This window comes from Pseudophryne corroboree, chromosome 8 (genome assembly GCF_028390025.1).
Source record: "Pseudophryne corroboree isolate aPseCor3 chromosome 8, aPseCor3.hap2, whole genome shotgun sequence".
Lineage (NCBI taxonomy): Eukaryota > Metazoa > Chordata > Amphibia > Anura > Myobatrachidae > Pseudophryne > Pseudophryne corroboree.
This window is the reverse complement of record NC_086451.1, coordinates 348,434,708-348,506,796: the sequence shown is the minus strand read 5'-3', so window position 1 is coordinate 348,506,796 and position 72,089 is coordinate 348,434,708.

The window sequence follows — 72,089 nt, the reverse complement described above, 5'->3', positions numbered from 1 at the left end:
ATAAGATAAGAATTCCACAAGATGGTGTGAATAAAGGTGCAATTACCTACTGTGCATGAAAACCAATGTAAATTAGTTCTCTGTATATATGTTTAAAGAAATACCTGCGGGTGTCCCGGATCACAACCGCGGCATAGCTCCCAGTCAAGTAATGGCTCCAGAATCCTTCACCATCTATCAGATAGTCCACAGAAATGCCAACACTTTTCAATTTCAATCCCTTTCTGGGATCTTTTTCGAGGCCAGGAATAGTGTGCGAGATGCAGCATCGCTTGGAGAGTGATAAAATGGAGGGAGGAAAAGTACCAGTCAGCTCCTAACTGTCATTTTTCAAACAGCCTGTAACATGACAGTTAGGAGCTGACTGCTGATTGACTGGTATTTTTTCTCTCTTCATTTCTCTGACGTCCTAGTGGATGCTGGGGACTCCGTCAGGACCAAGGGGATATAGCGGCTCCGCAGGAGACAGGGCACAATAATAAAAGCTTTAGGATCAGGTGGTGTGCACTGGCTCCTCCCCCTATGACCCTCCTCCAAGCCTCAGTTAGATTTTTGTGCCCGACGAGAAGGGTGCAATCTAGGTGGCTCTCCTGAGCTGCTTAGAATAAAAGTTTAAGTTAGGTTTTTTATTTTCAGTGAGTCCTGCTGGCAACAGGCTCACTGCTACGAGGGACTTAGGGGAGAGAAGAAAACTCACCTGCGTGCAGGATGGATTTGCTTCTTAGGCTACTGGACACCATTAGCTCCAGAGGGAGTCGGAACACAGGTCTCACCCTGGGGTTCGTCCCGGAGCCGTGCCGCCGACCCCCCTTGCAGATGCCGAAGTTGAAGAGGTCCAGAGGTCCAGAAACAGGCGGCAGAAGACTTTCAGTCTTCATAAGGTAGCGCACAGCACTGCAGCTGTGCGCCATTGTTGTCAGCACACTTCACCAACAGTCACCAACTGTCACTGAGGGTGCAGGGCGCTGGGGGGGGCGCCCTGGGCAGCAATGTATAATACCTTTTTATGGCTAAAATACATCACATATAGCCCTTGAGGCTATATGGATGTATTTAACCCCTGCCAGATCTCACAAACTCCTGGAGAAGAGCCCGCCAAAAAGGGGGCGGGGCCTATTCTCCTCAGCACACGGCGCCATTTTCCTGCCCAGCTCTGCTGTGAGGAAGGCTCCCAGGCTCTCCCCTGCACTGCACTACAGAAACAGGGTTAAAACAGAGAGGGGGGGCACTTATTTGGCGATATGATTACATATATAAAAATGCTATAAGGGAAAACACTTGTATAAGGGGTTGTCCCTGTATAATTATAGCGTTTTTGATGTGTGCTGGCAAACTCTCCCTCTGTCTCCCCAAAGGGCTAGTGGGGTCCTGTCCTCTGTCAGAGCATTCCCTGTGTGTGTGCTGTGTGTCGGTACGTGTGTGTCGACATGTAGGAGGACGATGTTGGTGAGGAGGCGGAGCAAATTGCCTGTATTGGTGATGTCACTCTCTAGGGAGTAGACACTGGAATGGATGGCTTATTTAGGAATTACGTGATAATGTCAACACGCTGTAAGGTCGGTTGACGACATGAGACGGCCGGCAAACAAATTAGTACCTGTCCAGGCGTCTCAGACACCGTCAGGGGCTTGTAAAAACGCCCATTTACCTCAGTCGGTCGACACAGACACAGACACGGACACTGACTCCAGTGTCGACGGTGAAGAAACAAACGTATTTTCCTTTAGGGCCACACGTTTCATGTTAAGGGCAATGAAGGAGGTGTTACATATTTCTGATACTACAAGTACCACAAATAAGGGTATTATGTAGGGTGTGAAAAAAAACTACTTGTAGTTTTTCCTGAATCAGATAAATTAAATGAAGTGTGTGATGATACGTGGGTTTCCTCCGATAGAAAATTATTGGCGGTATACCCTTTCCCGCCAGAAGTTAGGGCGAGTTGGGAAACACACCTTAGGGTGAATAAGGCGCTCACACGCTTATAAAAACAAGTGGCGTTACCGTCTCCAGATACGGCAGCCCTCAAGGAGCCAGCTGATAGGAAGCTGAAAAATATCCTAAAAGTATATACACATATACTGGTGTTATACTACGACCAGCAATCGCCTCAGCCTGGATGTGCAGCGCTGAGGGGGCTTGGTCGGATTTCCTGACTGAAAATATTGATACCCTTGACAGGGACAAGATTTTATTGACTATAGAGCATTTTAAGGATGCATTTCTATATATGCGAGATGCGCAGAGGGATATTTGCATTCTGGCATCAAGAGTAAATGTGATGTCCATATCTGCCAGACGACAGTGGTCAGGTGATGCAGATTCCAGACGGCACATGGAAGTATTGCCGTATAAAGGGGCGGTCCATCGGACCTGGTGGCCATGGCAACAGCTGAAAAATCCACCTTTTGTTACCCCAAGTCACATCTCAGCAGAAAAGGACACAGTCTTTTCAGTCTCAGTCCTTTCGTCCCCATAAGGGCAGGCGGGCAAAAGGGCCAGTCATATCTGCCCAGGGGTAGAGGAAAGGGAAGAAGACTGCAGCAGGCAGCCCATTCCCAGGAACAGAAGCCCTCCACAGCTTCTGCCAAGTCCGCAGCATGACGCTGGGGCCGTACAAGCGGACTCAGGTGCGGTAGGGGGTCATCTCAAGAGTTTCAGCACGCAGTGGGCTCACTCACAAGTGGACTCCTGGATCCTACACGTAGTATCCCAGGTGTACATTGGAAATTCGAGACGTCTCCCCCTCACAAGTTCCTGAAGTCTGCTTTACCAACGTCTCCCTCCGACAGGGAGGCAGTATTGGGAACAATTCACAGGCTGTATTCCCAGCAGGTGATAATCAAAGTACCCCTTCTACAACAAGGGAAGGGGTATTATTCCACACTATATTGTGGTACTGAAGCCAGACGGCTAGGTGAGATCTGAAATATTTGAACACTTACATACAAGCGTTCAAATCAAGATGGAGTCACTCAGAGCAGTGATAGCGAACCAGGAAGAAGGGGACGATATGGTGTCACTGGATATCAGGGACGCTTACCTACATGTCCAAATTTGCCCTTCTCACCAAGGGTACCTCAGGTTCGTGGTACAGAACTGTCACTATCAGTTCAGACGCTGCCGTTTGGATTGTCCACGGCACCCCGGGTCTTTACCAAGGTAATGGCCGAAATGATGATTCTTCTTAAAAGAAATATGGACGCTTTCCTGATAAGGGCAAGGTCCAGAGAACAGTTGGAGGTCGGAGTAGCACTATCTTAAGTAGTTCTACGACAGCACGAGTGGATTCTAAATATTCCAAAATCGCAGTTTTTTCCGACGACACGTCTACTGTTCCTAGGGATGATTCTGGACACAGTCCAGAAAAGGATGTTTTCTCCCGGAGAAGAAAGCCAGGGAGTTATCCGAGCTAGTCAGGAACCTCCTAAAACCAGGAAAAGTATCAGTGCATCATTGCACAAGGATCCTGTGAAAAATGGTGGTTTCTTACAAAGCGATCCCATTCGGTAGATTTCACGCAAGAACCTTTACGTGGGATCTGCTGGAAAAATGGTCCGGATCGCATCTTCAGATGCATCAGCGGATAACCCTGTCTCCAAGGACAAGGGTGTTTCTTCTGCGGTGGCTGCAGAGTGCTCATCTATGAAAGGGCCGCAGATTCGGCATTCAGGACTGGGTCCTGGTGACCACGGATGCCAGCCTGAGTGGCTGGGGAGCAGTCACACAAGGAAAAAATTTCCAGAGAGTGTGATCGAGTCTGGAGACTTCTCTCCACATAAATATACTGGAGCTAAGGGCAATTTACAATGCTCTAAGCTTAGCAAGACCTCTGCTTCAAGGTCAGCCGGTATTGATCCAGTGGGACAACATCACGGCAGTCGCCCACGTAAACAGACAGGGCGGCACAAGAAGCAGGAGGGAAATGGCAGAAACTGCAAGGATTCTTCGCTGGGCGAAAAATCATGTGATAACACTCTCAGCAGTGTTCATTCCGGGAGTGGAAAACTGGGAAGCAGACTTCCTCAGCAGGCATGACCTCCACCCGGGAGAGTGGGGACTTCATCGGGAAGTCTTCCACATGATTGTAAACCGTTGTGAAAAACCAAAGGTGGACATGATGGCGTCCCGCCTGAACAAAAAACTAGATATTGCGCCAGGTCAAGGGACCCTCAGGCAATAGCGGTGGACGCTCTGGTAACACTGTGGATGTACCAGTCAGAGTATGTGTTCCCTCCTATGCCTCTCATACAAAAAGTACTGAGAATCATAAGAGGGAGATGAGTAAGAATGATACTCGTGGTTCCGGATTGGCCAAGAAGGACTTGGTACCCGAAACTTCAAGAGATGTTCACGGAAGACCCGTGGCCTCTACCTTTAAGAAAGGACCTGCTCCAGCAGGGGCCTTGTCTGTTCCAAGACTTACCGCGGCCGCGTTTGACGGCATGGCGGTTGAACGCCGGATCCTGAAAGGGCATTCCAGATGAAGTCATCCCTACCCTGGTCGAAGACAGGAAGGATGTAACCGCAAAACATTTTCACCGCATTTGGCGAAGATATGTTGCGTGGTGTGAGGCCAAGAAGGCCCCTACAGAGGAATTCCAACTGGGTCGTTTCCTACATTTCCTGAAAACAGGACTGTCTATGGGCCTAAAATTAGGGTCCATTAAGGTTCAAATTTCGGCCCTGTCGAATTTCTTCCAGAAAGAACTGGCTTTAGTGCCTGACGTTCAGATGTTTGTAAAAGGGGTACTGCATATACAGCCTCCTTTTGTGCCCCAGTGGCACCTTGGGATCTCAATGTTGTTTTGAGTTTCCTAAAGTCACATTGGTTTGAACCACTCACCACTGTGGACTTACAATATCTCACATGGAAGGTGACGATGCTATTAGCCCTGGCTTCAGCCAGGCGTGTGTCAGAATTGGCGGCTTTATCATATATAAAGCCCTTACTTAATTTTTCATTCTGACAGGGCAGAATTGAGGACTCGTCCTCAATTTCTCCTTAAGGTGTTTTCTGTTTTTCACATGAACCAACCTATTGTGGTACCTGCGGGTACTAGGGACTTGGAGGACTCCAAGTTACTTGACGTTGTCAGGGCCCTGAAAAATATGTTTCCAGGAAGGCTGGAGTCAGAAAATCTGACTCGCTGTTTAGCCTGTATGCACCCAACAAGATGGGTGCTCCTGCTTCTAAGCAGACAATTGCTCGCTGGATTTGTAATACAATTCAGTTTACACATTCTGTGGCAGGCCTGCCACAGCCAAAATCGGTAAAAGCCCATTCCAAAAGGAAGGGGGCTCATCTTGGGCGACTGCCCGAGGGGTCTCGGCTTTACAACTTTGCCGAGCAGTTACTTGGTCAGGGGAAAACACGTTTGCTAAATTCTACAAATTTGATACCCTGGCTGAGGAGGACATGGAGTTCTCTCATTCGGTGCTGCAGGGTCATCCGCACTCTCCCGCCCGTTTGGGAGCTTTGGTATAATCCCCATGGTCCTGACGGAGTCCCCAGCATCCACTAGGACGTCAGAGAAAATAAGATTTTACTTACCGATAAATCTATTTCTCGTAGTCCGTAGTGGATGCTGGGCGCCCATCCCAAGTGCGGATTGTCTGCAATACTTGTACATAGTTATTGTTACAAAAATCGGGTTATTCTTGTTGTGAGCCATCTTTTCAGAGGCTCCTTCGTTGTTATCATACTGTTAACTGGGTTCAGATCACAGGTTGTACGGTGTGATTGGTGTGGCTGGTATGAGTCTTACCCGGGATTCAATATCCTTCCTTATTATGCACGCTCGTCCGGGCACAGTATCCTAACTGAGGCTTGGAGGAGGGTCATAGGGGGAGGAGCCAGTGCACACCACCTGATCCTAAAGCTTTTATTATTGTGCCCTGTCTCCTGCGGAGCCGCTATATCCCCTTGGTCCTGACGGAGTCCCCAGCATCCACTACGGACTACGAGAAATAGATTTATCGGTAAGTAAAATCTTATTTTTATCACTCTCCAAGCGACGATGCATCTAGCCCAGTGTGCTATCCTCACCTCCTTCACAGAAGGAAATACCAAATCTAACCAATCATCTGTAGTATTGGTAATTTCGCTATACACAACACACCTGCCTAAACAGGGCTTCCTCTCAGTGCGGCACATCCCCGCACCAATCCAGGGGCAAACGCAGGATTTCTAGAGGGGGGTTTTCAAATGCAGGGGCTAATTCAGGTTGGATTGCAAATCGCGATCCAACCAGAATTTTTGCTGAAAAGATGCGGGCGCATGCGGGGGTGCAGAAAATGCGATCGCTTCTGCCTTTCAATCAGGCAGAGGCGGTTGCGGGGCGGGAGGAGGCAACGCTCCGTTTCCAGGGAGAAGACGGAGCGTTGCGGCGGCGGAGCGACACGAACGGTGTGCGGTGCTGCGCGAATGGGGTCGTGTCGGGGGCATGATCAGGGCAGCTGCGCGACATCACATGCAGCTGCCGCAATGGGTAAGATGGCGCCGGGTCTCCTGTGGCTGCAGCTAAGCTGCGCCTGCAGGAGGCATCAAGAATTTTTACGATGAAGCAGAAATTGCGAGGCGATCGCAATTTCTGCTTCATCAAGGGGGGGAGGTGCTGGTAAGCATGCTGGGCGGCCTTGCCCAGCGATGGGTGGCCCCCAGCATGCGATCCAAAGGATAGCAAATTCTGCTGATTAGTAGAATTTGCTATCCTTACTGAATTAGACCCGCAATCTACAATTACCCACTCTGCAAAACACTGGAGCAAGTGAGGGAGTCTGAGGGAGCAGTAGAAGAAACAGAACTGACCCTGGAACATATATGTGCACAGTAGTCCCTTTATACACTTTATAGTGTATGGAGTACAGTCAGTGGCGTAAGTTCGTCACAGTTGCCCGGAGGCAAGATAAATATTGGTGCCCCCCCATTTCCTATATTAAGATAAATATATGTATGCATGTGTGCGTATATATGTGTGTGTGTGTGTGTGTGTGTGTGTGTGTGTGTGCGGTCAGCGGTGAGGTTACTTTCGGTCAACCGCTGACCGCAAAGTTCCCACCATTGGCTACAATGGAGCGCATAGGCGCTACATTGTAACACTGCCGTGTGCTGCCTGACAGACACTACAGGAGCACACAGCCAATCAGGAGGGTGCCACGACGTGGCACTCCCTGATTGGCTGAAGGGACCCTCTTTGACAGGAGTCAGGGGGGGTCCTGGCAGTCGGGGAAAGGGGTCTCATGTGTAAACATGGGACCCCTTTCAGTGCGTGGTCGGGTTTCCGTTTTATTTTTTTGCCAAGTACGTGGATTATTCAAAGGTCGGATTCTTCACTGGATTATGTGAGTATAATTTTTTTCACAGGTACCCCTAGGATTCTACATGGAGAAGAGGACCGAGCCTCGTGGAAACATAGGTAAGTATGTGTGTATGTTGGTGTGCATGTATGTAATAAAGTTGTACTGTCACGGTGTGTGTGTGTCCTGTTTTTATTGGGGTATTTTTTTAGTAGTAGTACTACTACAGGTACCAGCGGGCCCGGTTTTCCACCGCATGCTGGTACTTGTGGTTCTCCAAGTGCCAGCTTGCGGGGGAGGCTTGCTGGGACTTGTAGTGCTGCTACTAAAAACAATATTCACAATTTCACACAAGGCTATCAGCCCCCCATCCGCCGCCCTTGGATGGGGGGGACAGCCTCGGGCTTCATCCCTGGCCCTTGGGTGGCTGGAGGGGGGGGACCCCTTGATTGAAGGGGTCCCCACTCCTCCAGGGTGCCCCGGCCAGGGGTGACTAGTTGGGGTTTTAATGGCACGGCCGCAGGGACCGATATCAAAGTGTCCCCCGGCTGTGGCATTATCTCCCCAGCTTGTGGAGCCCGGTGCTGGTTTCAGAAATACGGGGGACCCCTACGCTTTTTGTCCCCCGTATTTTTGGAACCAGGACCAGGCGCAGAGCCCGGTGCTGGTTGATTAAATATGGGGGAACCCCTGTCATTTCCCCCCCCCCATATTTTTCCAACCAGGACCGGCTCAAAGAGCCCGAGGCTGGTTATGCTTAGGAGGGGGGACCCCACGCAATTTTTTATTCAAATTTTACACTAAACAGACCCTTTCCCATAGATAACCATGCACAGATCTCACTGATCCGTGCATGGTTATCTAAACTCGACTGGAAAAAGCAGGTCTATTTTATTGCTGCTTTTTTTAACGAATCAAAAAAAACCAGACCCGCACTTGAGCACTCAGAAACTAACACCCAAATACGAATGAATAGTGAATGCCCGTATTCTATGAAATAACAGCCGCGTTTGACCGATGGTCTATTCATTCGTATTTGTGAACGTTGTCATTCAAACCATTACGAATAGTCCAAACACTGCCGAGATTGGTGCTTAGTGAATTCCCGGATTGGGACTTAGAAAAAAAAACACAAATCGGGCAAACTCGATTTTTTAGTAAATATTGGCCCTGATCGTAGCAGCAACTTTGTTAGCGGAAGGGCAAAACCATGTGCACTGCGGGGGGGGGGGGGGGGGGGTCAGAGAAGCAGATATAACGTGCAGAGAGAGTTAGATTTGGGTGGGTTATTTTGTTTTTTCTGCAGGGTAAATACTGTCTGCTTTATTTTTAGACTGCAATTTAGATTTCAGTTTTGAAACACCCCACCCAAATCTAACTCTCTCTGCACATGTTATATCTACCCCCTCTGCACTGCACATGGTTTTGCCCAATTGCTATCAAAAATCCTGCTGCGATCAGCTTGGAATTACCCCCCTGGTTTTGCACATCTGTTAACAAAGTTGCTGCTACGATCAGGTCTGAATTAGGCCCCATATACTGTATTTTACAAGATTACACTAGATACATATACATTTACACTACTATTAATAATTTGTAAAACATATATATGGGATGTAGTTTGCATTAGAAGACCGGTGCCAGAATTCCAACCGCCGTCAGAATGCCAACACCAGAATCCCGGTAGCCGGATTCCCGAACATAAGTATGCCGAGGAGGGTTAGGCTGCGTGGGTGTCAGGGTTAGGCCGCAGGGGTTGGGAGGGTTAGGCTGTGGGAAGGGAAGGTTTACTTGCGGCCACCTGTCATGATTTTGTCAGTTGAGATGTTGGAGTCGGGATTCTGACCCCCGGCATCCTCACTGCCGGTATATTATACCCAACCCGGGATGTGTTCAGTATCTCAGCGGGCTGTATGAAGGCGGACATGTGATTGACACCAGAATCCCAACACTACATGGGACACTGATGCTGGAACACCCACCGGCAGGATGACGAAGGTGAGTATCGGGGCTAGGGCCCGGGGGGGGGGGGGGGGGGCTTCTAAAGTTAGGGTTAGGCACTAGGGAGGGAGTTTAGTGTTAAGCAATAGGGGATGGCTAGCCGTAGCCGCCACCCAAGGGTTAGTCCAAACTGCCACCCCTCCACAGATTAGCCCTAGCTGCTAGGGGGTAGGAGAAGGGTTAAATACTTACGCCTGTGTGGGGTCAAGATGCCACAGTCAGTCAGGTGACAAATAAATATATATATATATATACATATACACACCACACTCGCCATACCCAGAAATGGGGTGCACATTGCTTAAATTATATATATATAAAATATATTGTAATTATATAGGCCCATTAGGGCTGTGTTGTAGTATGCCTCTTCACTTGGGCTTCTGGTCTTGCAGAAGGCCCATGCTAGGCCCGAAACGTCGACATCTGCCTTTGTGTTGTTCTATGGAATAATAAATTCACATTCATTATCATCAAGAAGACTGGTGAGTGCTCTCTGTATGCTTGGATATATTTTGGTCTACAGTGGATACCACTTGGAATGCCTGAGATGTATTGCACCCCAGCAAATAATATTAGGAAAATTGAGAGTGCCACTTTACTCTATGGACTATCTATCTTTCTATCTATCTATCTATCTATCTATCTATCTATCTATCTATCTATCTATCTAGTATATATATATATATATATATATATATATATATATATATTAGTGATGAGCGGGTTCGGTTTCCCAGAATCCGAACCCCCCCGAACTTCACCCATTTTACACGGTTCCGAGGCAGACTCGGATCTTCCCGCCTTGCTCGGTTAACCCGAGCGCGCCCGAACGTCATCATCCCGCTGTTGGATTCTTGCGAGATTCGTATTCTATATAAGGAGCCGCGCGTCACCGCCATTTTCACTTGTGCATTGGAGATGATAGGGAGAGGACGTGCAGCGTTCTCTCAGTTTCTGTGTTCAGTGTGCTGCAAATATCTGTGCTCAGTGTGCTGCAAATATCTGTGCTCAGTGTGCTTGCAAATATCTGTGCTCAGTGTGCTGAAAATATCTACGTTCTCTGCCTGAAAAACACTCCATATCTGTGCTGCATTGTAGTATAGGAGGACAGTGCAGAATTTTGCTGACCAGTGACCACCAGTATTATACAGCAGTATGGTACAGTAGTCCACTGCTCTACCTACCTCTGTGTTGTCAAGTATACTATCCATCCATACCTGTGGTGCATTTTAGTTGTGTGCAGTATATATAGTAGGAGGACAGTGCAGTATTTTGCTGACCACCAGTATATAATATATAGCAGTACGGTATAGTAGCCCACTGCTCTACCTACCTCTGTGTCAAGTATACTATCCATCCATACCTGTGGTGCATTTTAGTTGTGCGCAGTATTATATAGTAGGAGGACAGTGCAGAATTTTGCTGACCACCAGTATATAATATATAGCAGTACAGTACAGTAGTCCACTGCTCTACCTACCTCTGTGTCGTCAAGTATACTATCCATCCATCCCTGTGGTGTATTTTAGTTGTGCGCAGTATTATATAGTAGGAGGACAGTGCAGAATTTTGCTAACCACCAGTATATAATATATAGCAGTACGGTACAGTAGTCCACTGCTCTACCTACCTCTGTGTCATCAAGTATACTATCCATCCATACCTGTGGTGCATTTTAGTTGTGCGTAGTATTATATAGTAGGAGGACAGTGCAGAATTTTGCTGACCACCAGTATATAATATATAGCAGTACGGTACAGTAGTCCACTGCTCTACTTACCTCTGTGTCGTCAAGTATACTATCCATCCATACCTGTGGTGCATTTTAGTTGTGCGCAGTATTATATAGTAGGAGGACAGTGCAGAATTTTGCTGACCACCAGTATATAATATATAGCAGTACGGTACAGTAGTCCACTGCTCTACCTACCTCTGTGTTGTCAAGTATACTATCCATCCATACCTGTGGTGCATTTTAGTTGTGCGCAGTATTATATAGTAGGAGGACAGTGCAGAATTTTGCTGACCTCCAGTATATATATAGCAGTACGGTACAGTAGTCCATTGCTCTACCTCTGTGTCGTCAAGTATACTACAAAAGTTCAGTAAAATGAACCAAAAATCAAAATTAAAAGCATCTGATGAGAAGCGTAAACTTGCCAATATGCCATTTACAACACGGAGTGGCAAGGAACGGCTGAGGCGCTGGCCTATGTTCATGGCTAGTGGTTCAGATTCACATGAGGATGGAAGCACTCATCCTCTCGCTAGAAAACTGCAGTGCCACTCCTAGGTGGGCCAGGTGTTTGTGTCGGCCACTTGGGTCGCTTAGCTTAGCCATCCAGCGACCTTGGTGCACCTCTTTTTTTCTTTGCATCATGTGCTGTTTGGGGACTATTTTTTAAATCGCCCATCCTGTCTGACACTGCAGTGCCACTCCTAGATGGGCCAGCTGTTTGTGTCGGCCACTTGGGTCGCTTAGCTTAGTCATCCAGCAACCTCGGTGCAAATTTTAGGACTAAAAATAATATTGTGAGGTGTTCAGAATAGACTGGAAATTAGTGGAAATTATGGTTATTGAGGTTAATAATACTATGGGATCAAAATGACCCCCAAATTCTATGATTTAAGCGGTTTTTGAGGGTTTTTTGTAAAAAAAACACCCGAATCCAAAACTGTTAGGGTCTCCTGCCCTGTGCTGCCACGTCGTCATGGCAACCGGGAGACAAGTGCTAGCGGAGTAACCTGAGCGCAGCTGATACTCCGGTTCGGGTCTTTTGCTGTGCAGTGGTTACAGGCTCTGTGCACGGCAGGGGATCCGGTGCTGGTTTTTGTGCTCACAGTCTGTGAGGTCTGAGTGGGGCGTGGACAGCACCTGCTATATAAGGCCTCTTCTCAGGTTAAGCAGATGCTGCTGCATCTTTGTTGGTTAGTCAGTTTCTGAAAGTTAGCCAGTACTGTGTAGCTTTGTATTTGTTGTTGCTTACTGCAAATAGGCCTGGGGATTTGGTACTACACTCTGCCAACCCAGACCTAGCAGTAAGACTGGAGTCAGTCGTTTAGCTTGCTGGGGTTCTTTTACTACTCTGTGAACTTAGCAAGTTTGCGGCTGTATTCTAACACTTGCCTGCATAAATCCTGTCTCACTGTGCAAGGTGTCAGGTGTCAGCTTAGTGGCAGTAAGCTGAACCTGTGCACTGCAAGTGAGAATTAGGATTGTGGAGACTCTCCTTGTGTCTATCATTCCATCTCTGACCAAGGAGTTTACTGCCACACCCGTTGGTAACCCTTTAGGGTTTTGCTGTTGCCCTTAGCAACAGCATTTCGGGTTCTCTACGTATTAAAACACAACATCTTGCTTTTCCCATCTGAGCATTACTAATACTAGGGAGACACCCAGTTCCTTAGCCTCTGGGCTTCTCTGTTCACTTTGTGTGTATTTTGTTACCCTATCACCTTCTGTGTACGTAATGTCATATTTCCCAGTCTGTCTGTGAGTTCATTTGTTTTGCATACCTATCCGTTCAGACACCAGTACATTCCTGCAGGCACTGGTGTGCATAACAGTTCAAACACCAGTACATTCCTGCAGGCACTGGAGTGCATAACAGTTCTGACACCTGTACATTCCTGCAGGCACTGGTGTGCATAACATATTAAGCAGCCTAATACTCCTGTTGAAATTTTGTGGGAATATGGAGCATACCCCTCAAAATACGTTGCAACAGGTGGTCGATCAGGTGCAGGTCCTGACTCGACAATTTAATGATTTGTCCATTAAAATGCACACCTCCCAGGCCGCTTGCGGAGCTCCCGCAGCAGCAGCACCTTCAGGGGTTAAGGAGCCGAAAGTAAATCTCCCGGATCGTTTTTCTGGAGATCACTCGCAGTTCTTTTGTTTCAAGGAGAGCTGCAAGCTATACTTCCGGCTTAGGCCTCAGTCTTCTGGGTCGGAGATTCAGCGGGTGGGCATAGTGATTTCCTTGCTACAAGGAGACCCACAGTTCTGGGCATATGGGTTGCAGCCTGACTGTCCGTCGCTTAAAAGTGTTGATGCTTTTTTTACGGCACTGGGCATGTTGTATGATGACCCTGACAAGACGGCCTCAGCCGAGGCTCAGATTTCGATCCTTAAGCAAGGGCGAAGGCCAGTTGAGGTTTACTGTACGGAGTTTCGGAGGTTGGCCCATGATACCCAGTGGAATGACCCAGCCCTGAGACACCAGTACCGAATAGGTCTTTCTAACCAGATAAAGGATCAACTGGTACAATATCCCTTGCCTGATAGCTTGGATCAGCTCATGCAGTTATCCATCCGGGTGGATAGACGGCTGAAAGAGCGTAGGCTTGAAAGGGAGACTGAGGTTTCCTTCTTTCCCAAGGGAACCTCAGACTCTGAGGAATTTTCCGAGGAGCCTATGCAGATTGGGGCTACCCGCCTCTCCTCGCGTGAGAAGACGCGGAGGAGACAGCAGGGGTTGTGTTTGTACTGTGGGAATAAAGGTCATGTGGTAGTATCATGCCCAGAAAAGCCGGAAAACTTCAGGGCCTGAGGGTGATGGGAAATATCCTGTCAGGCCTGAAGTCAGAATTTCCCAAGAAGACTTTTATCATTCCGGTGACCTTGAAGATCCTCGGTCAAACTGTCAAGACTGAGGCCTTTGTGGACAGTGGGGCCGACGGGGTTTTTATGGACCGCCAATTCGCCCTGAAACACTCTGTTCCCTTAGTACCCTTGGCATCGGAAATTGAGATTTGTGGGTTAAACGGGGAACCATTATCCCAAGGTAAAATTACCTCTTGCACTAGCCAGATTTCTTTGTTTATTGGAGCCACACACTCTGAAAAATTGTCCTTTTATGTGACTGTCTGTACTTTTGCCCCATTGGTGTTGGGGTTACCCTGGTTAAGGGCCCACAATCCTCAATTTGACTGGGTCTCTGGGGAGATTCTTAGTTGGGGTACTGATTGTTTCAGGAGTTGCTTGAGCCTTCCAGTCAGGCTCTCGCAGCTAAGTTTGCCAGGATTGCCAGGGTGTTATGCAGATTTTGCGGACGTGTTCTCCAAAAAAGTTGCAGAGGTACTACCTCCCCATCGCCCCTATGACTGTGCCATTGATTTGTTGCCAAATGCTAAGCTTCCCAAGAGCAGGTTGTACTCCCTGTCACGTCCTGAGACTCAGGCTATGGCAGAGTACATTCAGGAGAACTTGGCTAAGGGATTTATCAGACCTTCACAGTCTCCAGTTGGGTCGGGGTTCTTCTTTGTGGGTAAAAAGGACGGTTCGTTGCGACCCTGCATCGACTTCAGGGAATTGAACCGTATCACGATTAAAAACTCATACCCACTGCCTCTCATTTCGGTCTTGTTTGACCAGCTTCGTACTGCCACCATTTTTTCCAAGATTGACCTACGCGGTGCGTACAATCTACTCCGAATAAGAGAGGGGGATGAATGGAAGACTGCCTTTAATACCCACTCAGGGCATTATGAATATTTGGTTATGCCTTTTGGGCTCTGTAATGCCCCTGCTGTCTTCCAGGATTTCATGAATGATGTGCTCAGGGAATATTTGGATAGATTCTTAGTTGTATACTTAGATGACATCCTAATCTTCTCCCATTCCCTGGAGGAACATCGGAAGCATGTACGCTTAGTCCTCCAGAAACTCAGAGACCACCGGCTTGGGGCGAAGCTGGAGAAGTGCGAATTTGAAGTTCAGCAAATCGCATTTCTAGGATATATTATCTCCCCAGAAGGTTTCCAAATGGAGGGTTCCAAGGTACAGGCAGTCCTGGATTGGGTGCAGCCCACTAGTTTGAAGGCGCTTCAGCGTTTCCTGGGCTTTGCAAATTTTTATAGACGATTTATCGCTGGATTTTCGTCTATAGTGGCGCCCTTGGTGGCACTCACTAAGAAAGGGGCGGATGTTGCTCACTGGTCTTGTGAGGCTAAAGCGGCTTTTGCCCGTCTCAAAAGGGCATTTGTATCGGCCAAGGTGCTGCGACACCCAGATCCAGAGCGTCCTTTTGTGGTGGAGGTGGATGCCTCTGAGATGGGTATTGGGGCAGTGCTTTCTCAGATGGGAGTGTCTGATAATCGCCTTCATCCCTGTGCTTACTTTTCCCGTAAATTTTCGCCTGCCGAGATGAATTATGACGTGGGTAACCGGGAATTGTTGGCTATTAAGGATGCACTCGAGGAGTGGAGACACTGGCTTGAGGGGGCTAAGTTTGTGGTCTCAATTCTCACCAACCATAAGAATCTGGCATATTTAGAGTCAGCGAAGCGTCTCAATGCCAGGCAGGCAAGATGGGCTTTGTTTTTTGCTCGCTTTAATTTTTTGATAACATATCGCCCTGGGTCAAAAAACATCAAGGCTGATGCGCTCTCGCTGAGTTTTGCTCCAATCCAGGAGACCACCGAGGAGCCGTTGCCCATTGTGTCCCCATCATGTATTAAAGTGGGCATTACCCAGGACCTCTTATCATTAGTCCTTAGAGCACAGGAGCAGGCTCCTCCAGACCTTCCGGTAGGTCTTTTGTTTGTGCCTCCTAGGTTAAGACAGCGAGTGTTCCTGGAATTCCATGCCAAGAAGTCGGCAGGTCACCCGGGTATTGCCAGAACTCGGGAGTTGCTATCTAGGGCGGTGTGGTGGCCCTCGGTGGCTAAGGATGTGGATCAGTGGGTTCGGGCATGTGACATCTGTGCCCGAAATAAGACTCCTAGAGGGGTTCCTGTTGGCCCATTACATCCACTCTCTATCCCATCTAAGCCATGGACCCACATTTCAATGGATTTTGTGGTGGACTTGCCCAAATCCTCGGGGATGACAGCCATCTGGGTTGTCGTTGACAGGTTTTCGAAGATGGCGCACTTCGTTCCACTGGTTGGGCTGCCATCGGCCAGACGCCTGTCTGAATTATTTATGCTGCATGTTGTGCGTCTCCACGGGTTGCCACTTGATGTGGTCTCTGACCGCGGATCCCAGTTTGTGGCCAAATTCTGGAGGGCATTTTGTTCCGATCTCCAGATTTCTGTCAGCTTGTCGTCAGGCTACCATCCGCAGTCTAATGGGCAGACTGAAAGGGTGAACCAGTCCTTGGAGCAGTTCCTCAGGTGTTATGTCTCCAAGTGTCAGACTGACTGGGTTGCTCATCTGTCCATGGCGGAGTTTGCCTATAACAACGCTGCTCACTCTGCTACAGGGATCTCTCCCTTCCTTTGTGTGTATGGGCATCATCCTAAGGCCAATTCTTTTGACCCCCTGGACTCCACGCCTGGTGGTTCCTCTGTGGTTTCGGTTCTTAGAGGTATTTGGCGGAAAGTGAAGAAAGCCCTTGTGTCTGTGTCATTAGTGACCAAAAGGGTTTTTGATAAGCGGAAAAGACCCTGCAGCTTCAAATTAGGAGACTTCGTCTGGTTGTCTACCAAGAATTTGAAGTTGAGACAGCCATCTCATAAGTTAGGCCCCCGGTTCATCGGCCCTTATAAGATCACCAGGGTTATCAATCCGGTGGCATTTCAGTTAGATCTGCCCCGTTCTTTGGGTATCAATAAAACATTTCATTGTTCCCTTTTAAAACGGGCGATTAGTAATCCTTCTTCCAGTGGAAGACCTTCCCCTCTTCTGATACGTTGCCAGAGGGAGTTTGTTGTTGAAAGGATTCTTGACTCCAAGATGGTTCGGGGTCGGCTGTCATTTTTGGTGCACTGGAAGGGGTATGGCCCGGAGGAGCGGTCGTGGGTGCGCAGTTGTGATCTTCATGCCCCCAGACTGATACGCTCTTTCTTCTCGCAGTTCCCCGATAAACCCGGTGGTAGGGGTTCTTTGACCCCTCGTCAGAGGGGGGGTACTGTTAGGGTCTCCTGCCCTGTGCTGCCACGTCGTCATGGCAACCGGGAGACAAGTGCTAGCGGAGTAACCTGAGCGCAGCTGATACTCCGGTTCGGGTCTTTTGCTGTGCAGTGGTTACAGGCTCTGTGCACGGCAGGGGATCCGGTGCTGGTTTTTGTGCTCACAGTCTGTGAGGTCTGAGTGGGGCGTGGACAGCACCTGCTATATAAGGCCTCTTCTCAGGTTAAGCAGATGCTGCTGAATCTTTGTTGATTAGTCAGTTTCTGAAAGTTAGCCAGTACTGTGTAGCTTTGTATTTGTTGTTGCTTACTGCAAATAGGCCTGGGGATTTGGTACTACACTCTGCCAACCCAGACCTAGCAGTAAGACTGGAGTCAGTCGTTTAGCTTGCTGGGGTTCTTTTACTACTCTGTGAACTTAGCAAGTTTGCGGCTGTATTCTAACACTTGCCTGCATAAATCCTGTCTCACTGTGCAAGGTGTCAGGTGTCAGCTTAGTGGCAGTAAGCTGAACCTGTGCACTGCAAGTGAGAATTAGGATTGTGGAGACTCTCCTTGTGTCTATCATTCCATCTCTGACCAAGGAGTTTACTGCCACACCCGTTGGTAACCCTTTAGGGTTTTGCTGTTGCCCTTAGCAACAGCATTTCGGGTTCTCTACGTATTAAAACACAACATCTTGCTTTTCCCATCTGAGCATTACTAATACTAGGGAGACACCCAGTTCCTTAGCCTCTGGGCTTCTCTGTTCACTTTGTGTGTATTTTGTTACCCTATCACCTTCTGTGTACGTAATGTCATATTTCCCAGTCTGTCTGTGAGTTCATTTGTTTTGCATACCTATCCGTTCAGACACCAGTACATTCCTGCAGGCACTGGTGTGCATAACAGTTCAAACACCAGTACATTCCTGCAGGCACTGGAGTGCATAACAGTTCTGACACCTGTACATTCCTGCAGGCACTGGTGTGCATAACAAAAACACACCCGAAATCTGACAAAAAAATTTCAGGGAGGTTTTGCCAAAACGCGTCCGAATCCAAAACACGGCCACGGAACCGAATCCAAAACTAAAAACACAAAACCCGAAAAATTTCCAGTGCACATCACTAATATATACATACATATATAAAGTACTGTGCAAAAGTTCTAGACAGGTGTGGGAAAATTGCTGCAAAGTGAGAATCCTTTTAAAAATGGAAATGTTAATAGTTTATTTTTATCAGTTAACATAATGCAAAGTAAATGACCAGAAATCTAAGTCAAATCAATATTTGCTATGACCACCCTTTGCCTTCAAAACAGCATCAATTATTCTAGATACACTTGCACACAGTTTTTGAAGAAACTTGGCAGGGAGGTTGTTCCACAGATGTTCTGTAGATGTAGGCTTGCTCAAAACCTTCTGTCTCTTCATTCTAATCCCAGACAGACTCGATAATGTTGAGATGAGGGCTCTGTGGGGGCCATATCATAATTTCCAGGACTCCTTGTTCTTCTTTACGCAGAAGGTAGTTCTTAATGACATTGGCTGTATGTTTGGGGTCGTTGTCCTGCTGCAGAATACATCTGGAGCCAATCAGATGCTCCCTGATGGTATTGCATGATGGATCTTTGTCATACCCCTCAAATCATTTCTGAACAATCTTTTTTTTTAAACATAATTTATTGAGTCGATCACGGTAAACAACTGGGAGAAACAAAGTCTCTATAACATAAATAGTAATCATAATAGATATCGTGTCCGTATAAAGACAAGCTAACATGAGAACCATTTTAAGGAATAACACTGTTAGTAAGAAGAGAAAACTCTAACATACACAACATTTAGGCCATCGAAGAAAAAGGAAGGTAAAAAGGAAAAGAGAGAAGAAAAGGAAAGAAGAAGCCCTGGGGTGGGTCCCTAGGATAAGAACATAAATATATTAGTATGTATTGTTGGCTTTTACAACGCAAAAGGGGAGAAGGCATGTTGAGAAGCTAACCAAGGGCTCCATATTTTGTTGAATGATTTAGAAGCACGATTAATATTGCTAGTCATACTCCTTGCAATAAATGTACCGAATTCAGGAGAAAATAGACTGCATACAGTAGATGGATAAGCAGGTTGGTTCCAATCTGCTGCTAACTGGCATGTCATAGTAATAACTATTATTATCTTTTATTTTTATGGCGCCACAAGGGATCCTCAGCTCACAGTTACATAATATATAAACAAATAAGCAAAACAAGAAAACAGTGACTTACAGTTCTAGACAATAAAGGACAAGTACAGGGTATATAACTATAGCTGAGTCAGCAGATGACATTGACATAAATATCAGGGCTAGGGGGATTTGGTGCTGTCGAGGGCAGTACTGCAAAGAAGATAAAGTCAGAGATGGAAATGCACATAAAGGAAGAGGGCCCTGCTCGTGAAAGCTTACTATGTGGCACATTAATTTATTTTGGTGTCTAGTTAATACAGGGAGGTCTAGAAATAGGAGAATATACTTAGAATCATATGGAATAGAGATATTGAGTAAGCGAGTTATGAGACTGGTGACTTCCTTCCAAAGGTACTATAGTATATATGGAGAAAGATGCCCTCCATGGTGCATTCTCTCCAGCATCTATTCGGCGTATCAGAATACTTTCTGCTCAAGTTAAAGGGCATGTAGTACCATCTTTATATTAACTTATATGTATTCTTCTTGATTCTGACACATATGGAACTACAGGCAGTATTATCCCAGACCTCGGTCCATTCCTTAAGCAGCACCTAGATCCACCTCCCAAGCCATTTAATGAAGGTCACGTAAAGTAGAGGACAACTCTTTAACAAGCAAGGTATACAAGAAAGAGAGTAAGCCTTTGGTAGAGGCACGTCTCATTCATAAAGCATCGAAGGTGGAAATGCGTCTGCTAGTGAGGTGTTTACTTTACAAATCCAACGTTATACGATGCACTGGGTGTGTTCAGACATGTTTTTATCAGAGCTACAGCGAGAAGAGACAAAGAAGACTCTTTTGTTTGATTGCACTCTTAGAAATAAATAAATCGGTTTGAATTGACAAGGATTTAAGGGCCCTACACATTCGTTGATTCGCCGCCGAGCTGCCCGACGGCGGATACGGACGACGGGCGACCCGGGAAAGCGCACGCGCGCAGGGGGGGGGGGGGGATGGGGCAGTGACCGAGGGAGTGAAGTTTCTTCACTCCCCCCCCGTCACACGGCTCCATAGAAGTGCAGGCAAATATGGACGAGATCGTCCATATTGGCCAGCCTGCGGGGCACCAGCAATGAACGAGCGCGGTGCCGTGCATCGTTCATCACTACTGCCTCCACACTCAAAGATATGAACGGTATCTCGTTCATATCTTTGAGTAATATCTGCCAGTGTGTAGAGCCTATAAGACATAACTTTTCATTAACATTTTTTTTTTTAAATATACTGATGTATCTAACATGACATACAATACATATAAAAGCAAATATTCTGTGGTCACTAGATATGTTAGAAATCACGTAGCATTGCGTACTTGCTGTGATCACTTAAGCCGACAGAAAGATATATTTAGTATATTAAGCCCTTCAAATTGAGCAATCCGTAGGGAGTTCACGTGGGTACTGTAGGTAATGGCTCTCAAATAGCCCTAATCTTTCACTATGTTATCTTATAGAATGCCAAGTGGGTTCCCTTGTATTAATGGTAATTAGTGGTAAAAGTTATGTCTTAATCCTTATCAATTCAAACCATTTTGTTTATTTCTAAGAGTGCACTCAAAAAAAAGTCTTCTTTCTCTCTGCCCCCTGTAGCCTAGTTGTATCTACTGACTCTGGGTGCACCACCAACTTGACAGCATCAGGGGTGAACCCCATTCATTCTCAATTTTGGTTCTTTTATGACAGATAATTCATTGACTGGTGCAGAATCACACCCATTCTTTTTCGTGGGGCATTTCTATCAGAGCCAGCATTAGCTTTTTCAGCAATTTGTGCAGCATTAGTTGTTCTGTGGGATCGGACCAGATCACCCGCAGAATTGAGCCTTGGTTGCCCATGACCCTGCCACCGGTTCATGACACTATCACCGGCTCACCGCTTGTACTTCCTTGCTCAACTTTTGGTAAGTACTAACTACTGTAGTTCTGAAGTTGCTCTGATCCAGTCATCTAGCCATCACAATTTGGCCCTTGACAAAGTCACTCAGATCATTGCACTTGACCATTTTTGCTGTTTCCAACACATATAGTTCACTGACTCTTCACTAGTATACTACAGTATATATATATATATATATATATATATATATATATATACATACAGTAGAGAGAGAGAGAGAGAGAGAGAGATATATATATATATATATATATATATATATACACTGCTCAAAAAAATAAAGGGAACACTTAAACAACACAATGTAACTCCAAGTCAATCACACTTCTGTGAAATCAAACTGTCCACTTAGGAAGCAACACTGATTGACAATCAATTTCACATGCTGTTGTGCAAATGGAATGGACAACAGGTGGAAATTATAGGCAATTAGAAAGACACCCCCAATAAAGGAGTTGTTCTGCAGGTGGTGACCACAGACCACTTCTCAGCTCCTATGCTTTCTGGCTGATGTTTTGGTCACTTTTGAAAGCTGGCGGTGCTTTCACTCTAGTGGTAGCATGAGACGGAGTCTACAACCCACACACGTGGCTCAGGTAGTGCAGCTCATCCAGGATGGCACATCAATGCGAGCTGTGGCATTAAGGTTTGCTGTATCTGTTAGCATAGTGTCCAGAGCATGGAGGCGTTACCAGGAGACAGGCCAGTACATCAGGAGATGTGGAAGAGGCCGTAGGAGGGCAACAACCCAGCAGCAGGACCGCTACCTCCGCCTTTGTGCAAGGAGGAACAGGAGGAGCACTGCCAGAGCCCTGCAAAATTACCTCCAGCAAGACACAAATGTGCATGTGTCTACTCAAACGATCAGGAACAGACTTCATGAGGGTGGCATGAGGGCCCGACGTCCACAGGTGGGGGTTGTGCTTACAGACCAGTACCGTGCAGGACGTTTGGCATTTGCCAGAGAACACCAAGATTGGCAAATTCGCCACTGGCGCCATATGCTCTTCACATATGAAAGCAGGTTCTCATTGAGCACATGTGACAGACGTGACAGAGTCTGGAGACGCCAAGGAGAACGTTCTGCTGCCTGCAACATCCTCCAGCATGACCGGTTTGGCAGTGGGTCAGTAATGGTGTGGGGTGGCATTTCTTTGGGGGGCCGCACAGCCCTCTATGTGCTCACCAGAGGTAGCCTGACTGCCATTAGGTACCGAGATGAGATCCTCAGACCCCTTGTGAGACCATATGCTGGTGCGGTTGGCCCTGGGTTCCTTCTAATGCAAGACAATGCTAGACCTCATGTGGCTGGAGTGTGTTAGCAGTTCCTGCAAGACGAAGGCATTGATGCTATGGACTGGCCCGCCCGTTCCCCAGACCTGAATCCAATTGAAAGATATGCAAGTGCGCAACCAGCAGCAGCAGGTATGAGGAAGGTCAAATCCTCAAATATAGACTAGAGTATAAAAGAATGTATACCAGCGCTGGCTAACCAATTAATACAAAGATGGTTTGCTTCATGTATAAAATTAGAAACAATTTATTATCATATCATATATAAAACAATTAAAACAGGAATATATCCCTAGTATCACTAAATGGCAATGTAGATTAATTTGTCTTATCTGGATAGACTGATTGTGCAATTTTCCACTTTCCTATATAACCAATGTCAAGTCCTAAGGGCTAGGACAGTCTCCCAAGATGCAAACACTGTATAGTTACCGGATCCACAAATTTGATGGGCATCAGCATTAGGACAAGTCCATTTAAAGCTGCAGGTGTGGGCCAGACCGGTTGGATGCAATTTATCCAGTGATGGGAGAAAACGTCCAATTTTTGCCAGGGGATGACAGGAGTCCTGCAGGTCTATTTAGAAAGTGGAGTCCAGATAAATGTAGGATGAGCTCAACGCATTTCACTGGCACAAGTACAATCCAGCTTCCTCAGGAGCAGTGAATCTACATTGCCATTTAGTGATACTAGGGATATATTCCTTTTTTAATTGTTTTGTATATGATATGATAATAAATTGTTTCTAATTTTATACATGAAGCAAACCATCTTTGTATTAATTGGTTAGCCAGCGCTGGTATACATTCTTTTATACCCTGAATCCAATTGAGCACATCTTGGACATCATGTCTCGCTCCATCCGCCAACGCCACGTTGCACCACAGACTGTCCAGGAGTTGGTGGATGCTTTAGTCCAGGTCTGGGAGGAGATCCCTCAGGAGACCATCCGCCACCTCATCAGGAGCATGCCCAGGCATTGTAGGGAGGTCATACAGGCACGTGGAGGCCACACACACTACTGAGCCTCATTTTGACTTGTTTTAAGGACATTACATCAAAGTTGGATCAGCCTGTAATGTGTTTTTCCACTTTAATTTTGAGTGTGACTCCAAATCCAGACCTCCATGGGTTAATACATTTGATTTCCATTGATAATTTTTGTGTGATTTTGTTGTCAGCACATTCAACTATGTAAAGAATAAAGTATTTAATAAGAATATTTCATTCATTCAGATCTAGGATGTGTTATTTTAGTGTTCCCTTTATTTTTTTGAGCAGTGTATATATATATATATATATATATACTGTGTGTGTGTTGTGTGTATAACTAATCTTTCTCAGCATCCCCTCCCCAGCCCCCCCCCCCCCCCCACCCCGTAGTTAGTAATCACCTTCGGCTCGCTTGCATGCAGATGTCAAATTGTAAAGACTGGATTTCTGGCAATACCCATTACATTTACGCTGGCAGATGCGTCTGCTGCTTTTATACTCTGTTTTGGGGGAGTCTTCAGGTTTTAAGTGAAACATGCAGGCTCCACTGTTGCAAGACTCAAAAGGTAAGTATCGCTGCCTGTACTACACTGCCTCACCCACCACAGAGCATCACAATGACCACTCATTAGGTCGACTATTGGTCAACATGGTCTATAAGTCGACATGGACAAGGTCGACACGGAAAAATGCTGACATGAGTTTTTCACTTTTTTTTATACTTTACGATCCACGTGGACTACAATTGGGAACGGTAACATGTGCCGAGCGCAGCGGAGCAAGGCACCTTGCCCGAAGCATGGTCAGCCATGCGAGGGGACATAGTGCACTAATTGGGATTCCCGGTCACTTTACACAGAAAACCATAAAATACCCATGTCGACCTTTTTCCATGTCGACCTAATGACCATGTTGACCTATTTCAGGTGTCAACCTAGTCACTGTCGACCAATAGTGGTTGACCTAGTGACTGTCGACCTAGCTACTGTCGACCCTATGATCCACACCCACTGCTATATAGTGCAGAAAGCATCACTAACTGCCATGTAATGCAGAAAGCATCAGCAACTGCTATACAATACAGAGCGCATCAGTTACTGCTATACAATGCAGAGCGCATCAGCACAGGCGTCACCGGGTCTGGTGACACCCGGTGCGCACTCTGCACCCTCTTGCGCGCGAAAGCGTGCTTGCAGGTAAAAGGGGGGTGACCTAAGTCAGAGGGGCGTGGCATTGTGGGGAAACCCGGTGACATCACTCCAGGGGCAGCCTAGCATCATCCGAAGAAGCTAGGCTGCCCCCATTGACCAATAAATGTGCAGTGTCAGCGTCTGGATCACACGAGCCGAATGCTGCAAGCGACTGTCACACTGCAGCACCCGGCTCCTGTGAGTGTTAGAGGCAGGCATTTTGGTGTCACCGCCTCCGAGATTGACACCTGGGTGCGGGCCGCTTTCTGACGCCACTGTGCATCAGTGACTGTTATACAGTGCAGAGTGCATCAGTAATTGCTATACAATGCAGAGTGCATTAGTGACTGCTATACAATGCAGAGCGCATTCGTGACTGTTATACAATGCAGAAAGCATCAGTGACTGCCATGTAATACAAAACACATCTGTGACCGCTGTCTCCTGCTGTTCCCCAGTCAGTTTTCTTTCATCTTCAGCAGGGTATCCGGACTCCAGGTCGACAACAAAAAGGTCGACACACTGTAGGTCGACTCCAATTGGTCGACACACCTTAGGTCGACATGGACAAAAATGTTGACATAGACAAAAGGTCGACAGGAACAAGGTCGACATGGAAAAGGGTCGACATGAGTTTTTTTAAAAAAATCTTGTTTGGAACCTTTTCATACTTAACGATCCACGTGGACTACGATTGGAACGGTAATCTGTGCCGAGCGAAGGCTTCATGCCCGAAGCATGGCGAGCGAAGCGAGCCATGCGAGGGGACGCGGTGCACTAATTGGGGTTCCCGGTCACTCTACGAAGAAAACGACACCAAAAAAACATAAAAAACTCATGTCGACCTTTTCCATGTCGACCTTGTTCCTGTCGACCTTTTGTCCATGTCGACCTAAGGTGTGTCGACCAATTGGCGTCGACCTAAGGTGTGTCGACCTTTTTGTTGTCGACCTGGAGTCCCAGACCCCTTCAGCAGTGATCTGTTTCTTTCTTTTGTTTCTTCTTGATTTTGTTTTGTAAAGAAACTTAAAACGACATTTTTATTGTGGCTGGCCTGGGCTGGTCAATCTGGCAATAGCACAGTATATGCTGCCAAATTGAAGAGCTAGCTGCATGCATCAGCAGGAGAGAGTATCTGCTGAGGGTGTCCCACACCATTTTTCTGCAAGATAAATCTTTATGTCTCCTTTAAGATGTAGAAATTAATTTATCACATAGAAGGACTGCTCAAATGTAAAAAATGTGACTCACTCTAGTGCAGGAAACAAGTGGAAATAAATAAATATATAGACTTTCCCCATCTGTCACATTCATCTGTACAAGTTCCACTGCTTGATTTTTGCTCATTAAGTTGAACCATAAGCAATATTATTTTTACCTTCAGGGTTTTGCTGAAATACGGTTTCTTTAGCATTCAATTTTGACAGATATGGCAAAAAATATGTTGCTGCTATAATATTCCTGAGAGTATGGACTTTAGCTGACCTTACATTCTTGTTTAAAAGAACAATATCAATAAACAATCTGTTTGGTTTTTAAGATTTTATATCTTTCTGTTCTACAAAAATATTGACTTCCACATAATCAATTCATTAAATGACCATTTGAGCCCTATGAGATACGGCTATTTCTCTTAGTATGCTGTGCTGTGTGTACAATCTCATCATTTAACAGTAATTCTATCCAATGTGCATGAAACAGTAATTCTAACCACTATATATGGATTTCTAAAATAACTCTTGAAGTCAGGGTACTTTCATAAGACTTTCATGATGTTTCAATGAGGGGTTGACAGCAGGAAATGATCAGCAGATGAAGATAATTTTATTTAGTAAGCTATTTATATAGAGCACATATTTTATATATTCACGTCAGTCCCTGACCCAGTGGAGCATCCAATTTATATTTCCTACTGTAGGGCCGGGACATATGTACAAACTAGAGTTCATTTGTTTGTCAGAAGGTTATCTGGTCAGAATGTTGACACCTGAATGTCGACATGTTCTGAATGTTGACAGTCATAATATTGACATAAACATTAGGTCAATATGTAAAATGTCAAAATCCACAAATGTCGACTATGGTCAAAATGCAATTTAACAATTTGACACCAGAATGTCGACAGTACATTTTAGTGTTACATTTAGGGCTATGATGAGGGGGTATGGGTCATAAGGGCGACCACACTTAGGTTGACAGTCATTAGGTCGACCACTATTGGTTGACATGCATTAGGTGGACATGGTCACTAGGTTGACATGAGCAAGGTCGACATGGGAAAAGGTCAACATGAGATTTTTTAAAACTTTTTTTGGTGTTGTTTTCTTCGTAAAGTGACGGGGAACTCCAATTAGTACACCGTGTCCCCTCAAATGGCTCGCTTTGCTCACCATGCATCGGGCAGGTTACTATTCCCAATCATAGTCCACATGGATCGTAAAGTATGAAAAAGTTAAAAAATGAAAAAAACATTAGAAAGACGCATGTTGACCTTTTTCCATGTCGACCTAGTGACCATGTTGACCTGGTGACCATGTCGACCTAATACATGTCAACCAATGGTGGTCGACCTAATGACTGTTGACCTAAGTGTGGTCGAACTAATGACCGTATCCGGGGTGATGTTTAGTGTTAGGTTTAGGGTTAGGTTTATGCTTAAATATGCAAAAAATGGTATGTCAACCCTCTGGTGGCCACGTCCCCTACACTCTGGTGTTGACATGCGAAATGTCAACATTATGAACATGACAACATTTTGACCATTTAGAAATTTGTGAATGCTGACATTATTTATGTGGTCTCTATCAATTAATAAATAATAAATAAATACTGTATGACCCTTTCAAATAATGACTATATGTAGCTCTTATAAAGTGGTTAAACTTGACGTATGTCTTCTAATCAAGATCCGATGCAGATAATAAACCCGGTGGTTTGGATGACCAGTGATATGCGGCTATTACAAACCAGCTTGGAAAACTGCTACTTGTTAAATTCAATCGCAGCCAGAGATTCTTTGTAGAGCTGCCCAGAGACTTCTGACCAGCGTCAAGTGTGCTCCAGTGACAAATGTCTGAACTCAATTCTGGAAAGCCTCAAGTATGCTCCAGAAACAGGTGCCTGACCTCTAGTGTGCTCCAGAGATCACTGCCCGGACTGAAGTCTGCACCAGAGACCACTGTCAAACCGAATATCTGCACCAAAAAAATGCTGACAGGCCTCAGGTCTGCTTCAGAGACTGCCATTGCCCTGCCTCAAGTCTACTCCATGGGCTGCCAACCTGCCTCAATGTTGCTCCAGAGACAGATGCCCGGCCTCAAATATATATATATAGTGTTTCATATGCATTAAGGGTTAATTCAGGTTGCATCGCAAATCGTGATCCAACCGGAATTATTGCGATCGCCCCATGGGCGCATGCACAGCACCCATTCTGCGCATGCGCCCGCACTTTCTGCGGTGGGGGGGCGCAGGAAATGAGATCGCCTCTGCCCATCAATCAGGGTCGCGGGGGGCATCAACGCTTTGTTTCCAGGGTTGAGATGGAGCATTGCAGGGGGTGGAGCCGGCCAAAAGGGGGGCGGGGCGGCACAAATGGGGGCGTGATCATGGCGGCTGCATGACGTCACACACAGCCGCAGTGATTGGGAACATGGCAGTGGGCCTCCTCCGGGTACAGCCAAGCTGCGCTGGCAGGAGGCATCATCTATTTCTGCTAACAATTTCTGCTTGGTGAAGGGGCGGAGGCGTCGGTCAGCATGCTGGACGGCCTTGCCATGCGATGGGCGACCCCCAGCATGCTAGCAAAAGGATTGAAAATTCTGCTAATTAGCAGAATCAGAATTTGCAATCCTTACTGAATTCGGCCCTAAGTCTGTGAACAGTCTTTGCTTGGACAAGAGTGGTTATTTAGCTAGGAAAACTTGTATCCTGGTCATGGGTGACTATTTGAAATAAAATGTGTTTGTTGTATTGATGTACTTGTCAGTGCCTTTATTACTGTAACATATTTTGGTGAGTACAGAGCCGGCCCTAACCAGTATGATGCCCTAGGCAAGATTTTGGCTGGTGCCCCCTAGCACCACCGCTAGTTCCGCCTCTGACCCTGCACCCCTTTCCCAGCAGCATCACCCCCCACCCATAGCAGTCCTTATTTTTTTCTATCCCCTGTAATTTAAATAAGAACAGTGTGCACATTTGGCGCACAGCCCAAAAGGGTATGTGATTTTGCTGGCAAGGGGCATGGCCACACAATAGTACCCCCAATTTAACTTATGCCTCACAGTAGTGCAACTTTATTCACAATTTATCATACGATAGTGTCCCTTATTCACATTACATCACACAGTAGTACCACTTTACCTTATATACGTTACTCATCACAGTAGTGCCCATCATTCACTTAACATCATACTGAATTGCTCCTTATTCACATTACACCACACCATATTGCTCTTTATTCTCATTACACCACACCATATTTCTCCTTATTCACATTACACCACACCATATTGTTCTTTATTCACATTAGACCACACAGTAGTGCCCTTTCTATACATTATGCCACACAGTAGAGCAGCTTATACACATAATGCCACACATTGGTAATGCATTTATACACATAATACCAAACAGTAATACCCCTTACACATGACACACATTATTAATGTCCTTATAAACATAATGCGCCTTACACAGTATGTCAACCCTTATTAATGCCCTTATACACATAATTTCCCTTACACATATGCCGCACATTGTTAATGCCCTTTTACACATAATGACATACATAATGTCCCTTACACATATGCCGCACATTATTAATGCCCTTATAGACATAATGACACATATAGTTCCTGGCGTGAGTCAACTGGCAACTCTGCTAACGTCGGGTGCCTAATTATTATGAAAATGCATCTTATTTGCATTGCTATGTGGCTAGGATGCACAAGCAGCTTCTGCTGATTAAAATGATATGTTGCATGCCTATATACTGTGTGCAACTTTGGCTGTATCTGCATACAAAATGCTACACACAGAATATAGGCATCCTGCATATCAGCAGAAGCTGCTTGTGCCCCATGGCATACCAGATGCCCTAGGCAATTGCCTAGTTTGCCTATGCCTAGGGCCGGCTCTGGGTGAGTACTGTATACACAATATGTGAATACAATGCAGTCCCACTTTTCAACAAAACTTCATGGCTGTGGCTGGGGAACAATTGCCAAATTCCACAACCGATTAAGGGGTCTATGTACTAAGCCTTGGAAAGAGATCAAGTGAACAGAGGTAACGTACCAGCCAATCAGCTCCTAACTGCCATGCCACGGACTGTGTTTGAAATATGACAGTTAGGAGCTGATTGATTGGTACTTTATCTCCCTCCAACGCTTAGTACATAGACCCAAAAATGACCCTGTGTAACAGGCATTCATGGCTTTACTACTGCTCCATCTATTTTGTTTCCATATGTCAAAGATTATGGTATGTAAATAATCTACATGAAACATACAGTATAGACACATAACCGTAAAATCTGGCCATGTGTGACACTAACCACTATTCCTAGGTCCCACATGGTTGGGTGTGATCATAGTCAACATCTATGTGGGTGCTTGATCCCCAACTTTTCTGTGCCATTGGAGTGTCTGTATATTTTAATCACAAAGTTCAACTCCTCACCGCGATGACTGAAATGTATTTAATTTTTTACCTATAACTAAATGAAGTGATGACAAAAATGTATGTCATCATTTTGGCATCTAATGACATTTGGTAAGAACTGTGACTCCTCTTCTGGCTTGACACAAATCATCAATCTTCCATGGATTCTACAGTATGTAGCACTCACTTTGTGATTGTGTGATCTAGTAGATTACTAAATTCATCAGGATCTTTAAGAATAATAAATGAAAGGAATACATTTTCTTTTCTTTTACCATGGATTTACGTTAACATGTAGAAAAACTTTATAGCAATTCAGACAAACTACCAAACTGAAAATATATTTATACCTGTGTCTTAAAATACTTTTAAACTTCATATTCAGATTGTGTAGTGTATTGTACCAACTATTCACACTGAAGATATAACACACTGAGGGGCAGATTTATTAAGCCTGGTGAAGTGATATAGTGGAAAGTGATAACGTACCAGCCAATCAGGTCCTAACTTCTATATTACAGGCTGGGTTTGAAAAATGACAGTTAGGAGCTGAATGGCTGGTGCGTTATCACCTTCCACTTTATCACTTCACCAGGCTTAATAAATCTTCCCCAGAGGGCGCAATGTAGTAAAGGAAAAATTCAGTGAAAAACCCATTTATTTATTTTTTTACTGCATTTCCATATGTACTTAACCCTGCATCTCGGGGCTTCAGTGCAGAGGGCATACCCCAGCTTTGGCTGGCGTTACCCTATAGAAGCCTATGGGCTTATTTCTGCATTTTGTTGTGAGAGAGATCCAATCGGATCACTCCCAGCGCCCCTCATGACCGCCACATCCCTCTGTGCGGGGAAGCCCTACTCCGTAGGTCGGTGCAGGGATCCGGCTGTGGGGTGCTGCAGGGATCGCTCTTTGTGACGCGGAGATCACTTCACCTGTTATTTACAGTATCTAAGCCACTGATGAGCAACTTGAAGTACTTTAAAGACCTCCAACATTAGCAATAATATTATGAATGAAACACAGCCACAAAATGATCTGACCTTGGCACCTCCACATTATTCAACCCATGATGCCACACGTTGCCCTCACTTGCTACAAAACTCCACCACATACAATCAGCCCCGACTCCACATCCACACTTGCAGCAAAAAAGGCCCCCACATATACTTTGTCTTCTTCTTGCCATAAAATACCCCCACATGGTGCTCACTTGCTACACAATTTCTTCTTCACACACACACTGATAACAAAATGCTCCAACATGAGCCATGTCTCCCACTTGCCATAAAGTGCTCCCACAAGCCTTCAGGTCCCACACAAACTTCAAAATTCTCCTCTGTGATTGCCAATGAAACCAGCCCACTAAGACCACCCCACATGCCATTTGTAAAGGCAAAATACTATACAAAATAAGCCTCATCCACTTCCATAAGTCTTAGGAAAGGGATGAGATATGTACTCAAACCTCTGACACCCGCAATCTCCTCAAATACCCCCCCCCCCCCCCCACACACACACACATATTCACCGGACCTGTACACATATTCATCACTAAACGAAAAACAAGTACTTACCTTCGAAGCCTACACAGGAAGGAAGTGCACTCTGCATTTCCTCCTCTTCCGATCTGCGGCCAGCTAGTGCTGTGTCCCCTCCCTGCAGTGTGCAGAGATGGTCAGTAGGTAATCTTACAATTTGTGTCTCCACTTATGGCGGTGGTGCTTCCAGATGATGTGCGGGCCAATTGTATCTCTCATATGCCATTTCCATAGCAATTCTGATTTTTGTAAAACGGAGGAATAACGTAACTGAATCGATTATAATTGAACGGTAGCATCTAATCAGCTTGAGCATCAAAGTGTGGATTATCTAAACACTTCATGCAGAAGTTGTGGTCATAAATCAGAATGTAGTGCACGGTTGGTAGGATGAATGTAATGGAATAGATATGTGTAGATCCACAGGGGTTATGACTGTGCAGTAGGTGTGAAATACTGTAAATGGGGACTAGCATTCCCTGATTACAGCAGCCAGGGACAAACACAGGATTTCTAGGGGGGGGGGGGGGGGGGGGACAGACATTGTTCCTGAATTTTAGCATAAGGAAGATTAAAATACTGTCAGTGCCTGTTTGGTTGTTGCCATCTCTTTGTGGTCTGGGTTATGGTATAAAATATAAGCATATATTATATCATATATAAACATGTTCCACACACTACTGTATGCCCAATATATCTGATCGTAACGTTGATGGGTAGATGTCCTCTTACTGTCTACTGTAGCACTGATTATTTCTCTATTTGCAAGGTATACAGCCATTAGCATCAGACTCTGAACAGTCTGTTGACAATCTGATTTGTATCTAAACACAGGACACCAAATGCAGGGCAGAGAAGAAATTAGAGAAAAGCTACAGAAATCAAAATGATCTCCAAGACAGAGTTTGAGCGACTACCATCAAACCTGGCCAGCATGTTGCGGCCATAGGCGCTGATTCCGTGGGTGCTCCCGGGCCGGAGCACCGACGGACATCGATGGGCACCCACGGAACCAGCCACCCAGTAAAGCTAGCCCCCGCAGCCTACTGCAGTGGATTGAGACACGCTGAGGGCTGTGGAAGGGCTTCCGTACATTGCAGTATAAAAAGATCCACCAAAAATGGCCGCCGCCAAGGAGGAGACAGACACTAGAGGTCACATTTGACCTCTAGCGCTTGTCTCCCCGGCGGCGGGCATTTTAAGTTTTTTTTTACACTGCAATGTACAGAAGCCCTTCCGCCAGGGACGTGTCGTGAGCTAAATAGCTCAGGAGGCACTGGTTAGCACCAGAGCCAGATTTAGATGAAATATATGTACCAAAGCGTACATCTGGGCATTATACGCAGGTGCTGCAGTATAAATTCCTGGAAATTTGGTGAGTTTTGATCAAAGATGTGCGGAAAAGTTAGCCAGGTGAGGCACTGCCTCACCTGCCATAGACTTTTTACTCCAGAGTTTTGGCTATAAAAATTATTAGAATAATGCAAAGAAGATATTTCACTCATATTCTTTGTATTTTTCATGTACTTTATACAGTCAAAACTCTGACACAAACGTTAGTATGACAGCAAAGGCTCTGCCTCACCCCACCGCATGTCACTGCCTTCCGCAGCCCCCAGCGCATCTCAATTCGCTGCAGGTGAGGGGGGCCCAAATGTTTGTGAGCTCCTGCAAGCCCGGTGGTAGCACACCTCACCCGGCTACAGCACCAGCATGGGGCATACGGTCAGGGCATCACATATGTAAGTGTGGTTAAACTGTATGTGTTTGTATGTATGTGTGTATGTATGTCCTTTATGTGTGTGTATATGTAGGTGTGTCTGTGCTCTATGGGGTATATTTACTAAGCTCCCGATTTTGACCGAGTTGTGTTTTTTCATCAAAGTGTAATCTCGGGAATTTACTAAACTCAAATCTCGGCAGTGATGAGGGTATTCGTATTTTTTTTTGTGGGCTGTGTTAAAAAATACGAATAAATACACCATCGGTCAAACACGGGTGTTTAAAATAGAACTCGGTCATTTATCAAAAAATCGTATTTCTAATTACCACCGTGAAAGGACCATTTCGTCCGTGAAATTTAGAGATTCGTAAAAAAACAAACCTTTTTCAAATAGACCTGCTTTTGAGAAGCGTGCTTAGATATGTTTCATGTAAAACCTAAGTTCAGCCTACATTTGTTGAAACATAAAACAGTACCTAACTACATGATTAAAATCCCACACACAAATGGATGTTGCCCTGTGTTGCATTAAATTTGTGTTCTTTTTTTTTATGTGTTACACATTTTATCAATAATAACATATGTCTTAACTCATTATAACTATATTAATTTTGCCCACAAATCAGGTGTTTATTGTGCAAACAAGTGTGTTTATTTTTTGTTTAAAAATATTCAAAAATATAAAATAGAAACACAGATAAACTTTACCCCCCTAACAACCCAACCCACCTGTTGCTGCTTTAAATTATTTTTTGGTGTGGCCCTTAGATCCGGCAGAGTCAGGGCCAGGGACATTAGCTCTTCTTCTTGATCTTCTAACTGGGGATGAAATAGGCGTAGTTAATGGTGTTGTGGTTTCAGAGCTTGTGCTGGGTTGTTGGTTGTGTAGGTTTGAAATATTGTGGCTGAGGTTGCTTAATGTAGCATTCAGTTGGATGTTTGATGCCGTGTTATTTTCTATTATTCTGGCTAGACTTTCACGTAGCCAATTGTTTGAATCAAGGAGATTGAGGTAGTTCTGATGTTGCCTCATTTGGTCGTCCATAATCCTGGCCATGGTGAGCATCATGTTGCTTGTATCTGCTCGCATTTGTTCCATGCATGTGGCAATTCTGCTGAGTTCAGAATTTTGTCTGCACATAGTGCAACTTAATCTGGGGAGATAGTGGGGAAGACTTGACAGCAGCTGGGTCTGTCTGCAAGGACACTCCATATGTTGTGGTTGCTGGGTTGTCCAGCTGTCACAAAATGCCTGGAATGTGTTTTGTGGCGGTGGTGTGGCTGTGCTCAATTGTGGTGGTGGAGTAGTTGGAGGCGGAGGACCAGCCATAGGTGGCATGCTTGGTGTTGTCGGGTCTACCGGCTGCAGGTTAAGGACATAAGTTTCCTCAATTACATCTGACTGGTGTGCGGGGGACATGTTGCCTTGATCTGTGTGTGTATGAATGGAATCACATTTTATTTTTTGGGGTTTTGTATTAATTTTCTTTTGTACATATTTTTTTTAAATAACACCAACAAGTGAAATCTAATTTTTTTGCAAGTCCATACCTACATAAGCAGAAATTTTGCCTACCCATTATGCCAGTGTTTCTCAAACTGTGAGCCGTGGCTCCCTGTGGTGTCTCGGGACACTTGCAGGTGCGCCTTGGGTTGGTGGTCCAGGACCAAATCTTTTATTTTTTGCTCAATATAATAAGCTAATGCTAGTAGCTGTCAGTCATAAAATATGGGGACAAACAGAAGTAAATATTTTCAAACAACACACAATTGAGGCTAAGGATGTCATATAAACACAATCTACTTTTTTCAGTTTTCTTGCAAAATGTAACAATAAGTTTTTGTTTGGCTAGGGGTGCCATGTTTTAATTTAGAAAACTCTAGGGCACCGTGATTACATAAAGTTTGGATACCACTGCATTATGGCCTGCATATTGTTGTTATTTTGTCCCAATATATTAAGCTTCACAACCTTAAGCCTAAACATAATGTCAAGTGACATTTGCTATTCCAAACCCTGGTTTAGTGTGATTCTGACTAAATAACTTGGTTAGTATGTTATAGTACATCTGTGATGGCTATACTAAACTAAATTTTAAAATTGTATATTTAAATATTTACTCAAGGTCCCAATATGATTCTGTGTGCAAACGTTAAATTCACATTTGGTAGTATACGTCTGCACAATATGCTAGTGTTAGCTTCAAATGTACGGACAGAATAATTGTAAACTTTATTTGTCATTTATAAAGGGTTGGACATGTCAAAAGCATTTTCTTAAATCAGTGTAAAGGCTAATCTAATAAGATTACTGTGTGTGTTTGTATGTTTTAAAAATATTTGTAATGGTTTTTTTTTTGTGTGTGTATATTTTTGGACTCACCTGGTATTTGTGGGGACTGCAGTTGAAGTGGTGGGGAGGGCGCCAGCAAATCGGACGGTGGCCTTGATGCGACCGTACTGATGCGTCACGTTGGTGGAGAGGCAGATTGTGCTCTGGGCAGATCCTGTCGTGGTCTTTTCTGTGCAACGAGTTGACACGTTGTGGATCCGTGGCCTGTGCGCATTTGCGCAGTCAGATGATGGCGGGATGGACCTATGTGAAACAAATGTACTTGTCTAAATTTATCAATGATTTGAACTCCTTCTTAAGTGTTAATGTGTTTGAAATTTACCTTCTGCAACATCAGCACCATGTTCAACATTTGAAGGAGTGGTTTGGCGTGTGCGTTTCCGAGCCACTGTAATACAAAGAAACATATGATTTGTACACACAAATGCATTTGCAAACAACAATAACAACAAACAGCATTTCTCAAAAATTAGTTACAAACACATACATAATCATTTTTATAGCCAAAACTCTGGAGCAAAAAGTCTGACAGGTGAGGCAGTGCCTCACCTGGCTAACTTTTCCGCACATCTCTGATCAAAACCTACCAAATTTCCAGGAGTTTATACTACTGCACCGGTGTATAATGCCCAGATGTACGTTTTGGCTCATATATTGCATGTAAATCTGGCTCTGGTGCTAGCCAGTGCCTCCTGAGCTATTTAGCTCACCGCACGTCCCTGAACCATACATTATAAAACAAATCCTCAAAACTAAAACACAAAAGAGTAATGCAACTTCATCACAATGTTGCAACAACTATGCAACACACATGGCGACATACAAAATTAAACAGATTGTTACAAACACAAATCAGAACACATACAATTTTGACAGAAAAACAAACTACATACCAAATGAATACATTACATTTTTTACAAACTTAGGAATAAAAAAAGTATTTGTGAAACCACAAAACACCGCCTAAAAAAGTGTCTTTGTTTTCAAATTCACAAAACATCATGCGAACATGTGTCCTTAACAAATAAATCATGAAGACACCACACTTACACCTTTGCAGATAAATGGTGTGTCCCACCAGTAACCAATACAATCAATTCTAAATAAGGTACCTTTCACCAGGTACATTATTAAGGACCTTAACTAATTGCTAACACACAATAGTAACACCCAGGAGATTTGTACACGAACAATAATGATAGACACAATTACACACACTAATACACACTAAACTTGCATAGTCCAAATATAACACATAGCAGGACTCCAAAGTTTTATCAACAAAACAATTTTACACAAACCCCCCCCCCCCCCCATAAAAACTACTCACCATCCTGCCTGGGCCGATCTGAATCACGCACATAAGTGGCCCCAACCACTTTGCGAGGAATTAAGCTCTGCACTGGCTCCTCCCACTCCGCATAAGTTGCGATATACGGATGCCCACCACCGGTTTGACGGGCAGACTTGGCCTCCTTGGCCATCTTGGCCTTGACATGGCGCTTTATGTCGTAAAAACGTTTACGACATGTGTCCTCTGTCCTGCGAACAACTTCTTTTCTATTCAAAGATGCTACAACTTTAGCCCAAATAGCACTCTTTCTGCGAGAAGTGACTCTGGAGGCCTCAGCGCCAAAGAGCTGCCGATGATGGCGCATCAGCTCACCAACCAGCGCAACATTTTCTGCATATCAAAACTTCACGTTGCGCCCTGTCTTCGTAGTGGTGCGTGGCTGCGGAGCCACAGCACCATCACTCTCACTAGAGTCCGCAGCAGCAACCTCACCCTCCTCCTCACCCTCCGACTCACTACTCTCCTCCCTCTCACTAACACCCTCAGCCTCACTCACCTCCTCCCTCAAACTAACCCCCTCCGCCTCACTCAACACCTCCACTTCCCTCACCTCCCCCACCTCACTGACCTCTGACTGAGACATAATTGACACAAACAACAAATAACACGAATAACAAAATACACAAAACACACTCCTCCACTAACACCACACACCAAACACACACACACACACACACACACACACACACACACACACACACACACACACTAGACTGAAATAAAAAACAACCACTAAAATTAAGACACACTTCAGAACAACACCACAACAATAATCACAAGACGACTTACAAACCAAATACACCACTCAGCAATCACTTAAACTCACCTAACCAACTTTCCACAACTCCTACCACAAACAACACTACCTCTCTCCTCTCCACTAGCTAAACCCACGAGGTCTGTCCAGTTTGGGGTGTATTTATACTACGCTGCACAGACACTCCTCCATCACAAACCCAACCAATCATGGACGAGTGACGAAAACGAAAGTCAGAAAAAAACGCGGCCGGGAATGGAGTAAAATCTCGGGCATGAAAAAAATATACGAAACCGTAAAAAACACACACAAATAATACGGCCGCAAAACAAAAATCAGCCGCATTAGGACCTTAAAAAATACGAATAACATCGACATCGGAAAATACGAATAACAAAAATACGACAGCATAGTAAATGAGGCGTACAAAAAAAAAGTTGCAAATTATCACTCCCGATGTCATTCGTGTTTAATCTTCAAACAAATTTCAAAAAATACGAATCTTGTGTTCTATGTGTGTGTGTGTGTGTATGTGTGTGTGTGTATGTGTAGGTGTGTGTTCTATGTGTTTGTTTGTGTGTTACATGTTTGTCTTTGTGTGTGTTTGTATGTGTTCTATGTGTGTATACATGTACAGTATGTGTGAGTTTGAGTGTGTACATGTATGTGTTCTATGTAACACGTATGAAACTCACCCACCACCTCTCCCCTACAAAACCTGCATTTACTCCTAACTACCATGTACGGAAACCACCCAGGAAAATCCTGCATTTGCCCCTGGGCTAGCAGCATACTAGCAGCTCAGTATACTAAGGGGTACATTTACTAAGCAGTGATAAAAGCGGAGAAGTGAGCCAGTGGAGAAGTGCCCATGGCAACCAATCAGCACTGAAGTAACATCTATAATTTGCATACTATTAAATGATACAGAGCTGCTGATTGGTTGATGGGGAAATATCTCCACTGGCTCACTTCTCCGCTCTTATCACTGCTTAGTAAATGCACCCCTTAGTGATGCCCACCCGCACCCACCCTCCCATACTTTGCTGGCAATGTGCAGGAGACCCCTGGAAACACGCATTAAGTCCCTGCAACGCACATGAAACCCCTGGCAACGCGCAGGAGACCTCTGACAACGTGCATGAAACCCCTGGCAACGTGCTGGAGACCCTTGGCAATGCGCAGGAGCCCCCAGCGGGCATGGAACCCAGAACATGAAACCCCTGACAACAGGCAGGTAATTTAAAAGTAATTAGAGGCCTTACTGTGTGGCATCATCTGTAAGGGGCATTATTGTGTGTGGGACATAAAATGGTGCCAGGAACATAACTGTGTGTGGCATAATATGTAATTGACATTACAGTGTGTGGCATATTGCTTAATGGCTATTACGGTGTGTGGCATAATATGTAAAAGGCATTACTGTGTGTTGCATAATGTGTAATGGGCATTACTGTGTGTTGCATAATGTGTAATGGACATTACTGTGCGTTGCATAATGTGTAATGGGCATTAGTAACTGCCCAGCCGACCGTTCATTCCCGCTTCCCCCGAGCACCCACCAGAAAAACATAAATCGAAACCTGAGCCTCCTTCTACTCTCAAGTCAGATACTCTCAAGTCAGCTGATGGGCAGGGGCACCAAGCATGCATAAACCTTGCTCAGGCCAAACTTTTTGTAGAGTACCAGGCAGATTGATCCTGATGAGATGCCTATCTCTATCTGGGCCATGGTCATGGCGTACACCTCAACTATGGCCCACCCGGCAGCAACGTTCTCGGTCCTCAGTGATGGCGGACACAGGTCGGCTGCCTCCCTCCTCATCTTGGAGGGGGGGGGGGGGGGGGCTGGGTCAGTATTAAACAGGAGAATGGGACAGGGCAAGGGTATCAGGGCAGCTCTGGGTAAGCAGGACAAGAAAAAGAAGAGTGCTCTCAACCTTTTGATCTCAGCCAGAGATGAAGACAAAGTTCTCTTTCTCACAAAAAAAATTGGTACGGCGATGGCAGGGCGGATTTCTTTCTAGATATTCAAGATCCCATCAATCTTCAGCACTTCTCCTCTTCAGTCTTCAATGTATTTGTATTATCTTGTGTGACCTTCAAGTTTATTTGAGTTAAATTAAACAGGTTTCATTCTGCTCATACATGGGGCATCTATACACCTGTTTCCTGTGTCATACAGTGAATGCTGCTTTTAAGTAAAATTCCATTTTAAACTGGAACTGCTAATATTACCCATGTTACTGCTGTTCCGGCTCCCTGCCCTCATCCAGAGAACAGTCATCGGCTGGTGAGCTGTCATAAACCCACTTGGCTACAAGCTCTGCTTCATGTTTCAACCAGTGCAACAGAGAGTACGGCTGTACCTTCACTTCTCAATAATCCACACTGGTTTAGCCACTGGACTTGCTCTTTGGGTCAGAAAAATACTGTACTGGTGTGTTCACTACATACACTATTGCATGTGCACACATACTTCCTACAGGTTATGAGCCCAGAAGCGCAAGTGTGAAAGTGACCCAGTAACGCAAGTATGAAAAGTGTCCCAGAACTGCAAGTGTATACATAAAAGTGTTCCTGGAACACAAGTGTAAAAAGCGTCCAAGGTACACAAGAAAAAAGCATTCCAGGCACATAAGTGGATATATAAAAGTGTTCCAGGAACATAGTGAAGATTATTACAGACTCCAGAGAAGAACAGAGGCACCACCTTGACCAAATGTAGAGACACAGACAGCTCTAATAGCACACATTAAGGAAAGCACAGTGTGTTTGAAGCTAATAGTGTCACAGTAAAGACATTTTACGGTACAGAAGCTGCAATATGATGTCTGTAATGAGTGCACATGCAGGAAATACACCTATATATTAAACTAAAACTTTGTGGCTCTGACTCTATGGAACTTTCTTGTAAACACAGTTTGAGAAGCCTCCACTTAGAATTCTTCAACAATAGACCCAAGACTCACCTGTTCACTCATGCATTTCAACCTTTGTTAAACTTGTTTTGTATTTTGCGCTATAAAGGAAAATGTAAAACAATTTGAGTCCTATTAGGAGAAAAATAAATAAATAGCATTATTATCATTATAAAAGGTGCAGAAAATTAAACTACATGAAAATTTACTGTGGAAATGCAACTATAGTGGAAAATACTGTGGAAAGTAACAGTAGATCCTGGTGACAGTCCAAGCCCAGATAATGTAGAGAGAGCCAAGGGCACCATAAGTGTGGAGCAACATGTATAATCCATTATTCATGGGAAGATGTCAGCTAGAGATGTACACAGAAGCATATCAGGGTGAGAAGAATACATTTCAGATGTGTATTGTATAATGCAAAACAAAGTTACATGAATGCAGAAGTATGAGTGATTATATAGACAGGATGGTGTCTGTCTTTCAGTAAATGTGCAAGTAGATGATGAAGAAATAGCAACAGCCATGCTTCAGCCATAGCATGTCGGAGCATGCTTCAGCCGTTGGAGGCAAACACTGCAAGGTTTACAACAGACACAGTAAGAGCAAAGCTATTACAGTTTCAGGCATATGTGTGTACTCTGTGAATGAAATGCTGAGACAACTTAATTACATGTAAAAGTGAGAAATTGAGAAAGTTTGAGTTCAAGTGTTATACAGTAATTTCACAAGATAGGTCACAAAGCGAAAGCAACTGACTGTAAGATGACAAAGGCGTATCCTATGCAGAGCCAAAAATGTAATGATATGCCTCAACTGTGCCTAATGAGCTTATGCTGTTCAGAATGTGATAAGAGAAATGATGGACATCACAGATCAATATACTGATAGTGGGACTGTGTTACAGGTATATGCTATGCAGTAATATAATTTTGTGTAGACCTACATTTGAAAAAAATAGACATTATGCAAACGTGACAGATATAAGTCCTGAGATAAGACTATAGTAAGAAGCAGTGGGGTAACTAGGGTTGAGGATGTCCAGGGCAAATAAATAAATTGCACCCTTTGAAATTGTTCTACAAAATTCAAATATTGGTACAGAAATAAATACACACTGGAGACACAAATTAGAGAAGCACAAGAGCCAGCTAAACATCACTATTACATCATCTTAGTAACATTTCCTGTTCTGTATATCAGTGGCGTGCGGTGAGGTCAGTGGCTGGGAAGGAATTGGGAGCTAACCATCCACACCCCCCCCTTCCCATACAATGGGGGGGGGGAGTGTAGTTCCCCATACATTGCTAAAACCAGCACCAGGCAGAACCAGCCAGGGGGGATAATGCCATAGCAGAGGAGACACTCGGTATGGGGTCCCCCTGTCATAACATTAATCTGCCCACCCAAACTAGTCAACCAAGGGCTGGAGTTCCTCGGAAGTGGGGACCCCCAAAAAATAAAAATGTGGTCCCCCTCCCGAGCAATAACCAGCACTGGGCTGATAGCCTAGTGCTATGCCCCGCACCCCTGGTGGCAGTGGGTGCGGGGTTCATTGTTAATATTGTTCTTTACAGGTGGACTACAGGTCCCAGCAATCCAGCCCCAGCATGCTGGCACTTGGAGAACCACAAGTGCCAGCAAGCCTGGACATAATGGGCCCGCTGGCACCTGTAGTCCACCTGTAAAGAATAGTAATATTGTTATTTACAGGTGGCCTACAGGTCCCAGCAAGCCTGCCCCAACATGCTGGGACTTGGAGAACCACAAGTGCCAGAATGCCCGGACATAATGGGCCCACTGGTACCTGTAGTCCACCTGTAAAGAAAATATTAAAATAAAAACACCACACTGTCTTTAAAAAAAGACTTTATTAGTCAGGGTCTTCACCTGGGGGTGGCGGCCTTTAAGATGTTTTGCATGGCCGCTGCCTCCCCAGGGCTTCCAGCGTCTTCACCTGGGGGCCCGCCACCTCCCCAGGGCTTCCAGCATCTTCCTCCGGCATCTTCACCTGGGAGATGGCGGCTTTTAAGCTCTTTTGCAGGGCCGCCGCCTTCCCGGGGCTTCCGGCGTCTTAATCTGGGTCGGGGGGCGGCGGCCTTTAAGCTCTTTTGCATGGCCGCTGCCTTCCCCAGGGCTTCCAGCGTCTTCACCTGACGGGCGGCGGCTGTTAAGCTCTTTTGCATAGCTGACCCCCATCCAGGACTTCTGGTGTCTTCTGTCTTCAGGAGCTCTTCTCTGCTCCTCCTCCGCCAACGGACTGATGTGCCGCTGCCTCGCACTGACTTATATAAGTCAGCCGGAGGGGGCGGGGAGATGACGCAGCGAGCCGTGATTGGCTCATGGTGGCCATCTTGAATTTAAAAAATGACGATGGGGCGCCATTTTTTAAATTGGTACCGCTCCGCTGCCAAACTCTGCAGAATGGCAGGCAGGGATCTCGGATCCCTGCCTGCCACTAATACTCTCCGCCTCCCACACCACCGCCCCCACACAGTGATTGACAGCGGATCCAGTGACGGATCCACTGGCCAATCACTGTGGCCTCACTGACAGGGGAGTGCTTTTATAGGTTGAAAGCACGTCCCTGTATGAAAGCGGCACCATTTTCAATGGGCTTTTAATGCCCATTGCTATGCCCCGCCTGCGCCCGCCCCTCGCTCCCACACAGGGATAATGATTAGGATAATATAAAGCAGATACTTATGACACAGAACATGTGTCATAAGTATCTTCTTTATATTATGTGTCATTAATGACAGGGGAGGCACTGCCTCCCCTGCCTGCAAGTCCCTGCTGTATATCAATAAGTACATTTGTGGCATCAAAATCATGATTTACTTCTTATTAGATTTTGCAGCTGACAGTGTTTGCCACATATGCAGGTCTGCCCCCAGAAATGATGGCTCAAGTACAAATTATACAGACAGGCACCACCTCCGAAATTCAACCACCTTCCCCCCAGGTGTAGCTGGGTCTCTGTTAATGCCATTGCACATCCTTTGAATGTCTCAAGGTACTTTACAGATTAAAAAATGCTTTTTTCAAATAAATTGTGCTTACCTGCCATCCATAGGTGTGACAACGAATATGAATGAGCCTCTGTTCAACCACATCTAGTCGGTAGCCACTTTCAACAGGGAAAAGGCATAGATAGGAGACAGAGGCATAGAGGGGGATGAGGACAGAGGCATAGATGGGGGACGTGGCAGAGACATAGAATACTAAGGTGGCAGAAGGACAGCTGGAAAAAGTGTCCAAAAGACATAGCTGAGGAACTTCTGAAGATCCTCTATTACTGTGCACTGCAGTTGAGCTGCTCACATTGTATACGTCATTGGCTGAGCAGTGCATAGTCAAGGCCTTACCATTGGAAGCAGTAGAGGAAAACAGCTGGAAGCGAGGAACATATGAAGCCAAGAAGTAGAGCTAGTCTGAAGGCCCCTCTGAGAGAACCAACCTGTTTGTTACTTAGGGGTCTATTTACTAAGCCATGGGCGATTTCTGGGCATGCCGAGATCAGTGGCTGTGTCCTTGGACACAGCTTCACTAGCGTTGGCTGCGTGAAAACCGGTCATCCTAACTAGCCTGAGGGTCACTCAGATGGCTTATGTTCGCGCAGAGTTATCCGATGCTGCATTTGCACTGCATTCACTACTGAATCTGACCCATTGTGTTACTGGCGGTGTCATATGATTTGGTCAGAAGACCGACCATGGCATCCTGATAGAGAGAATCCTGACAGTGGGTAGGTAAGTATACTTACCCTCCCCCAAATCTTCCCTTCCTGCAGCCTAACCATAAAACCCTCACCAGCCTTACCCTAACCCTTTCCGGTAGTGGCTAAAGCTAAGCCCCCATCCCTGCAGCTTAAGCCTAACCCTCCCTCCCCGCAGCCTAACGATAACCCTCCCCTTGGGTGCCTATGCCTAACCCCCCCTCCCCGCAGCCTTACCCAACTAGGGGGTGCCTAAACCTAAACTCCCGAACCTAACCGTCCCCGGGGGGTGCCTAAACCTAACCTCCCCACCCCCTGCGGGCAAACAGTGACAGCCCCTGCATATATACAGTCGTGATGCCGGGTGTCAAGATTCCAGCGTCTGCATTTTGTCCGCTGTCGGAGTTCTGGCAACAGCATTGCGGCCGCTGGGATTCCGACTGCCAGCATCCCGACCTTCGGCATCCTGACCACATCCCTTACCTGTAATTCATACAGGTAATTATTTAATCATGATGACTTTATCTGAATGAATTTAGTAAGAGTTGTAGGAAGATATGCACAAGATAATAAGTAAAGGTCATCTGAAGGTGAAGAATTAAGATGTGACCTTTATTACTGCAATTAATAGTGTTAGCTTTTCATTTCCTGAATCCTTAACTTTATTATTAAACTATTTTAACTGGTCGATAGCCACTAATATAATCTAAATTCAGATCTAAATAGCTTTGGAAGAATAATGCTGTCACAACTGGGGTAGCAAGGTGATTAACAAGAGCTCAAATCTAGTTGTAAAAGTAGAATGTCCTATTTTTTCAATGTTTGGTCACATTTATTTAGCAAAATTAAAAAATCAAACACAAACAGTAATGTTATTTTTCCCGAAGCCGTCAGGGCTCTAAAATTTCCTGATTGTAGTTAAGCATGGAGAGAACATCCAGAGCCTCAGGTGATGGTAGGATCTCATGAATATCATGAGATGTTTCAAGTAAAGACGGAACCTGGCTGGTTTTAAAGGCTGAGCAATCAATATAGATGAATGATTGTTTTGCTGGACCCAATGAAAGATATCACGCTCTGCAAACAAATCTAAATGTAAATGGTATTTATACTGTATTTATAATATCCTTCCCAAACTGGTTTGTTTTTTAGTAGCAGCAGATGTCTGCTTAACGAGGACATAGTCTGTTTGTAGACTTGTCATATAAAATATTAACAGATTTATGATTGTAATTTCTCCTACCCCTTGATACTAGACCTCATGGATTTATAGAACAAGTTACAAACATGAAATCGATGGTGACTTTACAGTTTCTCCTTCACTGCCTTATTCAGAACAAAAAAAAAAAAGCCGACAATACTTTGTAATTGGTACCTAGAATTGGCATATGAAAAATGAAAATGCCTTTTAAATTCCGGCACTTACTGTCTGGTTTGCAACTATTACAATTTTATATCAAATCCACATGAAACAATTCTATAGCTCATAATGAATTTTAACAGACAAAGGAGAAAATGCCTATTCAATCTTTTCTTTTCTCCTTTTTTTCCTTACAGTTATGTAGGGTTTAGACTGCAAGGTCCTTGATTAGTTAAATGTCATACGTTTTGTTGGATGGTAAGACTGCAGTCTAAAAATATCCCAGCCACTGAAATGTACATGTTGCAGAAAAGATGTGCTTTATCTGTTGGCACAGAGTAGTGCAGTGGTTTGGCGACAATAGTAAGCAGGTGTTTCTTTACAGTCCTCAAACTGTTAGGCTGTCTGGGAATGGATATGTCTTCGCCTAGGGGAGGCAGAATTACAGGTGCAGTAAAGTTGCCCCTTGTTTCATTATTATGCAATCATTTCTTAAGCTGCTAGCATAATAAATACAATTATATTTATTTAGTAATAGAACACTCAGGATTTTCATACAAAATAGGACATGATCGAGGTGGAATCACGGAGTACTGTGGTGAGATAGGTCAACAAAGTGTCCTACGGTACCAAACAAAACTAACCTAGACATAAGTTTATTCCTAATAATATTTCGTATACACACTCTGGAATAGAATGGCCAGATCAATGGAGGAGCTAGAGAGGTCAAATTTGCCTAGCGCAGTTGCCAATTTAAATGTCTCCAAATATTTATTATTTATGTGCAGTAATTTATATTGTGCACACATATGACGCAGAGGTTTACAGATACAGGTTGAGTATCCCATATCCAAATATTCCGAAATACGGAATATTCTGAAATACGGCCTTTTCTGAGTGAGAGTGAGACAGTGAAACCTTTGTTTTCTGATGGCTCAATGTACACAAACTTTGTTTAATACACAAAGTTATTAAAAATATTGTATTAAATGACCTTCAGGCTGTGTGTATAAGGTGTATATGAAACAAATGAATTGTGTGAATGTAGACACACTTTGTTTACTGTACAAAGTTATAAAAAAATATTGGCTAAGATGACCTTCAGGCTGTGTGTATAAGGTGTATATGAAACATAAACGCATTCTGTGCTTAGATTTAGGTCCCATCACCATGATATCTCATTATGGTATGCAATTATTCCAAAATACGGAAAAATCCAATATCCAAAATACCTCTGGTCCCAAGCATTTTGGATAAGGGATACTCAACCTGTAATAGTCACCTTCTGCAGAAGCCCCACGATACTGCATTTACCCAAGGCATGCGCTCCATCCATGTGCAAGATAATGGTGGTGCCAGTGGTACTATTCCTTTTTGCAATGCAGATCTGGCTGCATATGATGCCTCTATATGGTAATAGGCATTATGCAGCGAGATCTGCTTTGCAAAATGGGATAGTCCCACCGGTACCACCATCAGTCTTGCACATGGGTGTAGTGTGTGCTATGGGTGGGGCACACGGTCCACCCATGGGGGAAACAGGTCTTAGAGAGCACTTTCCACTTACTGAAGTCTGTTCATACATGTGAACACCGACTTCCCCTGGGTTTTCTGACCTCTGCTCATCCCTAGGTTTTCCTCACTCTTTAGTTGTGTGTTTTCACCCGCTCCCCTAGTGTGTTTGTCTCTATCACCTCCCTCTGTGTCTATGACTCCTCTTTGTGTATGTCTGTCATTTCTTTTTCCAATCTGTGTATCTGTCTACCTCCCATTCATTATATTACCCTAAGAGTTAACACACTTTATCCTACCAATTGCCCCACATGTCCTCTGTGTCCCTCACAACGCACTGTTCCTCTCGTCCTGCACATTGTCCCACCACACTCTTCTGCCACTTTTTCCCTCTTCACCCCTTCTCTTCTTCTAGTGAAGGCAATGCAATACAGCTCTTTCCTCAAAGGTATTGTAGCATTATGATTAGTGCATTGCTATTGATTTACCCACTGCTCTGCCTCTTCTGCTCCAATCCCAATGCTCTGCTTCCACTCTGTGCCCCCCCTCTCCACTGTATAAACTGACCCCTTTCTGGCACAGAGGAGTCCTTTGTCCAGGTCTATCCTGCCGCTCGCTGCAGTGGGAGCTGTCTCTTGCACATGTGTATTGGAGATGGGATAGACTATACTAGATTATTATATAGGTTCTATGGCAGAAGCCTTAGAAAATAACCATTCATCATCACCCTTCCAGGTAAAAAAAATGGCACATGACAGGGGCATCCATTGTCAACTCTCCTTTTTCCCCTGATCATGGTTTCACTAGCAACTAGACTCCATGACAATCCCAAAAATTCAGGAAAGAAAGCTGGGCCTAAGGAGCACAAGCCAGCTCTCTATGCTGACAATGTGCTCGTTACAGTGACGCAGCCGCAAATCTCACTACCCACTCTTTGAAAAGAGATTAGGGAACACAGCCAGCTGTCAACCTTTATACTGAGTGCTGATAACATGGAAACCATTGCTGCCAATGTGCCTCCAAAAACACAACAGCGCTGTAAAGATAATTACAAATTCAAATGCAATCCCAGAAAATTATAGCTGGTCATTTTCCATCCTAACTAAGCACTATGATCCCTGACAAGTTTCTGCCACTAATTGACCCCATGACCCCAGCTAATGCAATACATTTCCTGAGATACAGTTTAGATGATTACAGTATCTTACCTAGGTTGCTCTACCTAATGTAAACATTTTGCAGTTAGAGTCCCATCTAGGGTCCTTAAGGACTTCTGGAAATATATTTTTAGATTTGTGTGGCTGGGAAGGAACCTAAGGTTCAAAAAAATATATTTTGATATGAAACTTTGTTACTCACACATACAAGCTAATAGATAATCCTAACATAATGCCTCCATGTGGAAAAGCTCAGCACTCTTCCAGTTCCTATCTCATTTAGAGACTGTACAGAAAATAATATCAAATTTCTACATGATATTGGGCTTCAGGCTTTCTGAGTAAGTGTTCCTCAAGGGGACTGAATCTTGCATTCCCTCTTAAATATGTTTAACCTATCAAGTAGTTACATTAACCCTGTTGGGAAGATGACATGGGGGAGACCTTCAAGCCAGATGGCTGGTCCCAAATCAGAGAGGATGTTGCTAAGACCACAACGTGTATGTGAATCAAAGAAAATTCCTACCAACTTTCTCTTTGCTGGTACTTGTTTCCTACCCAACTGCAAGCCATTAATCCTAGTTCTTAGAGTCTTTGGTTGCAATCTAATTTGCAACACTGTACCCTGTCCATTGTTTGCCGAAACCTGTTCCAAAATACAGAAACTTTGATAAGATGTAAACAACTTAATTACTGCAATGACACAAGTATATCTTTAACATACCGATTCTCATTATCTACTTGAGTGTCGAGCTACAGGGGTACAAAAACACTCTTTAAAGCTTACTGGTCTTTTAGTCACAGCATCTTGATGCTTAGTAGCACTTACTAAGGATAGAACATATTCCCATGCCCTAATATACATATAAGTGATGCTTGGACTAAGCATTAAGAGCCTAGCACTACCCTTTTCATATAAATGGCTCTTGTATTTTGATTTCAGATAAGGTGTCGGACCCTCTCTTGCTTTTCTTTTCATATCCTCTCTTTCTTTTGCTATACAGGTTGAGTATCCCTTATACAAAATGCTTGGGACCAGAAGTATTTTGGATATCGGATTTTTACGTATTTTGGATGGAATAAGTGCATACCATAATGAGATATCATGGCGATGGGACCTAAGTCTAAGCACAGAAGGCATTTATGTTTCATATACACCTTATACACACAGCCTGAAGGTAATTTATGCCAATATTTTAACTAACTTTGTGCATTAAACAAAGTGTGTGTACATTCACACAATTCATTTACCTGAAGGTCATTTAATAAAATATTTTGAATAACTTTATGTATTAAACAAGTTTGTGTACATTGAGCCATCAGAAAACAAAGGTTTCACTGTCTCACTCTTACTCAAAAAAATTCTGTATTTCGGAATATTCGGTATTTCAGAATATTTGGATATGGGATACTCAACCTGTACTGACATTCCAATATTTTCCATCTTCACAATCCTGTTGAAATGTCATGGTGACCTTGGCATGTGCTTCGCCAACCCTTGCTTTTCTTCTGTACCCTCTATTCCAGTTAATTTATTAAAATTAAAATAAACATTTCGTTATATGATGAACCTGAGGATGGAAGTTAAGCACAATCTTCTGATTTCATTGTATAACCTATAACTTTGCTATCACCAGAGATAACCCTGAGAGAAATATTTTTTATGACTTTCCCCATGTGAACTGCACAAGCATTATGACAGTACCTGTACTGCCACAATAATAATGATAATTTTATTTATATAGCACTCTTTCTCCAATAGGACCCAATGCGCTTGCAGGTTTTATTTGCTTTGTTACTAGATCTGAATTCCGAACCATGGGAATATCTGAACCATGGACTCTGTTTGGATAGGATCTCCTCGGGATATCCGGACTCGGTTTTGGTTTGGTTTCCACAAAATTTAGGTGAACCGAACCACACATCCTAGGCTCAATGTAGCAAAGTGACAACATTTACTGTACATTCTGTCCTGTGCACATTGTGAAAACATTTGTAGAAAGGTCATGTTGTGGAGGGCCACGTAAGGATGGTATCCAAAATCTGTGTACACTTCAGACATTATTCACACACGTTGGCAGAAACTTGGGGGGATAGTTACTAAGATTCGTAAATGATGGGATTTGGAGGGAGATTAAACACGAATTACATCGAATGTGTGAATTTGCAACTTTTTGTTTTTTTTACGCCTCATTTGCTATGCTGTCGTATTCTGCATTTTCGTGTTTTACGATGTCGATGTCACTCGTAATGTCTGCCAGTGTTTTACGGGAGTGATTAGTAAAACACTGCCGGACCTAACACAATGAATCCCGGACGGATCAGTGTGATCCGTGCAGTGCTTCATTGTGTACCTTAAAAGAAGTGTGTAAAGTGTTAAAAATCCCCCCAAAAATTGCGTGGGGTCCCCCCTCCTTAGCATAACCAGCCTCGGGCTATTTGAGCCGGTACTGGTTGTAAAAATACAGGGGGTAAAAATAACTGTGGTTCCCCCATATTTAAACAACCAGCACCGGGCTCTGCGCCTGGTCCTGGTGCAAAAAATACGGGGGACAAAAGACGTAGGTGTCCCCTGTATTTTTAACACCAGCACCTGGCTCCACTAGTCAGAGAGATAATGCCACAGCCGGGGACACTTTTATATTGGTCCCTGCGGCCCTGGTATTAAATCCTCAACTGGCCGGGGTACCCTGGATGAGTGGGGACCCCTTAAATCGAGGGGTCCCCCCCTCCAGCCACCCAAGGACCAGGGGTGAAGCCCAAGGCTGTCCCCCCCATCCAAGGGCAGTGGATGGGAGGCTGATAGCCTTTTGTGTAAAAAAAAGAATATTGTTTTTTGTTGTTGAAAGAACTACAAGTCCCAGCAAGCCTCCCCCGCAAGCTGGTACTTGGAGAACCACAAGTACCAGCATGCGGGGGGGAAACGGGCCACTGGTACCTGTAGTTCTACAACAAAGAAAATACCCAAATAAAAACAAAACACACACACCGTGAAAGTAAAATTTTATTAAACATACATGCACACTTACCTATGCTGACACAAAGCAGTCGGTCCTCTTTCCCAGTAGAATCCAGGGGTACCTGTAAATAAAATTATACTTACAAAGAATCCGGGGTAGATCGGTCCTCTTCTTAAAAGTTATAATCCAGAGACTTGGTAAAATAAAAAAACGGAATACCCGATCCACGCTCTGAAAGGGGATCAATGTTTACACATGAATCCCCTTTCCCCGACTGGCGGGACCCCCCGTGACTGCTGTCAAAGAGGGTCCCTTCAGCCAATCAGGGAGCGCCACGTCATGGCACTCTCCTGATTGGCTGTGCGCTCCTGCACTGTAGATACAATGTAGCGCAGAGGTGCTACATTATATCCAATGGTGGGAACTTTGCGGTCTGCAGTAGACCGTGAGATTAAGGGGTACATTTACTAAGCAGTGATAAGAGCAGAGAAGTGAGCCAGTGGAGAAGTTGCCCATGGCAACCAATCAGCACTGAAGTAACATCTATAATTTGCATACTATAAAATGATACTGGGCTGCTGATTGGTTGATGGGGAAATATCTCCACTGGCTCACTTCTCTGCTCTTATCACTGATTAGTAAATGTACCCCTTAGTGCACTAAGCAGTGAAAAGAGTGGAGAAGTGAGCCAGTGGAGAAGTTGCCCATGGCAACCACTCAGCACTGAAGTAACATTGATAATTTGCATACTATAAAATTATACAGAGCAGCTGATTGGTTGCCATTGGCAACTTCTCCAATGGGTCACTTCTCAATTCTTTTCACTGCTTAGTGCATCTCCTCATAAATCTTTAACCCCTAGTCCTGACCCTCCCCATACTGCCTAACTATCCCTTCCTGCAGCCTAACCCAACTGTCCTCCTACGGTTCATACAGAACGTTGACATTTTACATGTTGACACTGTGAACATGCAGACATTATGCACATGGCAACGTGATCATTATCAACATTTCAAAATTGTTATCATAATGGTTGACATTGTGATGTCGCCATTATGAATGTGTTAATGGAAAGATTATTGCAAATTTGTGCAAATATAGATTGTTTTATTTGCACTGCTCTCTTTTAGCAAATTGATAGTCAAGCTTTGGTAAATAGAACAACGACAGGGCACAGGCAAAAAAAAAAAAAAAAAGAAGGATTCTGAAGATTGTCTATGAGTTTAATGAATTTGTTCTTCTCGGTTCTAACACTTCTCCGGAAGACTGCCAGTAATGTGTCCTGCCGGATACGCCACATGCTAAGAATCATTATTTGAGTTAGGGATAATAAACCGATTCAGTAGAAAATATTTTTTTTGCATTGATATATTTAACTGAGCTTCACAGAAGGAAATCAGTATGAAATGTGCAATGTCACGTACTCAGGTGCAAGACCCACATGATAAACATTAAATAATTGCATTACAACTAATGTAACATTCTCATATAAAAGGTATGCCCATTCCCATGCAGGATTTACCTTTTTTTCTGTCACACTCAGCTATTGCTCTTCATTACTCCATTAGTATCTTCTTATGCTGGACAGTAACCTATCCATCTGACGTACACCAATCCACGGCCGTAACTAGGGGGGGGCGCTAAGGGGTCACGTGCCCCGGGCGCGGGACTTGAGGGGGGCGCAGAGAACACTTCCCATCCCAGGTCCCCTTACCCAGTTGCTCCTCCAGTGGCGTAAGTTCGTCCCAGTTGCCCGGAGGCAAGATAAATATTGGTGCCCACCTATTTCCTATATCAAGATAAATATGTGTGTGTGTGTGTGTGTGTGTGTGTGTGTGTGTGTGTGTGTGTGTGTGGAGTGTTCTGAAAAAAATGTATATACTGTATTTATACATTTAATTGTCTTTTATTTTAAATCACACATTTCTTAGAAGTCATACCAAGGATTAGAACCCATGACCTGTTATAGCAGCAGACACTTTACTGATGGAGCTATTTGCTCCAGTACAGGTAGCATGAGAATGATAACTATATGACGTTATGTGTAATTGTCAGAGAAGTATCTTCACATAGTTAGAATTCTCATATTTCCTATACAGGAGCAAACAGCTTCATCAGTAAGGTGTCTGCTTCCAGTGTAATAGGTTGTGGTTTCTAATCCTGGATGTGACACTTGTAAAATGCGTATAATAAGGAGGGTGTGACATGTAAGGTGCAGGGACCAGTGAGAAAGTCGGCCCCTGAACAGATAGTGGCTGCTATCAATTAACTTAATTCAATGGTGTCACAGAACAGGAGCCCGGCGGCAGATGACTCCGTTGCCTCCCAGAGTTCTGCCTCTGTGCTCCTCCCCACCTGCCCGCCGCGATCATCTCCTGCAGCAGCAGCAGCCGCCGCGTATGACACCGTCACGCTACGGTCCCGCCGCTGCTGCAAAGTCTCCATCTGCCTCCCTCTGTATGTGCGCCCGCCGGACTCCGGAGCCATCCTCTGCCCTCCCGCTTGGGAGCGCCTTCGCACTCTCTCCTGCCCGGCGGTCTGACTGCTTGCCAAGACCTCCGGAGGGATGCTGAGAGAGTACAGAGCCGGAGACAAATTAACAGCTTCCCGCACTTTGCGCTTAGGCAAGTGGGCATAGTGAGGGAGGGAGGGGGGGGCTGGGAAGGAGGCTTTACAATATATATAGTATATGCGTGTATATATATTATATATATATATAGGTGTATGTGTGTATATATATATATATATATATATATATATATAGCTAGAACGGAAGGTGCGGCACTCCAATGATTTGAACTCACACTATTCATAGATTACAACGTTTCAATGCTCTTTATTTTTGTGGCATTTTCGTCAGGTAAACAAAAGAACGCACAAACATCTTACCTTAAATAGGCATCACCCTGTGTAACACGAGGACGCCGCGGCGGGGCTACGCGCCCAGCACCCGGCGCACTGATGATGACATCACGGCGCTCCGACGCGAGACGCCGGACCTCAAACGTGAAATCCCCATCACCATAGTTAAAGATAACAACAATAATAAACGTACAGCTCGCACTAGGTCAGGTTAGCATAAGTAATCACAATAGCGGAATACCATACATAAACAGTGCCACAGCTAATAAGAATAATCACAGAGGAATAACATACTGTACTGACACTCATATTCATGATGCTGAAGGAGCACAATGGATCACTGATGGAACCTAACATCTATTGAACAGCAAGCTCTGGATACTCTGGCTAACAATAAAGATTTGATATTCCGGCCGGCTGACAAGGGGGGGTGCCCTGGTTATTCAGGACTTGTCTAAGTATAAACTCCAAGTGGCTCTACATCTGGACGATACTTCCACTTACCGCTTGCTTCCTCAGGACCCGACTGGCCTATTTAAAACGGAACTGGCAGCAATTTTACAAGAAGCTCTGACTAATGATGTTATCTCGGAGCAATTGTGTAAAGCTTTACTTCCTACCTTCCCGCTGGTACCATTATTCTACACTACCCCCAAAATACACAAGTCTGTGGTCGACCCCCCGGGTAGATCGATCATTGCTGCCCGGGGTGGTCTATCACAACCGGCTTCAGTGTATGTTGACAGTGTTTTACAACCTTTTATCAGGGACCATCCCAGATATTTGCTAGACACAACATCCTTACTTGTTAAACTACTGGCTCTTCCAAGGATGGATAATGATGTTACTATGTTTACCATCGATGTAACCAGCTTATACACCGTCATACCCCATGATTTGGGGTTGGCGGCTGTGGGGCGGTTCTTGGATGGCCATTTGTCTTATAGTGGTCCTGCAATACCGTTTGTGTTGAAATTACTTAAATTTATTCTTACACGTAACTTCTTTCTTTATGATGGGTCTTTCTACCTGCAATTGATTGGTTGTGCTATGGGGGCGGCGGTAGCCCCCTCATATGCCAATATTTTTATGTTTGAAGTTGAGCAGGCTGTATTTTTTTCTGATGCCTCTATTGCAGATAGAATTATCTTCTTTTGTCGCTATATATACGACTTGTTAGTCTTCTGGAAGGGTGATAGTAATGATTTAATTAGTCATATTAATCTACATAACTCAAGTGATTGTCCTGTCAAATTCACTTTTTGTTCCAGCCCCTCCGAGATCCATTATTTGGATGTTGCTATATCCATCCAAGATGGCTTTATTTCCACCAATCTGTATTCTAAACCAACCGATCGCAATAATCTGTTTGCTTTTTCTAGTTGTCATCCTAGACCTCTAATTTCAGGACTGCCTTATTCCCAGTTCATCCGTGTTCAACGGATTACGTCTGATGCTAGACAAGCTGAAATACAGATTAATAATTTATTATCTAAATTTCTTGAACGAGGATATGATCCTGAATTGTTGCAACAAACTAAAAATAAGGTGCTTAATATGGATAGGCTGGAACTATTACAACCTAGTAATAAGAAAGAACGTAACATTCTTCCATGGGTCACTCAATTTACCACGGCTAGTGGTACCATTAATAAAGTCTCTAAAAAATTATGGCTTATGATTAAATCTGACCCTGATTGCCATTTGACTAATACCCAATTGATGCCCTGTCATAAACGAGGTCGCAATATACGTGACATTTTAGTTAAAGCGGACATTTCTGTGCCAGCCCCTAATATCTATAGAGGCAAGTTGGGTTGCATACGTTGTACCTGTGTCACCTGCAAATTTCTCATTCCAGGTGACACTTTCTACCATCCTCAAACAGGTAAGACTATGCATATCAAGTATAGACTCACCTGTAAGTCTAAGTTTACAGTATATCATATCATCTGCCCCTGTGGCCTATCTTATAAAGGTAAGACGGAGTGCCCCTTTAAAGATAGGATGGCCGCCCATCGTTCGGCTATCAAGTCTGCTTTAACTTCTGGTAAGAGTGATCAGCCAGTGGCAAGGCATTTTCTGGCTGCTTCCCATAACCTTACCACTTTAAAATATAGAATGATAGACCATATTCCGCAGTCTTTACGGGGTGGTAATAGGGGACTCAAACTGCTACAATGTGAGGCACGCTGTATCTTTAGATTGGGTACAGTGGCCCCTAATGGCCTTAATGAATATTCAGGTATTAACATTTTGGCTAATAGTGGTTAAACATGTGCACTGTATCAGTATTTCTTGTTAATACTGGGTCTGTTGGTGCATTAGTATGCGAATGTGACCTGCTCATATATATAGTATGCTGCTATGTGACAGATTATATATTTGTTTAGCAGTATGTGTTATTATTTATTTATGGTCCGTTTTTGCCTTGTGATCATATTTGGCAGTTCCATCAGTGCTCCATTGTGCTCCTTCAGCATCATGAATATGAGTGTCAGTACAGTATGTTATTCCTCTGTGATTATTCTTATTAGCTGTGGCACTGTTTATGTATGGTATTCCGCTATTGTGATTACTTATGCTAACCTGACCTAGTGTGAGCTGTACGTTTATTATTGTTGTTATCTGTAACTATGGTGATGGGGATTTCACGTTTGAGGTCCGGCGTCTCGCGTCGGAGCGCCGTGACGTCATCATGAGTGCGCCGGGTGCCGGGCGTGTAGCCCCGCCGCGGCGTCCTCGTGTTACACAGGGTGATGCCTATTTCAGGTAAGATGTTTGTGTGTTCTTTTGTTTACCTGACGAAAATGCCACAAAAATAAAGGGCATTGAAACGTTGTAATCTATGAATAGTGTGAGTTCAAATCATTGGAGTGCCGCACCTTCCGTTCTAGCTGACTATCTCCTTGTGAGGGCACCCAGTGTGGTAATTATACAAGTGGCTGTGCCGGACCCTTGCCGATTTTCTATATATATATATATATATACAAAAGCAAAGAAATGGCAGCGGCACTCCGTTAAAGTAAATCAGCAAACGTGTATTTTAAGTCAAAATAACATCACAATGGTCACATAAAGAACATTGTGATGTTATTTTGACTTAAAATACACGTTTGCTGATTTACTTTAACGGAGTGCCGCTGCCATTTCTTTGCTTTTGTGTGGATTGTTTGCTGCGGAGGGCACCCGGATTCATTTTAATATATTGGGAGTGCCGGGCACTACAATACTGTATATATATATATATATATATATATATATATTTTTTTTTTTTTTTTTTTTTTCATACAGTACCAGTCAAAAGTTTGGACACACTTCCATTCAAATGAAACTTTTGACTGGCACTATATATACTGTATGTATGTATGTATGTATATGTATGTATGTATGTATGTATATATATATATATATGTGTGTATATATATATATATATATATAAAATTGTTTATTTTATTTATTTATTTTTACGTTTTTTGTTGTTGTTGTTGTTCTTGTGTGTGTGGGCGCTAAATTACCGCCTTGCCCCGGGTGCCGAAAAACCTAGTTTCGGCCCTGACCAATCCTATGCTGCCAATGATGGGAAATGGATTAAACATATATCTTTCTGTAAATAGATTCTAAGGAAACTGAAGAGAGATGTAACCAGGGATATATTTGAGATTTTCATGGGGAATGGATCACCTTCACAACTTCTCAAATATAGCCGTAGTATTTACATGCCACCATATAAACACAAGCATAAAAAGTGTATACAAATATTTATTATAAATTAGCACTAAAACAACAAGATGACTCTTTATTTCCACCTATTGGTCACTTGTGGTATTGCAGAAAAAGTAAGGAAGCTAATTTTTTAAAATCTACATATTTAATTGGTTAAGCAATTGTTTGTGAGATAAACTATTCCATAATGACAACACCGATTTTGATGGTTCGGGTGTTATCCGATAGGGTATGTGATGTAGATGTGCTATAAGGTCACAGAATTTTGCTAAGTGGCCAGGTTGTTGAGGAATAATGCATCAAAGTCGTGTTTTTTTTTTCCCCATAAATTAAGCAGTGAGTAGGAGCCAGCGCTTTTCTTTTGCTTGATTTCGAGCAATGGTTGACTAGAAGAATATAAGGATTCAGTATGATATCCCAGCTGTTGGGATCCCGGTGAGCAGCAGACCGACAGCTGGAATACAGTTAGCGAGTGCAGCATGTCACCTCGCGTGCTCGCCACACTATTCCCCCTCGGATGATGGCATGGACCACCACCCGAGTGGGGATTCCATGCGGCGGTCAGGATTCCTTTTACTGGTATTTCACCGGGTGTCAGGATTCCGTCATCGGTATCCTGACAGCCGCCAATTGTAGTGCCAATGAACTTTCCTTCAGATAAATTCTTATGTACAGTATATTGATTTTTTTTTTTTTAAATACAAGTTTTTACATCTATGGGGGAAATGTGAAACCACCTTGGTTTTGCCTTTTAAATGATTGCCACTATAAAACATTGCTTAGACTGCCTACAGCTCACAGGCTATTACATTATGCACTATGAGCCTAATTCAGGTTGGATCGCAAAACGCGATCGATTTTGACAGCTGCAGGTATCGTTGCCCATACACCACAGTAGGAACATCGCTGTCCCTGGCTGCAGCGGCTGCCGGCTCCAGGCTGCATGTGAGATCTCGCGAGAGTAGCAAAATCTCGTGCATGTGCTCTGGAGCCGAACGTAGGAGAGACATAATGCATCAGCACTAGGCTGATGCGCTGTGGGTCACTGGCAGCGATCACCGGAGGACGGAGTTTTCGCTACCCTGCTTCGGCATCCAAGATATTCATTAATCTCAGTGCTGCTGCTTCCTGATTCACCTCTATAAAGAGGTGAAGCAGGAAGCATTATACCAACACGATAAGTGCAGGTATGATACAGTTACCCCTTTCTTTGATAAATTGGTGATTTCTAGTATCCCCATAAAAACATGGAAAAAAAGCTACTGGTATGGCGTTTCATGGCTATAGCTGATGCCAGTGGTATCCTTTGATAAATGGCAGAAAGACTTACAGTTAGGACTTTTTGCAGAGCCATACAGTGCTGACTGGGGCATCCCGACTACGCCTCAAACGGCTGCACAGACTGCAGTGTGCCTGTCAGGATCATTCACAGGATAAACCGGCGATGCCACAGCAGTGATTCTGGCGTAAAGGGGGGTACTCACGGAGCGATAATCTAAGCAATCTGACTAGATTGCTTAGATTTTAAGCATGATCGCTCCGTATGTACCCCGCACAGCGATAGCGATGCGCAGCCCCATGCATCGCTATCGCTGGTGCTAGATTGGCCTGCCATGCAGGCCAATCTAGCAGGTTGCTCATTTCACCTGCTGGGTGAAATGAGCGCCCCCCCGTCTACCCCTGCACGCTGAACTGGCTCCTCCCCCTATGCCCCTCCTCCAGACCTCAGCTTTAGAAATGTGCCCAGGTAGACTGGAGGCACTCTGAGGAGCTCTACTGAGTTTCTCTGAATAGACTTGTTAGTTTTTTTATTTTCAGGGAGATCTGCTGGCAACAGACTCCCTGCTTCGTGGGACTGAGGGGGCAGAAGCAGAACCAACTTCCTAAAGAGTTTCATGGCTCTGCTTCTGGCTGACAGGAGACAGTCATTAGTTTAGGAGTCAGCCCTGCTGTCATGTTAAAATTTGAAAAGGACTTAAGAGAAACAAGAAAGGGGTACCATGTCATTAAGACCCCTGGGGGTTACTGTATCTAGTTTATGAATCCACCTGGATTCACACCTCAAGAGAGCACTACCCCGATCTCCTCCACGAAGCGAAGGGGGTATATGATCTATCATTCTGTATCTGATAGTGGCTAAGGCTTGTTTGGCTGATACAAAATGTCGGGCGACCGGTTGGTCGCTACTGCCTTTTTGTAAAGCTAGTCTGATGGAGGATCTGTGGGCAGTCATGCGTTCTTTGAATTTCCGTGTGGTTTTACCCACATATGATAGGCCACACGGACACACTATCTGATATACTGTGTGTGTGGTCTCACATGTCAAGTGATGCTTGATGTAAAATTTAGTGCCCAGATGGGGGTGACAGAATGTGTTACCTGTGATCATGTAATTACATGTAACACAGGTGCACCTAAAGCAACCCATTTTCTGGGGCGCTAGAAAACTGCTGCTGGGAGATTTAGTTAAACCAGATATATCTGATTTCACCAAAAGGTCCCGTAAGTTCCTGGATCTCTTATAACAAGGCATGAGATCAATCTGTTTAAGGGGTAGATGTTGATCAGATTTGATTAAATGCCAATGTTTCTTAGCAACTTGCATAGTTCTCTCTGACGAAGTGTTGTAAGTGGTGACCCAGGGGAGTTTGGTGTTGATAGTTGTTTTTTCTTTTGGATGAAGAAGAGTTTCCCTATCCATAAGGAGAACTTTCTGTTTAGTAGTTTGCAAGTTCTATAGACTGTAGCCTCTTTGTGCAAAACGTACTATTAGTTCATCCATTTGTGTTGAAGCCATCAGACGATCACTGTTGATTCTGAGTATTCTCAGCATTTGTGAGTAGGGAAGGCCAGCCTTAAGGTTTCTTGGATGGCAGCTATTCCAGTGCAAATATGAGTTTCGGTCCGTGTCCTTGGTGTATACCGTTGTGGTGATTGAAGAATCAACGATAGAGATCCGAACATCTAAAAAGTCTATACTCTGTGTTTCCATTTTTACAGTTAATTTTACTGGGCTCCCGGACCTATTATGTTCAGCAATAACTACTTCCAACAGTTCCTTAGGCCCTTTCCAGAGCAATAGCAAATCGTCAATAAATCTGGAATAAAATACTATATGTTCTGCCACTTCGGGGTTTTTAAAGAAAATGTCTTCCTCTGTGTGGAGCATATATAGGTTGGCGTACGTGGGTGCCACCACCGAACCCATGGCACAACCCCGTTCTTGGAGATAATACTTATTGTTGAATAGGAAGAAATTTCTTGTTAGAATGAGTTCTAACAGATGTACCAAAATGTGAATCTGCTGTGCCCCAAATGAACTTTCTCTCTGTAACACTGTCTTTACTGCAGATAGACCTTCTTGGTGAGGTATAACAGTGTACAAACTGGTGACATCTGCTGTCACCAACCATACACCTTTAGGGAGAGGACCAATATCTTTTAATTTATTGAGCAGCATTGTAGTATCTAAGAGGCTTCGTGGATGTGCTGAGACATATGGTTGTAGTATGGAATCCAATAATACTGCTGTCGGTTGGAATAAAGAGCCCCTTTGTGAATTTTTGGTACCGTGTATAACACAGGGACCAAAGGGTGCATGGGTAATAGTAACTCATAGGTCTCTTCCGTGATAATCTTGGCATCTTGAGCCTGTAGAATTGCTGATCTTAATTCTTGCTTGTACTGCTGGGTAGGATTGCTCCTAAGTTGACTATATGTACCCGGTTCATCCAATTGACGTTTAATCTCTGCGATGTAGTCCGGAAGATCCTGCAGTACTATTGCGCCCCCTTTGTCAGCGGGGCGAATTATCAGTTGGTCATTTTGAATTAATGAACGTAGAGCTTGCTGCTCAGTTTTAGATAGATTGGAGTATATGGGTTCACCATAATTAATGTGAGCCTTGACCTCCTGGTCTACAACTCTCATATATGTTTTAATGCTAGAGTTGTTTGAAAGTGGTTCAAAGGTGGAGGGTGACTTAAATTTTCGTAATTTCTCTGGGATTGTGCATGCTTGATAATCAGGTTTATTGAAGAATTCCTTAAGTTTTAATTTACGTTGTAACTGATGAGTTTCAACCTGCCAGTGAGTTTATCAAAATTAGTGGATGGCACCTGGTGGAGGGAGTCTGACAGGCAGCAGCTGCAGCGTTGTCCCCGGAGGCGACAGGAAGACCAGCACAGGGCACGTCTGCCCAGGACCACCCAGGCAGTCCAACACTCTTTTCCCCGGCGGCAGTTCAAACAATTCAGTGTGAGTGTGCACACCATCAGGGCTGGATTATACCTGGGGGGGGGGGGGGGGGAGGACAGGGCACTGAATACAGGGGGACCCTCCCCCTATTGCTAGCAACTACCCCATTGTTCTGCGCTCTGTGAGGTCGGGGGGCATGGCCTAATCGCGCACTGTGTGGCCACGCCCCTTATGCAAATGAGAGTGGGTTTTTGATTTATTCAGAGCCGGAGGGCTTGAATACACCTGTTCTGTAGTGACAGCCTCACTAAGCTCAGGGCTGTGCAAGTTCTACCCGACCGCAGAGCTGATTGTACTGTTCACAGAAATACGTAAAGGGACGAGGTCCGCTCAGAACGGCCATAAAATGACGTCATTCGATGGCACAGCAAACATTTTTTGTTGTTGTCATGTCTTGTTTTAAAACTTGCCTCCAGATATAATGTAACAGTTGTTTGCTAACCGTGAAATATGCGCAGCAGGGCACATCTACGCGGTTCTGCGCACATTGTTTTCCTGTTAGAATAAGTCACGGGTGGCAAATTCTGAAGACTCTTTACAGGTCCAAAACCCTTCATAACTGATTTCGCCATTATGAGTGTTGACTTTGTATATGTAGACATTTTCACTATATCCCCATTTAAAGCAGCTCTCCTAGGTAAGGTAAAATATTCACCCTAAGGGCACCATTTATTGGAGCCCCCAGATGTTGCCCAATGCAGCAGTTTGTCCCGGGACTGCATGGTCCGCCCACAGTCTAGGATGAAAACTAGCTGGGATGCCCAATAATAAGCCAATATCTCAGACTCATAGGTCCTCCCTCTGACACACGTCTTAGTAATTATTTAAAAATATTACACAAAGCACACTCCTTTGCCTGGCTAGCTGCCGCGATCAGGGCTCAGCTCCGATAAGGCAACGTTGGGAAATAGGTTCTGCGCATGCGCAGAAGTTGAATTGGCTCAGCTGCGCTAGTACTTTACCTCCCTCTCTCCTCACAGGACAGGGGTCCCCACCGCTGCCGTCTGCTGCTACCTCTGTGTCCTAAGCTGCGTCGCACACTACACAAACTGTATGAAAGTAGAGGCAGCAGCCTCTGGGAGAGTAGTGCAGCCAGTTCCTGCCTAAGCACACCCACCACGCTGAACATGGCCTCAGCTGTTACTGGTTCCTTTCATCTTCTCCCTGCCGGCTCTGCCTCCTGCACTCTTGTTGGCCCTCGAGAAATAACTTGCAGAAGGAACCTGCCATCCTGGAGGAACTGCCCCCAGCCACAGCCAACCAAAAGTAAATGAAAGCAGTGTGTGACAGCATATAACATGTATAGGTGGCAGAGCCAGATAGACCCCACAGGAAATATACCGCCTCGGGGCCCCATATTAATGTATAATATAAGTAAAAACCACACACACACACACACACACACACACACACACACACACACACACACACACACACACACACCTCAGCCTCTTCTCAGTAACGGGGATATCCAATTATCCCCGGTAAAACATCGGATCCGATAAACGGCCGAAAACGGACATTTTTCTGACTTTTTTTCTGATGTCTCACCGTTTTTTTTTTTTTACAGGCTATCCAGATTGATCACCTGTAAATAAAACAAAAACCTTTCTCCCGAAAACACATAGGTTCAGTGAAACCTGTGTGTTTCGTGTGAAATAGCTCAGTTTTCGGACGCAAACTGAGCTGTTTCCGGGAATTCTGCTACGCCTGCCAGAGGCAGGTGAAACAAAAACTCTGAGAAGCTGCGGCACGCGCCGCCTTATCGGGGCTAATTAGATAGACCCCGGCAGGACAATTAGCCCCAGTAAATTAACTGCTCAGCCTCTTCACACTTACTCAGATCACCCCCAATACACCTCACTCCCTCTTACACAGCTCTCCCCCTGACAGAGCTCTCCCCTTCTCTCACCCCCCTCCCATGCACACTGCTCAACCTCAGCCCCTCACATAGATCCCCCTAAACAGCTCTCCTCCCCTCACATAGCTCACCCCTTCTCACAGACCAAATGCACAACTCATCCTTCCTACCATCTCCACAAGTTCTTCCAGTCAAGCCTTGTCTTCCTACTTTTTACCCCTTTCTTCCTACCATCTCGCCATCTTCCAGTCTCCTCTTGTTTCACTCCTGTCTGCTGATTAATGGCATTATTGTGTGGTGTGATGCGAACAACGGACACCACTGTGTGTCGTAATGTGAATAAGGGATACTGCCATGCGGTGTAATATGAATAATGTTGCACTACTGTGTGTTGTAATTTGAATTGGTACTGTGTGGCCATACCCTGTCCCCATGAGGCCACACCCTTTTATTTTTGGCATGGGTCGAAGGCGCGCACCATCCATATTTTATTATGAAGGGGGGGCCTGTCACCCACTACTGTCACCCTCCCCTTGGCATCACTCCCTGTCACCCACTGCTGTCACTTTCTCGCTGGCGTCACTCCCGGTCACCCACTCCTGTCACCCTCTCCCTGGCATCACTCCCTGTCACCCACTACTGTCACCTTCTCGCTGGCATCACTTCCTTTCACCCTCTCGCTAGCATCACTCCCTGTCACCCACTACTGTCACCCTCTCCGTGGCGTCACTCCCTGTCACCCACTGCTGTCACCCTCTCCGTGGCGTCACTCACTGTCACTCACTGCTGTCACCCTCTCCGTGGCGTCACTCCCTGTCACCCACTGCTGTCACCATCGACGTGGCGTCACTCCCTGTCACCCTCTTGCTGGCGTCACACTCTTCTTGTCACCTTCTCGGTGGTGTCACCCTCTGCTGTCACCCTCTCCCTTTCACCCACTGCAGTCACCCACTCCCTGGCGTCACCATCTCCCTGTCACCCACTGCTGTCACCCTCTCCCTGGCATCACCATCTCCCTATCACCCACTGCTGTCACTCTCTCCCTGGCATCACCATCTCCCTGTCACCCACTGCTGTCACCATCTCCCTGGCATCACCATCTCCCTGTCACCCACTGCTGGCTATTTTGTTGTCCAGTACTTCCATTAACTTAATAGCGCTTCACTCACGGCGCTATTAAGTTAATGGAAGCCTTGGACAACAAAATTGCATTCATGTCCTCCTCCCACTCCCTCCCCAGTCCCAAACACTAATATTTATTTGATAAAAATTTACAGTACATTAGCCGCCAGCTCATCACAAGTTTTATGAGCATGCAGGCTATGGGCATTGGCAGCGGCATTGGACTGAGATGTGAATTAGTGGCGGGGGGCCTGGGCAGTTGATGGTGGATGATTTTGTAAGCCAACGGCGGGGGCGGTGGCCATTAGTGGTGGGGGTAGCGGGCATCGGGGATGGCGGCGGTAGAGGGCATTGGCTCGGGCAGTAGCAGGCATCGTCTCCGCGGTGGTAGGGGTCGTCGGTAGGACTCGACAGACATTATGGCTGCAGTGCCTCACCAGCGATTGACCTCACCGCACGCCACTGCTGCCAGTGCTAGAGTTTTCAGCAGATGTATCTGTGTCCAATCTAGTCTTGGGATATCTGCGTCGTCTGAAGAATGGTTGTCTGTTATCATTGCTGTTATTGCCTGACAACCAGCGGTAGACTTGATGATTGTCATAGTCTTTTTCCACTTTCAGAAATTTTTCTTTTTTAAATTTAATGAGGTCCCTTTTGTATATTGATAGTTGGGTGCTCAGCCGTTAATACTGGTAGATGGGTTTCCTCCATTTTGTCTATCTTTGATTTAATGTTCTCCATCTCCTTGGTGGATTGTTCAATGACTAGTACCATAAGATCAAGTGAACACTTGTTCAGGATGGAGATCCATTTACGACAGAATCCGTGATCAAATCTGCCTATGGTGGGGCAGTTTCGGACTCTGAATCCTCCACACAGAGGAAGACATTTTCTTTAAACACCCCGAAGTGGCAGAACATATAGAATCTTATTCCAGATTTATTGACGATCTGCTATTGCTCTGGAAAGGGCCTAAGGAACTGTTGGAAGTAGTTATTGCTGAACATAATAGGTCCGGGAGCCCAGTAAAATTAACTGTAAAAATGGACACACAGAGTATAGACTTTTTAGATGTCCGGATCTCTATCGTTGATTCTTCAATCACCACAACGGTATACACCAAGGACACGGACCGAAACTCATATTTGCACTGGAATAGCTGCCATCCGAGAAACCTTAAGGCTGGCCTTTCCTACTCACAAATGCTGAGAATACTCAGAATCAACAGTGATTGTCTGATGGCTTCAACACAAATGGATGAACTAATAGTACGTTTTGCACAAAGAGGCTACAGTCTAAAGAACTTGCAAACTACTAAACAGAAAGTTCTCCTTATGGATAGGGAAACTCTTCTTCATCCAAAAGAAAAAACAACTATCAACACCAAACTCCCCTGGGTCACCACTTACAACACTTCGTCAGAGAGAACTATGCAAGTTGCTAAGAAACATTGGCATTTAATCAAATCTGATCAACATCTACCCCTTAAACAGATTGATCTCATGCCTTGTTATAAGATATCCAGGAACTTATGGGACCTTTTGGTGAAATCAGATATCTCTGGTTTAACTAAATCTCCCAGCAGCAGTTTTCTAGCGCCCCAGAAAATGGGTTGCTTTAGGTGCACCTGTGTTACAGGTAATTACATGATCACAGGTAACACATTCTGTCACCCTCATCTGGGCACTAAATTTTACATCAAGCATCACTTGACATGTGAGACCACACACACAGTATATCAGATAGTGTGTCCGTGTGGCCTATCATATGTGGGTAAAACCACACGGAAATTCAAAGAACGCATGACTGCCCACAGATCCTCCATCAGACTAGCTTTACAAAAAGGCAGTAGCGACCAACCGGTCGCCCGACATTTTGTATCAGCCAAACAAGCCTTAGCCACTATCAGATACAGAATGATAGATCATATACCCCCTTCGCTTCGTGGAGGAGATCGGGGTAGTGCTCTCTTGAGGTGTGAATCCAGGTGGATTCATAAACTAGATACAGTAACCCCCAGGGGTCTTAATGACATGGTACCCCTTTCTTGTTTCTCTTAAGTCCTTTTCAAATTTTAACATGACAGCAGGGCTGACTCCTAAACTAATGACTGTCTCTTCTCACTGGGATACTGACATCTTTTTCTCTTGAATTCTTTTCTCTTTCTCCCCCCTTTTTCTTCCCCATCTTCTTTTTTCTCCTTTCCCTCTTTATCTTTTTTATCTTTCTCCCCTTATCCTTCATCCTTCTCTTTGTTTCCCCCCCCCCTTTTCGCCCTCCTCCCCGTCCCTTATGTATTTCATTCAGTCAATTTCCTTTATTGCTCTTAATAATCTTTATTACATTGCATATTTATCTATGTATCAGATAGAGCATGTTTATGGTGTAATGTACCGCTATTAACTTAATTGTTACGCATTCAGTAGGAAGCATGTAACCAATGTTATTGTTTGCAGCCTGTTTCCATGGGAATGTCACACTGGACATGCATCGCGGCATACGCGATGACGTCACTAGACCGCGCCACAGCTGACGGGAGGTTGCCGCCCGACGGATCCCGGCGGGAAGCGGTCCCCCGTTCCGGCCCGCGCATTGTGCACAGTGGTGAGGGTTATAAGGTGAGTGGATCTTCATGTATGTTTGTATGTCCTGAGGAAAATTAATAAATTGAAACGTTGACAGCTAGAAGGGGCTCCTGCTTTACCTGATTACCAGAGTCCAGAGTGCCGTACGTCTATTCACTATTATCACCTTCCAGCCGAAGGAAAGTAAGGGCACCGGACTAAGTTACTCTATGCATCAGAGAGTGCCGGATCACAACACAAGTATATATATATATATATACTGTATATCTATCGATATATATCGATATATATATATATATGTATATATACACTGCTCAAATGTATATATACACTGCTCAAAAAAATAAAGGGAACACTTAAACAACACAATGTAACTCCAAGTCAATCACACTTCTGTGAAATCAAACTGTCCACTTAGGAAGCAACACTGATTGACAATCAATTTCACATGCTGTTGTGCAAATGGAATAGGCAACAGGTTGAAATTATAGGCAATTAGCAAGGCACCCCCAATAAAGGAGTTGCTCTGCAGGTGGTGACCACAGACCACTTCTCAGCTCCTATGCTTTCTGGCTGATGTTTTGGTCACTTTTGAAAGCTGTCTGTCAGCATAGTGTCCAGAGTATGGAGGCGCTACCAGGAGACAGGCCAGTACATCAGGAGACGTGGAGGAGGCCGTAGGAGGGCAACAACCCAGCAGCAGGACCGCTACCTCCGCCTTTGTGCAAGGATGAACAGGAGGAGCACTGCCAGAGCCCTGCAAAATGACCTCCAGCAAGCCACAAATGTGCATGTGTCTACTCAAACGATCAGAAACAGACTCCATGAGGGTTTTATGAGGGCCTGACGTCCACAGGTAGGGGTTGTGCTTACAGCCCAACACCGTGCAGGACGTTTGGCATTTGCCAGAGAACACCAAGATTGGCAAATTCGCCACTGGCACCCTGTGCTCTTCACAGATGAAAGCAGGTTCTCACTGAACACATGTGACAGACGTGACAGAGTCTGGAGACGCCAAGGAGAACGTTCTGCTGCCTGCAACATCCTCCAGCATGACCGGTTTGGCAGTGGGCCAGTAATGGTGTGGGGTGGCATTTCTTTGGGGGGCCGCACAGCCCTCCATGTGCTCGCCAGAGGTAGCCTGACTGCCATTAGGTACCGAGATGAGATCCTCAGACCCTTTGTGAGACCATATGCTGGTGCGGTTGGCCCTGGGTTCCTCCTAATGCAAGAAAATGCTAGACCTTATTTGGCTGGAGTGTGTCAGCAGTTCCTGCAAGATGAAGGCATTGATGCTATGGACTGGCCCGCCTGTTCCCCAGACCTGAATCCAATTGAGCACATCTGGGACATCATGTCTCGCTCCATCCACCAACGCCACGTTGCACCACAGACTGTCCAGGAGTTGGCAGATGCTTTAGTCCAAGTCTGGGAGGAGATCCCTCAGGAGACCATCCTCCACCTCATCAGGAGCATGCCCAGGCATTGTAGGGAGGTCATACAGGCATGTGGAGGCCACACACACTACTGAGCCTCATTTTGACTTGTTTTAAGGACATTACATCAAAGTTAGATCAGCATGTAGTGTGTTTTTCCACTTTAATTTTGAGTGTGACTCCAAATCCAGAGCTCCATGGGTTAATAAATGTAATTTCCATTGATAATTTTTGTGTGGTTTTGTTGTCAGCACATTCAACTATGTAAAGAACGAAGTATTTAATAAGAATATTTCATTCATTCAGATCTAGGATGTGTTATTTTAGTGTTCCCTTTATTTTTTTGAGCAGTATACATATATATCTATATATATATATATATCTATACATATATATATATATATACTGTATATAGATAGATATATGTGTGCGTACTGCGTATATATATATATATATATATATAGTAACTTTCATGTAATGATGTAATGCACACTCAAACTTAAATGGTATTGGGGTGCCTGGTCATATGTATAAAGATAGCAATCTAATTCTCACTGTGGTGTTGTCTGATGTTTTGCATGTGTTTTTCTATTTTGCAGACCAGTGTGCTGGCCTATTGCTGTTAATGGCAACCCCACACTTTTCATCCTCCACTACCAGCAGTAGGCAAGTAACATTAGTACTAGTTGTGAGAGTATGGAATGACAGATTTTTTAAAAAGATTATCTATGTCATTTTTCTTTTTAAACAGCTAATGCAAGATCCGTGTGGCATAGCCAGATTAAGGGGGGGATGCAGGCATGCTGTACCTCGGGCCCCCGGCCAGAGCACACTGAAATCACTTTCCCTCGTAAGCAGCAGCAGAACCAGCAGTCAGAATGTGAGCAGGACAGTATGCAGTGCAGGCAGAGACACAGGAGTATCATTGTTCATGAGCTACTACCAGCATAGGCATGCGCACAGGGGCTGTCTGGTGCGCACAGGCACCCCCTAATGTCTGGCACCCCCCCACACGCCACACCTGATTGCCGCGGCCCGCGCCGAGCCCAGCCTGCTTCTCATTGTGACTGTGTGCCTCCCCCCTGCTTCGACCACCTCCGGCCGCGGACGATGTACAGCATGCTTGCCGAGCGGGCGCACTGAGCCGGGGACTGACATCAGGCTCTGCCTCTTGATGTGACGCCGCACTTCCTCCCTTCCCACCCAGTTGCACTCTCCTCCCGCCTGCGCTCTCGCCTCTCAGTCCACAACGTGTGCCCTGTCACTGCCGTCCCGCCAATGCCGCAGGCCCAGCTCAGGCAGTGTTCCTCTCAGGAGGACTCTGGTCTGATCTGCTGCCAGAGCGGAGGACACAGCTGAGCCTGTGGACAGTTCAGCAGAGTATGAGACTGTGAGACTGTCATTCTTTTCTTTTTACCTTGTTTTTATTTTTTTACAGATATATATATATATATATATATATATATATTAGCTGAGCCAAGCATTCAGTAGTTTCCTGAGTGCACTCTTCCTGCTGAGCATTGTCTACACCAGGGGCGGGGAACCTTTTTTCTACCGAGGGCCATTTGGATATTTATAAAATCCTTCGGGGGCCATACAAGTCTGCCCCCGCACACGCCAAAAAAATGGGTGTGGCCTGTTAAAATGGGACGTGATACACATATGCCCCCAATAGTGCAGTGCCAGATCCACAATTGCCCCCACAGTGCCAGGTATACAAATGCCCCTCACAGTGCCAGTTATACAGATGCCCCCACAGTGCCAGGTATACAAATGCCCCCACAGTGCCAGGCATACAAATGCCCCTCACAGTGCCAGGCATACAAATGCCCCTCACAGTGCCAGGTATACAAATGCCCCCACAGTGCCAGGTATACAAATGCCACTCACAGTGCCAGGTATACAGATGCCCCCACAGTGCCAGGTATACAAATGCCCCCACAGTGCCAGGTATACAAATGCCCCCACAGTGCCAGGTATACAAATGCCCCTCACAGTGCCAGGTATACAAATGCCCCTCACAGTGCCAGGTATACAGATGCCCCTCACAGTGCCAGGTATACAGATGCCCCCACAGTGCCAGGTATACAAATGCCCCCACAGTGCCAGGTATACAAATGCCCCCACAGTGCCAGGTATGCAAATGCCCCCACAGTGCCAGGTATACAGATGCACCCACAGTGCCAGGTATACAGATGCCCCCACAGTGCCAGGTATACAGATGACCCCAACAGTGCCAGGTATACAGATGCTCCCCCCCCCCCCGCTTAGCGCTCCTTTCGGGGTACACGGAGAGCGCGGTTATGTTGGGCGGTGGCGTGTAAGACTTGAAACCAGCCGCCGGTTCGAGAGCCAATCAGAGCTCGCGGACCGGCAGCCGCGGCTCCTGATTGGCTGCCAGTCCGCGAGCTCTGATTGGCTCACGAACAATATCCGCGCTCTCCTCCGTGTGGTGACAGCTGAGACACGCTGCCGCTGGACT